Source organism: Aquarana catesbeiana, linkage group LG02 (assembly GCF_042186555.1).
Source record: "Aquarana catesbeiana isolate 2022-GZ linkage group LG02, ASM4218655v1, whole genome shotgun sequence".
In the NCBI taxonomy this organism is placed as follows: Eukaryota; Metazoa; Chordata; class Amphibia; order Anura; family Ranidae; genus Aquarana; species Aquarana catesbeiana.
The window spans coordinates 674,016,960-674,089,048 of NC_133325.1; positions in this window are offsets into that span (position 1 = coordinate 674,016,960).

A 72,089-nucleotide genomic window follows, 5' to 3' on the forward strand; every position below is an offset into this window, starting at 1 on the left:
CCCTATATATGACTACTTGACCTGAAAAATACATAATGTTAATAGTTCCCTGTAATAGCTTATTGTATCTATCTATCTGTAGGGAGGTACAAGAGGAGTTTAGCTCCCCCGGGAAGCATCTAAGGAACACTTCACTCTGGATCACTTAGGGAGACCATCCTCAGACTCCATTATAGCTTGTGAAAATATGTTTTTCAATATAGGTTGTCGAGGTTACCAGGGAACAGGTCTAGCCAGTCCATCTAAAGTACCATCCATGGGCTCCTCTGACTCCACCGTCCTCTCAAACAGGAACTGATTGCATGTGGCACAACATGCCCAAGGGGAAAAAGAGACAGACAGACACTTACAGGTAGTGCAGATAATTTGAAGATTATCTTTGTCCCCAACTCGGCAATGAGCCATCCTTCCTTTGGGGCCATAGTGCACCTCAGTTTCCAAGATAGACACTTATTTCAAGAAAGCATTAACACTTTCAGGCCAGAGACCCTAATACAGTTATAGCAGTCCATCCTTACAGGAGGACCGTGTCTTTTCCCAATCTTCAGCTGATGGTTAGGTCTGTTCCTGCCTGCCCTGACATGTGACTCCAATGGAGCATAGTTTGCACCACCTGCAGCTAGCTCTCGGAATGGTTCTGGATGTGCGATGAGCTAAGCACCTGATTTTGGCTCCAACTGCTGCCTGGGTCATGTGCTGATTCTCCTCACTCCTTTTCAATGTCAGCTAATTGAATCAAAGCAGGTAGATCAATTTACAGAAAGTAGTTCTTGCATTTCAAAGCCAGATTTTAGTCTATTGGAAAGAGGGAGGGAGCAAAGCATAGAGAAAGAGATCTATCTATCGATCTGTCTAATTTATTATTATAAATATTTTTTTTATTATTATTATTATATATTTATCTATCTACAGAACACCTCTTACATTTTTGTAAATATTTTATTATATCTTTTCATGTGACAACACTGAAGAAATTACACTTTGCTACAAAGTAGTGAGTGTATAGCTTGTATAACAGTGTAAATTTGCTGTCCCCTCAAAATAACTCAACACACAGCCATTAATGTCTAAACCGCTGGCAACAAAAGTAAGTACACCCCTAAGTGAAAATGTCCAAATTGGGCCCAAAGTGTCAATATTTTGTGTGGCCACCATTATTTTCTAGCATTGCCTTAACCCTCTTGGGCATGAAGTTCACCAGAGCGTCAAAGGTTGCCACTAGAGTCCTCTTCCACTCCTCCATGTCGACATCACGGAGCTGGTGCATGTTAGAGACCTTGCGCCCCTCCACCCTCCGTTTGAGGATGTCCCACAGATGCTCAGTAGGGTTTAGGTCTGGAGACATGCTTGGTCAGTCCATCACCTTTACCCTCAGCTTCTTTAGCAAGGCAATGGTCGTCTTGGAGGTGTGTTTGGGGTCGTTATCATGTTGGAATACCACTCTATGGCCCATCCTCTGAAGGGAGAGGATCATGCTCTGCTTCAGTATGCCACAGTACATGTTGGCATTCATGGTTCCCTCAATGAACTGTAGCTCCCCAGTGCTGGCAGCACTCATGCAACCCCAGACTATGACACTCCCACCACCATGCTTGACTGTAGAGACACACTTGTCTTTGTACTCCTCACCTGGTTGCCGCCACACATGCTTGACACCATCTGAACCAAATAAGTTTATCTTGGTCTCATCAGACCACAGGACATGGTTCCAGTAATCCATGTTCTTAGTCTGCTTGTCATGTTTGCAGGTTTTCTTGTACATCATCTTTAGAAGAGGCTTCCTTCTGGGTCGACAGCCATGCAGACCAATTTGATGCAGTGTGCGACATATGGTCTGAACACTGACAGGCTGACCCCCCTCCCCTTCATCCTCTGCAGCAATGCTGGCAGCACTCATCCATCTATTTTCCAAAGACAACCTCCTGGATATGACGCTGAGCATGTGCACTCAGCTTCTTTGGTTGACCATGGTGAGGTCTGTTCTGAGTAAAACCTGTCCTGTTAAACCACTGTATGGTCTTGTCTACCATGCTGCAACTCAGTTTCAGTGTCTTGGCAATCTTCTTATAGCCTAGGCAATCTTTATGTAGAGCAACAATTCTTTTTTTCAGATCCTCAGAGTTTTTTGCCATGAGGTGCCATGTTGAACTTCCAGTGACCAGTATGAGAGAGTGAGAGCGATAGCACCAAATTCAACACACCTGCTCCCCGTTCACACCTGAGACCTTGTAACACTAACGGGTCACATGACACAGGGGAGGGAAAATGGCAAATTAGACCCAATTGGAACATTTTCATATAGTGGTTTACTCACTTTTGTTGCCAGTGGTTTAGACATTAATGACTGTGTGTTGAGTTATTTTGAGGGGACAGCAAATTTACACTGTTATACAAGCTCACTACTCACTACTTTTTACCATTGTAGCAAAGTGTCATGTCTTCAGTGTTGTCACATGAAAAGAATAAAATATTTACAAAAATGGAAGGGGTGTACTCACTTTTGTGAGATACTGTATATTTTTAATTGCATGTCACACATAATTTTTTTTTTGTTCAATAATTTTTTACTGAAAGAGATTGGTACAAAGTACATAACATAATAAAATGAAATACCAAAATAGAATGCAGTGTAAGGTGTATATATCCAGTGTGCATCAACTATATCGTAATGTCAAGTATCATATATGTAAAGTATAACCAAACAAGCCTGTAATCACAGACTTACACACAATATCAAACAAAGGAGCTGACTTAAACAAGTGTAAAGATAGGGGAGTAATAAAGAGAAGTAAAACCACAACACTATCTGCCTGGAGTTTGCATGTTCTCCCTGTGCCTGCGTGGGTTTCCTCCGGGTACTCCGGTTTCCTCCCACACTCCAAAGACATGCTGGTAGGTTAATTGGATCCTGTCTAAATTGTCCCTAGTATGTATGAATGTGAGTTAGGGACCTTAGATTGGGTGGTTAAACACCCCTTCCCCCATTTGACACATGGGAGTTAGACATGAGCTGTGCACTGTCTGTTCTCCTGTATATATCCCTCTGTGTTAATCCTAGACACCACATTAGATTATATCCATATATTTTCCAAAAATGTGTTAAATCACATGTTAAATCGCACATTAGGATTTTAAGTAGACTCTCAATAAGAGGACTAAATTGGAATTATATTTCTTCCCTTGAGCTCACTAAATCAGTTACGCTCTTGTATTGTGAGTCTGTATTATTATTATACTTAATCGAGTCTATAATCCATAGCCTTGTTCGTGGTTGCGAATAGAGTAAAATCGCATCGCAACCGTGAGCAATGAGGGATCCACTGGATCCGATGCAAATTTCCTTATCTGGGTTGTTATACACTTACTATTTTGTGTATCTGGGAGATATTTTTGTGTATTTGAGAGTTATGTCCTTTCAAACAAATCTATTTAAACGTTGAAATTATGTTGCCATTTCTGGGTGGCTGTGGTTCTTGCATACTTTTGGGAATATTGTTAGAATTGTCAGTGCGCAGTTTCTAATGTTTACCTTGTATTATTAATAAGTAATCATGTAGAAAACTTTTGTCATTTGTTGTTTTTCACAAATCGCATATGTGAGCTCGTTTGTGTGCCTCTCGATCAGCGCCTCCCCGCTTGCAGCTTGCGCCATCGGGGCCCCTGTGATGCCTGCACTGTCGCATGCTCCCTGGGTCGGGGATCATGTTCCCTGATGTGTCTTCCCGGCAGGGTGGGGAGCTCAGTCACCTGTGCTCCCCTTGTCTCTCCCCTTGGATGGCCGGATTCCCGGGTCGGCCGCCCACGGGTGTGATTACCCTGCCGGCGGCATCCTTCATCACCTTCGGACATTGCGTGCGGTGTGCGCGCATGTGCGGTTCGCATGTGCGTGCGGCCTCATGATGTCACGTATTTTATGGCGAAGGTGATGACAGATGTCGGGGCTTCGCCTTGATGGATGCCGAGGGAGCCACACGAGGCCTGCCAATGGCGGCCATAGTCTCCCTCTACACTCCGGGGTTAAGGGGCGGAAGAAACGATACCTGTTGTTAATTTCAGTACTAATTAAGGACACTATTTAATGAGGGTGGATTTGGGTGTGATCCCTCCACTTCCTCCTTGGACGGCCAGACTCTTTTCCTCAACAGTAGGAGTGAGTAAGAACTTATGATACCTCTGATTATCAATGCTTTGTCAGACCCCATAGAATAATATTTTACTTATATTTAATTTTGATTTATGTGCACACTAGCTCTGGATGCCGTAGACTTAGATACTTGGCAATATCATGCACTTTTTCCTCAAATTCACACATCACATTCACTGTGCACATCCTTCACTTCTCTTCCTATCACTGCCATTGTCAGCATTTAAGGACAAGGTCATCCCTGACATATTCTATATTAGTTATACCAATATAGCCACTTTACTCATTCTATTATCCTTCACATGATCAATTCAAGTTGCAATAGATTATTACAACACTTTCTGACCGCCCAATAGTTAAATCTAACTACTAACCTATATGGGTATATTCAGGAGCTAACGCTCTGACAATTTTCGTAGGTTCCGGCCCCACCCCCCAGTGGTGTGTTGGTGGGGGGACAATTATACGTGTGACTCCTTGCAAGCCATATCAAGTGGATTCCTGTTCCCCCTTCTTCCTGGGGTGCTGCTACGTGCGGGCACACTGGATGGTCTGGCTGCTGTGTGGGGAGGCTCTGATCGAGGGGTACATCCAAACTCAGTGGTAATTATGTGCAAAGTGTTGCTAAACAAACTTGCCTATGCTGTAATTCTTTTAAATAGGCTGGACATACTGTTATAAATTTTTCCTTTTTTTTTTGTAGCAAACTCATCCTCTGAAGAGACCCCAAAATGCATGGGTCGAAACGCGTCAGATTGTTATGCAATAGCCTTATCATATGCTGTGTATAACCTATGTTTGCTATTATATGTATTTGGTATGGGTATTTCCCCACTGGAGCTCCCAATTTATATTTATATGTTGTTACGTTCATTCATTACCCTTCAATAAAGCACTTTAATATTTTATTTAATGCCTTGTTCATATCTATGGTTAGCTGCCTAAAAACCCCGCTCGGGGGACCTTTTTCCATTTTTTTGGGACCTTAGATTGTAAGCTCCTTGAGGGTAGGGACTGATGTGAATGTACAATGTATATGTAAAGCGTTGCGTAAATTGACAGCGCTATATAAGTAACTGAAATTAAAAAAAAGAAAATAAAAGGAAGGAAGGTGAGAAAAAAGAAGTAGAAAGGAAGGGGGGAGGGGGTAGAGAGGGAGAAGTCCTTCCCTGTAGATCAACAATGGGAATAGATACTGGTATACACTGATGTATATATATTAGGTTAAACAGATTTAGAGATAATATCTTTGTAGTCAGTGGAGTAAGTAAAGGATAACCAGCAGGCCCATATCCTATGCGCTGCGGACAATAAATCTCGAAGTTCAAAAGTGAGGTCTTCCGTGTGATATACTGTATGTGAACTACTTTCAGCCACTACTGTATTGTGGGGATAGCAGATTGTTTCCAGAACCTAGGAATAAGAGATTTAGTAGCGTTCAGAAGGTGGAGTGTGATAGAGCGCCGACATCAGCCTACTGGTTCTCCTGTGCAATGGAACAACATGACCCATGGATCACTAGGTATGCAGTAACCTTGTATAACTTCAATCCAATGTAAAACAGAAGACCAAAAAGGGCGCAGTACAGGGCAAGACCACCATATATGGGCACGAGTAGCAATTTTTCCACAACCTCTCCAACAGGGCTCTGAAATTTCCAGAAAAGTTCTGTGTAACCGTGCAGGTGTATAATGCTATCTGGATAACATCTTGTAGTTAGTCTCCACAGTCCTAGAGGAGATTGAGAATGTAAGTGCTAGTTGGAGAATAGTGGAGTGTTGTGCATCAGATACAGTGGGGCACAAAAGTATTTAGTCAGCCACCAATTGTGCAAGTTCTCCCACTTAAAAAGATGAGAGAGTCCTGTAATTGTCATCATAGGTATACCTCAACTATGAGAGACAAAATGTAGAAACAAATCCAGACAATCACATTGTCTGATTTTTGAAAGAATTTATTTGCAAATTATGGTGGAAAATAAGTATTTGGTCACCTACAAACAAGCAAGATGTCTGGCTCTCACAGACCTGTATCTTCTTCTTTAAGAGGCTCCTCTGTCCTCCACTCACTACCTGTATTAATGCCACCTGTTTGAACTTGTTATCAGTATAAAAGACACCTGTCCACAACCTCAAACAGTCACACTCCAAACTCCACTATGGTGAAGACCAAAGAGCTGTTGAAGGAGACCAGAAACAAAATTGTAGACCTGCACCAGGCTGGGAAGACTGAATCTGCAATAGGCAAGCAGCTTGGTGTGAAGAAATCAACTGTGGGAGCAATAATTAGAAATTGGAAGACATACAAGACCACTGATAATATCCCTCGATCTGGGGCTCCATGCAAGATCTCACCGCGTGGGGTCAAAATGATCACAAGAACGGTGAGCAAAAATCTCAGAACCACACGGGGGGACCTAGTGAATGACCTGCAGAGAGCTGGGACCAACGTAACAAAGGCTACCATCACTAACACACTACGCCGCCAGGGACTCAGATCTTGCAGTGCCAGACGTGTCCCACTGCTTAAGCCAGTACGTGTCTGGGTCTGTCTGAGGTTTGCTAGAGAGCATTTGGATGATCCAGAAGAGGATTGGGAGAATGTCATATGGTCAGATGAAACCAAAGTAGAACTGTTTGGTAGAAACACAACTCGTCGTGTTTGGAGGAGAGAGAATGCTGAGTTGCAACCAAAGAACACCATACCTACTGTGAAGCATGGGGGTGGCAACATCATGTATTGGGGCTGTTTCTCTGCAAAGGGAACAGGATGACTGATCAGTGTACATGAAAGAATGAATGGGGCCATGTATCGTGAGATTTTGAGTGCAAACCTCCTCCCATCAGCAAGGGCATTGAAGATGAAACGTGGCTGGGTCTTTCAGCAAGACAATGATCCCAAACACACCGCTCGGGCAACGAAGGAGTGACTTCGTAAGAAGCATTTCAAGGTCCTGGAGTGGCCTAGCCAGTCTCCAGATCTCAACCCCATAGAAAACCTTTGGAGGGAGTTGAAAGTCCGTGTTGCCCAGCAACAGCCCCAAAACATCACTGCTCTAGAGGAAATCTGCATGGAGGAATGGGCCAACATACCAGCAACAGTGTGTGACAACCTTGTGAGGACTTACAGAAAACGTTTGACCTCTGTCATTGCCAACAAAGGATATATTCCAAAGTATTGAGATGAACTTTTGATATTGACAAAACACTTATTTTCCACCATAATTTGCAAATAAATTCTTTCAAAAATCAGACAATGTTATTGTCTGGATTTGTTTCTACATTTTGTCTCTCATAGTTGAGGTATACCTATGATTTAATTACAGGCCTCTCTCATCTTTTTAAGTGGGAGAACTTGCACAATTGGTGGCTGACTAAATACTTTTTTGCCCCACTGTAAATGATGCTGTAGATCGTTCTTCCATTTTGGCAAAAATTAGGGACAGGACTCAGATTCAGATATTAGTGCACTGTATAAAAGGGAGATCAATCTCCGCATGGGTTGTGTGCTTGTCAATATGCATAACTTGGGAGATATGGGGGTGTTTACAGTGCCATACATATTTAAGGATCAAGGAGTTCAAAAGCGAAAAAAAAAACAGGAGGAATTTTGAATGGTATCACCTGGAGTAGGAATAGCACTCTAGGCAAGACGTTCATTTTGACAACATTGATCCTGCCCAACCAGGAATTAGCTAAGTGGTTCCATTTGTGTAGGTCTTGTCTAAAGGAATTTAGGAGCGGTATGAAATTAGCCAGGAACAAGTTTGCAGGATAGGGGGATGAGTAAGATCCCAAGGTATTTCATTGTGCAGAGTTGCCAAGAAAAAGGGATAGAAGGTTTCAGGGAGGCTATATCTTTAGTAGGGATGGATATGTCAAGGAACTCAGATTTGGAAAGGCTGATCTTAAAGTTAGAGCTCGACCCGAAGGTCTCAAAAGCAGCCATGAGTTTCAGTAAAGAGGTATTCGGGAGTTGTACATAAAACAATATGTCATCCACATATGCAGCGTATGTATGTTCATAGGGTCCTACCTTAAAGCGGAGTTCCAGCATCTAAAAAAAAAGTCAGCAGCAACAAACAACATCATAGTGTAGGCGTTTAAGCTCTCAAAACAGATTGTGCCTTTTACCTCGAGAGTGCAGCCCTTTAACGTTGAAAGAGACTAAGTTAACGGCATTGGAGTTACAGAAAGGCAATTCTAACATTGTATACCACATATAAAAAAAGGAGGGCAGGAAGGGAGGAGGGGGCAGGGTCAGCCGAGAAAGAGAGAGAGAGAAATAAGACAAAGGTAAAGTAAGGAAAACAGACAAATAGGTAGGAACAAACCATGACAGAATATCTAGAGAAGGCATGCATGAACAGGAAGTCGACACGTGCCCTGGAGCCGCCACCCGACACCCAATCTGAGAGTGTGCCGCGAAGAGCCAAGGATGCACAGATCCCTGCAGGGGAGGTAGTAAAGTACTGAGTAATATACTGGAGGTAACTAACAAGAAAACTAAACATCAAAACATAGTTCAATAAACACTAAAACATAAAGTGCGACTAAGGCAGTCTCAGCAAGGATACCCATCTGTGGAATTGGTAGGCGAGTCACTGAACATATTAAAAAGTCTGTGGCTACTAAAGCTGCTGTGTAATAAAACAAAAAGAGAAAGGGGGAAATATAAAAAACATTTACATGGAAACAGCGCCTGTGGAATGGTGAATGAGGAATCATTGAAAGATGTTGTCAATACTCTAGGCAAGAAGGATATCCGAAATCTTGCTGTGTGGGGAAGTGGAACAAAAGTGAACGTCCCAAGAGGAATAATTAGAAGCGATGTCACCCGTTCTTGCCTGCAGATCCAGGGGTGGTTGAACGATGCTTCTGTAAAACTTTTTGCCAGTGCGGGTCAGGAGAGAGTTCCAGTTTGGGGATATCTTCTTATCAGCCTGGTAACTCTGGGGGAGTAATGCTGAGTTCGAGGCAGAACTTCTCCAGGAATTGGAGGATAGCAGTCTCTAGTGGCTATGAGGCAGGATGGGAAACCCCAACTATACATTATAGAGTTGCCTCATAGCTTGACAGGGAGGGGTTTCATGGCCCGACAATGTTCCAGCGTCTCCTTCGCCAGATCCAGAAAGAATGATAAGCTAGCCCCGTCGAAGTCCAAGGTAGAAACCTTGCAAGCTTTGTGCATAATCGATTCCTTCTCCTCATAATAGGGTACCCGGCAAATTACATCTCACGTTGTCTCTGAGGACAGGTTGCGGGGATGAAGTGCACCGTGAACCCGATCCAACTTCAGGGTGGGTCAGCGGGGTTCCCGAGGAGATTGGTAAATATGCCGCTAACCGTTGCTGGCAGGTCCTCATCCCTAGTTGCCTCCTGGAGGCCTCGAATCCAGATATTATTTCTCAGGTTTTGGTTTTCTAAGTCCTCCAACTTGTATAAGGCCATTCTTTGTACAATAGTAAGACAGCAGGAGTGTGCCTGTAATTCCCTAATGATGGCCGTGTGGTGGTCCAGGCGCTGCTGCGATTCCTACACTCGGAACCAACACTTGCGAGAGGTCAGATTGGACAGCCAATACTTCCTACTTTATAGACTTCTCCAGGCTATGGAACATAGAGTCTAGTTCCGACTTGGTGGGAAGGGCACTGACCATGGGTGCTACCTCCGAGCAATGGGGAGAGTTCCTGTCTCTGTCCGAACAGACCGAGGAGGCTGGAGAGCTGTGCCTGGATACGGGCCGATGACTGGAGGTGAAGCTAACGCAATGTGGAGAGCGGCCTAAGAGTCCTCTGGTTCCGTGGCAAGGAATCACTTAATGGACCTCAAAGAGGTATTTTTAGTTGTTAGCAATTTTCCTGTACATTTCCCTATGGGTGCCAGTAGTGGTTCAGAGCTAATAAGAGCAGATTAAGAAGCAAATAGTATAACCTCCGGAGAAGCCCAAGCAAGTGAGTCCTCACAGTTCCATGCGGAAACCACGACCCCATGTTACATATAATCACATCACTATAGTATATGTTGGACTTGCTTCCCTTATGGTTTATAATCTGTTAATAGAAACAGCATGTTTATTTCAACATAAGCATACCTCTTTTTTTTCTTTTTAAATTCTGCACAGCTAACAAATGAATGTAAAATATAGATATAGAAACAAAAACAACAATCTGTATAGCACAGCACAGCAATAAAATGGCTACAAAAACTCTGCCGAGGTCATAATGTCACATACAAATAAAACAAAGGGTTTCAGGCTTATTTAACAAGACAGTACAATGGGCAGTAATACTGTGAAAAGTGCAGTCACCAATAGGCACAAATTATTTTACTGTACTTACTGGCAAAAATATGAATGCAATCTATACACTGGGGGGAGAACCTCTGGGGGAATCTAGGATGGAAAAGGACCTGGGGGTCCTAGTGGATGATAGGCTCGGCAATGGCATGCAATGCCAAGCTGCTGCTAATAAAGCAAACAGAATATTGGCATGCATTAAAAGGGGGATCAACTGCAGAGATAAAACGATAATTCTCCTGCTCTACAAGACTCTGGTCCGCCCGCACCTGGAGTATGCTGTCCAGTTCTGGGCACCAGTCCTCAGGAGGGACGTACTGGAAATGGAGCGAGTACAAAGAAGGGCAACAAAGCTAATAAAGGGTCTGGAGGATTTTAGTTATGAGGAAAGGTTGCGAGCACTGAACTTATTCTCTCTGGAGAAGAGACGCTTGAGAGGGGATATGATTTCAATTTACAAATACTGTACTGGTGACCCCACAATAGGGATAAAACTTTTTCGCAGAAGAGAGTTTAATAAGACTCGTGGCCACTCATTACAATTAGAAGAAAAGAGGTTTAACCTTAAACTACGTAGAGGGTTCTTTACTGTAAGAGCGGCAAGGATGTGGAATTCCCTTCCACAGGAGGTGGTCTCAGCGGGGAGCATTGATAGCTTCAAGAAACTATTAGATAATCACCTGAATGACCGCAATATACAGGGATATGTAATGTAATACTGACACATAATCACACACATAGGTTGGACTTGATGGACTTGTGTCTTTTTTCAACCTCACCTACTATGTAACTATGTAACTATGTAATCACCCCAGGTAGCAGATAACTTCTAATTCGTTTATTGGTTACTGTAGTTTACACTTACGTATTATGCATTATTGTGCCTTACTAATGGCATTTTAGATCACATACATTTCTAAAAACTGTATTTTATGACGTAAATCTGATGTCACAGCTCAACATATTTTTGCTCCCACTCAACAGTAATACTACTAAATTTAGAGCTCTAACCCTCCTCTCTTGCACTGTTTTGTTACTGTGCTCTGTCACTTTATTCTTTAAAGCACTGCTCAAACTGTTTGCACTATATAAATTCTGTATAATTATAATAACAATATTGTGTGGTAAAAATAATGGGAAGTGGAATTATTATTGCATAGTGTAACTCTATTCCCTTGATCTTTTGTCGTACTGTTGTTTTTTAAATAACTGCTGTGGCTAATATAACACACTCATGAGACTTGGAAGTTTCCTTATTGGTATAATCCCCAGATACTCAGGTGTGCTGCAATCCCTGATGCTACGTCAGTAGAAAATAAAAATGTTTTACTCTCTCTCACCTTTAGACAAAATTAGAAGCAAAGGCTTACATATGGAACAGGATTGACTGTTTTTATTCTAAATTCCTAATGGTTTATGAAAGGAGAACTTTTCCTTTGATACTTTACAGTGCAGCTTATTACTCCAATTTGTTCACCTAGCTGAGTAATACACACAATACACTACAGCGGGGGTAGGTAACAATGGTGAAGTGGACATCTACCTGAACTACATGGAAGAGATCAAAGATCACCAGGGTCAGGAGTAAGTAATGCAAAGTTCAGAGATAAGTACAGTATGATGATAATGAAGTCTGGACAACCCCAAAACTGAACCAGAGACCAGAAAAGAGAGACTGCATCAGCAGTATGGAGATCTCCTTTACCATAAAACAAAGACTATCAGCCAAGTACTTTAAGTACTTTCATTCTTGATCCATATTTGTTTTCTATTACATTGTTATCTTTTCTTTTGTAATACCCTTTTTTTCTGTAAATATTTTGTTTGCAGTTTTACCTGTTTTCATATTAAACAATATTTTACAATTGTAAAAATTATCTCTAATGCACTAAACCAGAACTTAAAGAATCCCTGTCTCTTTGAACAGTGCTACTATATAGAAAATCTCTGGAATATTCCTGCCTGTCATGACAGGGTGTATTACAGACATTTATTAAAGTCATAATTGTTATTACAGATATTATAAACAGTTGATATTTATGATAAAATATTTGGTGGTAGCTGTACTGGGTTACAGGTTATCCATGTAGTTAACTAAACCTAGTGTTGATCGCTCTAATGCCCCGTACACACGGTCGGATTTTCCGATGGAAAATGTCCGATTGGAGCGTGTTGTCGGGCATTCCGACCATGTGTGGGCTCCATCGGACATTTTCCATCGGATTTTCCGACACACAAAGTTTGAGAGCAGGCTATATAATTTTCCGACAACAAAATCCAATCGCATCAATTTCGACCGTGTGTGACCAGTTCCGACGCACAAAGTGCCACACATGCTCAGAAGAAATTCCGAGACAGAACAGCTCGGTCTGGTAAATTAGCGTTCGCAATGGATACAGCACTTTCGTCACGCTGCAATGTAAAAAATGGTTTAATACGGCGCACTCTCTTCATCTTTATAATGTGAGAAGAATGAAGTAGTTTTGCTGCTCATATTCACACAGACTTCTCACAAACTTCTTTCTTTATTATTTATCGTGATTCCCTCAATATATTTTGATTTGTCACATCTGACAAAATTTATTTTTTGTTGTTTTATTTTTTTTTTTTTTGAAGGCTGTTTTTTTTTGGGGGGGTTTGTATTTTTTTCAAGGATGATCTTTGTTTTATTTTTAGTTTTACTCCATAATATTTTTGTGTGTGTTTTGTGTGTCAAGTTACCACAACACCATTGGTATCTTATATTATTTAATCTCAAGAAGGTTGCCTTGTGTTGGTGTCCCTTGTAAATTTCACATTGTATTTTTGAAATGTACCTGATTCTTCACAAACAAACTGTCCTTTTTTAAGGAAAACACACATAGGCGAGTATAATTGAAACAAAAAATCCTTTATTAAGGGCTCAGAACCAAACAAAGAGGGAGGCAACGCTGGGGAAACATCAGAAATTGGCGAAGCCTTGGACCCCCAGGGCACACATCAATTATTTTACATCAAAATTGGTGGCCTGAGGAGTCCATATCTAAGGGAGTGCAGTCTGGTCCAGAAGTCCCAGAGATCATGAAAGCAGCAGATGACATCTGTGTCCCCAGGCTGTGGTACTACAAGAGGCTGCATCTTTTGCCAGACCAGACTGAACCCAGGGTCATCACTCTCTGGTCTTCTTTCCACACTTCCTTCCACGCTGTGGCTCTGGTGTTGGAGATGTGGCAGGAGGAGGAGTAGGACCTGGGGGAGGAGGAGGAGGAGTAGGATCTGGAGGAGGAGGAGGAGTATTAGGACCTGGAGGAGGAGGAGGACTATGTGTGAGGTCACAAATGTGGGTAGCAGATGTTATTTGGCCCCTCAACCCCTTATTGAGAGCTTCCAAAAGTAAGGACTCACACAGGAGTCGTTGGCCCTCCTCCATCTGCAGCATTTTGCAGGCAGTTATGCAAGCAAAGTCCTCCTCCACACTGTGGGGGCTTCTCAGGGCCTCTGTAGCCTTCCAAAAGAGGCCTATGGCAGCCTTCTCCGGGTTACTCCTCTTCCTGCCACTTTGTCTTTGAAGGTGTAGGGGAGGGACCTGGATATCAGGCAGCCTGCTTGGCCTGGCCACCTCCTGGCTGAGACTTCCCTGTGTATGAAAAAGGGACATGGTTTTAGTTTTTGCATCATCAATCACAATCATAAATTAGTACTCCAAACTAACATCTAGTTAACATCATTGATGGGACAACCAGAAATATTTAGAGGAATGCTATACCTGGCTCAAGCTGGGCTCCTCCACATGTTGCTGCCTGGAAGGCCCAGGTTGGGCGTCAGAAGCCTCAGCTGGGGGGGAAGGAAGCGTGGAAGGAAGAGTGGAGAGTGCTGGCCTGGGTTCAGTCTGACCTGCCAGAAAATGCAGCCTGTCATAGTACCACAGCCTGGGGACATAAATGTCTTCTGCAGTTCCGGATCTCTGGGAATCCTGGACCTTCTTGTGCTCCCTTAGATAAGTGCTCCTCAGGCAACCAATTAGGATCTTCAAATAGGTGATGTCTGCCGTTGGGATCACCGTCTTCACAAATTCCAGAAAATTATCCAGCGCTGCCTTCCTCTTTGTTTGGTTATTATACTCAGGGTGCTTTATCTCCCACAGACAGGGCAGCTCCCTGAACATATCAATGAAGATTGGCATAAAGTCCTTATCTTTCAAGATATCCATTTTCACTGCAAGACACAACACAAGACAAACCCTAATGTCAGCCTAAAGTCTTCTAAACTTGTGCAAATACAGGCCTCAATGTAGAAGCAGTATAGGCCCAATGGTAAATCTTACCTTCGTTATCATGATCGGCGCCTCCGTTACTCCTTCCTCCTCTCACAGATCGTACGTACTACGCACGCGTGTTACGCTTTATAGACACTGCGCATGCGTGAAACTCCGCCCGCCCCTGACGTTCTTTCTAGTCTATTCCCCGCCCCTTCTCGTTCGGCGCAGTGGAGAGGAGCACATGGCGGAGTCAGAGCAGGTGTCTGATATTTACACCAACGAGGAGGAGGAGGAAAGCCCGGAGCCCGAAACGTCCCGATCCAGAAGGAGACGATATAAGGCATCAAATATGTCCTCTGGGGAGATGTTGGAGATGGTCGACATAATGAAGAGGGCCGACTATAATGGAAAGTATGGACCTTACCCCAACCCCAATGTCCGTAAGGCCAAGATCATGGCGAAAGTGGTCAAAAGTCTGCACCGGAATTTCGGGGTACGTTGATCGAAAGATCAGCTCAGGAAGCGGTGGTCGGACCTAAAATTAAGAGAACATGAGCAGTACAGAAAGATCCGGAGAGTGCTGCAAAAAAGTAAGTAGTTGTGCTGTGTTCCTAGTCTTTTTGTCTTTATTACGTTCGTGCTGCTCCATGTGCTTTTCTTAACTGTTAATCCAGTTTAAAATGTCAACTTTAATGTTCATGGGCACATTATTCTTTCGTAACAAACATTTTTCTTTTGGCCTATAAAACACCATTGTTTGGGCCATATGCATTTGCCTAGAAGAACAAGAGAATATTGGTAGGCTCAAGACTTTATAGGCACAATAATGAGGATAATATGTAATTAAAATATTGTTTTATTTCGAAATTATTATAAAAAAAGGGGGGAGAAGGAGGATAAAAAATAGGATAAGACAATCACAGTTTACAAATTATGCACTCCATACACATTTGGTTGGTTGGTGAAAAAGATAAGCGAAACTTATGGAACCAACAAGAGACATGCAGCTTATTGATCTATATAGTTACAGTACATTTCGTTGAACCAAGCGCTATGTGATGGTGGCAATCAGTTTCTGTATGAGCTCGACATGTTACGCGCCGCATGCGCTTCTTCAGGAGCACAGAATTAGGATACTGTAATGAATAATACATTTTGTGAAGGAAACAACATCATTTTATGTCTATATATGAACTTACATCTAAACAATAAAGTAGAGTGGTAAAAGAAAGGCTGTTCTTATAACATCAAGGGGGTATCCGTCTTGCAATGATCACTTTTTCACTACTTTATATTTTTTATATATTTTTACCCTCTTTGGACCTTTCTGGTCATATTAGATAAATACTAATATATCAAGCTGTTATTATTCACTAATTGAAATGAGATTGTATTCCCTTCTTAGCCAATTTTTGGCTAATTCAGAACTCTTCACATGTTCCCCTATGCATATTCAGATAATGTAAACCAATTGACATATTTCCAACAACTTCAGTATATGTACAGTTTAGTCGCAGATTCTGAACTTATTCCTACCCTCCCCTTCCCCCGCCCCGTTACCCCTCATCCCCCTTTCTCCCTCCCCCTCCAACTCAATTGTTGCAATGATTCCTTTATGCCGTTCAATGTTAATTATCATTATATGTTATATCAATGTGACCTATTTTTTCTTATTTTTATTTCTATTTCTTCTTAAAGGCTGTACTATCACTATGGGTCTGTCCCTCCCCTGCATGATCATGGCGGGGTTACTATGGGCAATGTGCGGCCGCCCAGCGCCACATCTACTATGTAGATGGTTGGCGCATTTGGTGTCCCTTGGCGACCGTGCCGGCGTGGATGCGGCTGCGCTCTATCTCCCCTTCTCCTCCACTGGGAGCGGACGTCTGTCTGATTGCACCGAGGGGTGAGTTATTGGCGGCGGACCTCCCTGTATCTCTGCTATGCCGGGATGCTGGGGCGGTACCGCCCTCTCCCCCTCCCTGCATCGTCAGCCGTCTAGCCCACGTTGGAGATAGGGAGTCTGCGCGGCGGCTCCGGGTCCGCTCGGTTGCCGGGTTACCAGGACGCGACTGCCTCCTCTATCCCCGACGCTCCGTCAGCTGTTCGGAGTCCGCCGGGGATCTAGGCATGCGCAGTACGCGCCAGCGGCCGGCCTGAATGATGTCACGTCGGCTACGCCGATTGGTGACTACAGGCGGGGTGGATGTACAAGAGACGCCTGCTTGGCGTCTCTCTCTGTACTATCCATATCACAAGTCGCTTGCGGCCGGACGGCTGTGCGGCTCCCCACCACCAACTTCTCCACTTACGATTTATATGCTACATATCCAGGTAAGCTTACATCCCTACCATCTTCTATCATAGCTCATTTATGGCTTATTCTCACAATATAATTTTCACTGATTTAACAGACTCAGCAGGATTGGGGCTCAGACTGAATAGCTTCCCAAGGAATAAAAGTCTCTATGCACTTTGATGCAACTTCTATTTCTGCCTCTGACTATTATATATCCCCTTCCATCAAACAATTACCACTGAGAGTGCTGGGAATTACTAATACTTACTAAGGAGACCGCTGTGGTTTTGTTTTTACCTCCTCTTTCTTCCAAGCATAGTCATAAATCTATCAGGGTAAGTGCAATTTAACTTTATTAAGTTATTTTTCAACACTAATGCCATCTTCAATACACAATATCAGGGGCTACATCATATATCACCTGCTACATATTTTACCATTTAATAATACAATTTCCTCTGAGCCTCTCGTTATTAGCTATAGTTATTTTTATTATTTCAAAAATATCCTTTTACACTTACATATAGACATCCACATACACTATCTATTCATCGGAATCCTTTTTCTTTCCCCCCCTCCCCCCCCTCCCCTTGCCTTCCCTGTTTCCTCCCCCCCCCCTTTTCCTTCCCTCCCCCCTCCCTCCCCCCCCCCCCTTCCTTTCCTTCCCCCTCCTTCCCTCCCCCAGTCCTTCCTTCCACATCTCCTTCCCTTCCCTCTTCCCTCTCCCCATCTTCCCTCTTTCTTTCCTCCCCCCCCCCCCCTTCTTACCATCCCCCTCTTTCCCCATATCTCCCTCCTCCCCTCCCACTTTCCTTGCTTCTTACCTTAACCCTACCTGATTCTATATCTTACGTTATACCCCACAACCTATCCTATCTTCCTACTATTGATTTGTGCCATGTTACATTCGTCCCCACATTGCCTTTGCTCCGCCTGATCATTGCAAGACGGATACCCCCTTGATGTTATAAGAACAGCCTTTCTTTTACCACTCTACTTTATTGTTTAGATGTAAGTTCATATATAGACATAAAATGATGTTGTTTCCTTCACAAAATGTATTATTCATTACAGTATCCTAATTCTGTGCTCCTGAAGAAGCGCATGCGGCGCGTAACATGTCGAGCTCATACAGAAACTGATTGCCACCATCACATAGCGCTTGGTTCAACGAAATGTACTGTAACTATATAGATCAATAAGCTGCATGTCTCTTGTTGGTTCCATAAGTTTCGCTTATCTTTTTCACCAACCAACCAAATGTGTATGGAGTGCATAATTTGTAAACTGTGATTGTCTTATCCTATTTTTTATCCTCCTTCTCCCCCCTTTTTTTATAATAATTTCGAAATAAAACAATATTTTAATTACATATTATCCTCATTATTGTGCCTATAAAGTCTTGAGCCCACCAATATTCTCTTGTTCTTCTAAACTATTGTATATAAGACGTGGCACCTGTAACTTATTCCGTATCCGCATGACCACTATGCGATGATACGATTTTAATCTATCATATGCATTTGCCCACATTTTTTAGGGCCTACTTGTCTGAAAATAATTTGGCTGTGTAGATTTGTTTGTTAATAGAATGAAATGCAAACTAGATTCTGTGTAAGGAGAGGATACTCAGCAGCTGTTTAGACATCTGGATGCTGGAGCACTAGTGTGAGACACCAGAACACCCTTTTTATTAGGGGGCCCACACAGGTGCTCCAGTGTATACTATAGGGGTGTCTCCATCTGTGAAGCTTGTACAAAACAGGTAAAGTATTGAAGCTTGACAAAGGACACTAAAAATTCTACATCTTGGAACTCAGCCAAAATAGACAATTGTACCCCACTTCAAAGCAATGTTTCATATTTATAGTTCTTCCCTCAAATATCTGTGTGCTAAATATACGATTTTTTTTTTACATAAGGGAGAAAAGACTCGGAGGACACCCCTCATCTGAGGAGACCAGAGACCCCCCACCTCTGGAAGAAGGGGAAATGCACCCAAGCAACGCAGAGCAGGAGGAAGAAGACGTGGTGGAAATTGGAACCACAACATGTGAGTGTCTGCGACCACAGGCTCAGGTAAGAGATGGATGCTGGCATATTTATAATACATGTTTTTGTTTGGTTTCTATCTTTTTAGGTGATCGTGATGTTGTGGATCCAGATCCTTTCACCTCGGAAAGTGCACAGATCCTGATTGGGGAGATCATGGGGTGTAATAGGGACTTGGAAAACATCAAGAAAAACATCAATGATGTTCTTCAAAAAAATAAGAACATCATTGATGTTTTGGGGAGAGTTTAAAACCCCTCCAAATCCCTTTGTTTTATGGTGTACTACAATTTTAAATTTTTTTTGTCAAATAGTAGAAAAGCCAAATTTTGAAGATGCACACAGTGTGTCAATATGTGCTATCTCCCATCACGGGAGATTAATGGACGCGTTTTGGGGGTGCAAAAGTAGCTGAGAGGAAGGGGTTGCTCCCCCAAAACACGTCCCTTGATCCCCATGATGGCAGGTCGCACATGTTGACATTCGGCTATTTGTGTGCATCTTCAAAATTTGGCTTTTCCGGGGGTGACTTCACCCCATCTGAACGCAATATCAAACACAGTTTCTAAATACTCATGTCTGATATTGCCTTCAAGTTCTACCAAATGTGAACTTTGTAAGTTCAAGATTTGTGTCTTTCTTGTTGGTTTTAAACATGCCTGTTTTATCTTAAATGGACATTTCTACTTTTTCTAATGCAACCCCAAAAATTGTTATACAACAAACATGTTGGTTTGTTTTAAAAACCTTTTCTAAATGCACATGTGATTGTGCTGGTATTAAAAAGATTGTTAATCAAGAATGTGTTGATTATTGTCTCAACGCTCCAACACTTTTGTGGTGCTCTAATTGCTGCTTTCTGTGACAATGGGGGTTATTTCCTAAGGGCAAATCCACTTTGCACTACAAGTGCAGTTTCAAGTGCACTTGTAGTGCAAAGTGTCTTTGCCTTTAGTAAATAACACCCAACAGTGCTTTGTAAGGTTACACAATCGCGCCATTTTCAGGACTCTACACATTTCTGTCAGGGTCAGCTAAAACAAACACAAGCAGTAAATGTCATCAAAGATTTGCTTAATTTTTTTTTATTTGAAAAAGGTTTCACACATTGTCTGGCATATTGATAGCCCCCCTACCCGCAAAGAATTCAAGGTATCTTAGCCAGACATCACGGGCACTCAGGGAGGGCAAGCCAGGACGGCCACTTTCAAGCGCCGTCAGGGTTGGTTCATTTTGAATTCCAGCCTCAGGTCCAACTGAGCCAGCATAGTTGGCAGAATGTTGCCGTAAAAAGTTGTGTAGAATACAGCACACCAGGATAATGTGATTCAGTTTGTACTCCACCATATGTATGGGTGTAAGAAATAGGCGGAACTGGCTGGCCATGATTCCAAACGTGTTTTCCACCACTCTTCTGGCTCTGGCCAGCCGGTAATTAAAAACCCTCTGGTCCGGGGTGAGGGTCCTCATCGGGAATGGCCACATAAGATGGTCCCCCAGCGCAAAAGCTTCATCCACAACGAAGACGAATGGGAGTCCTTCCACATTGTCTTATGGAGGTGGCAAGTCCAAGCTGCCGTTCTGGAGACACCTGTAGAACTCCGTCTGGGCGATGACTCCACCATCGGACATCCGGTCATTCTTCCCCACATCCACATACAGAAATTCATAAGTAGCCGACACCACCGCCAACATCACAATACTATTGAACCCCTTATAATTATAATAGTACGACCCCGAGTTGGGTGGTGGGATGATGTGGACGTGTTTCCCATCAATTGCCCCTCCGCAGTTAGGAAAGTCCCACCACTGGGCAAAGTGGGAGGTCACAGTCTGCCATTCCTGTGGCGTGGAAGGAAACTGTGGAGGAAAACAACAAAAAATGAGTCTTTTTGCACATAAACAGGGAAAGCAGATTAGACACAGACATTCTTCTCGAGATAGGGGCGTGATGACGTAGCGTGCATCACGGAGGGAGGGAGGTGAGTGTGTCAGACGGAGAAGCAGACTCTCCTAGGATCCCCGGAGCGCGTCCATCTAGCCGCCACACAAGACATGCCCGCTCGCTAAAGGGGGGAGGAAGATCCCCGAACGTCAAGACGAACGCTGCTGCCGCGGTCCGCAGATCCTAACAGGGGAAGGATTCGGAAGCTTCACACGCCGCTTTCGGCATATGGGAGGCGGCTGCGGATCTGGCACAGACGGAGAGGAAGGGAAGATTGAACGGCGTCCCCTCCCCCCTCCTCCCCTGGCTCCCCCCCCCCCCCCCCTCGGCTGCCCCACAGTCCTCATCAGACAACGTGAGACCCCGCTGGAATTCTGCTGAGCCCGGTGGTGGTAATGTAGGAACAGCTTTTTTTTTTTATAAATGCCCGTTCATTTGTGTTAAGAAGACATTTTTCTTTTCTTTAACTGCCTGATATAGTGGTGATTGAAGCTAGTGACTAGAGACGGCAGCTGAATGCTGAATGTTGCGGTGCCTGTTTGAAATCCTCAGCCTGCATATTATAACCCGCTATAACGGTATGAGGGGGGAATGAAGGACAAGGTTTCTGAAGCAATTATCTGGTTTGAACCCCACAGTTGGGGCGTATCCACTAACGTCACTTCTAACAAGCTGCTAACATTTAGCCGGACATAACCGGACAGAAGTAAATGGTTGGAAGTTATGGTGTGTTAGGGCTGTATTTCTGCCCGGGTAAAGCAATGAAGTCTGTATTAAAACTGTGAAAAAGATTTCGAGGCAGAAGATTTTAGTTCGGGGGCTGAGTAAAGTGGGTTGAGTAAAGTGAGGCATCTCTGAGGTACGGGTACCTAGTGGGCCTGGGCCATATCCAGGAGGTTTTTTACCCCCCCTTGATCAAGCAACTTAATAATATAAAGACGGCATACCGCCAACAGCAGGACCCAGAAAATAATCACCAGGGCTGACACCCCTGAAGGATCCATACTCACAAGAGGAGAGAGGAAGCCCAGTTAATCCTGGGGAAACCAACAGGGGGTCAGAGGAAGAAGGGAGGAATGAATAAAGTAACAACAAAAAAAGGGGGGGCACCTAAAACGCCGAGAGATAGGACAGCTGGAAGCTCAATAAAACAGTTCATGTCCCAAGGCGGGAGTCCAAAAGGAGGGGAGCAAGGAGCCAAAGGAGGTTCGAGGACAGAAGGAAGAGGGGGAACCCCAGATAAAGCGGGGGATAAAACGATCCAATCAAAGGAAAATTCAATAGTGGAAAGTGAAGGGGACTTAAGTCGGATGGAAGAGAGAACAACAAGCGCCCCAATGCCCTCAAAGGAGGAGATGAGAGACATGCTTAAAAATCTTGAGCTCTCAATAAAAGTAGAAATAGGCCTGGTGAGAGCAGACCTGGGAAGCTTATTGGAAAGGGTAGAAACAACGGAAAAAAAAACGGAGGAATTGGAAAAGGAGATAATGAACCTCAAAGAACAAATTAAAACTTCCAGACAAAACCAGAAGATAATCCTTTACAAGATCGAGGACCAGGAGAATCGAGATAGAAGACAAAATATAAGACTCCGTAATGTCCCAGAAAACAAAGGAGAAGATCTGAGAAGGTTGATCCCCCAAATATTGGGGCCTCTGATAGGAGAGGTGGATAAGGAATTCCCTAAAATAGAAAGGATTCACCGAATTGGGAAAGTATTCAACTCGGACCACCAGAGGCCGAGAGATATAATAATCCGCTTTAGGTATTATGAAGACAAAGCTGTAATCCTATCCAAAATGAGAGATAAACCCCCGGTAAAATTTGAAGGATCAGAGATCCAAATCTATACAGACCTCGCTCCCGAAACCCTCGCTAGGAGAAGGCTTTTGAAGCCTTTATTAGACCAGATGAGAGAATTAAACATCAAGTATAACTGGGGTTTCCCGGCGTGCCTGAGGGGCTTTAGAGATGGAAGATCGGCAAGATTGAGGTTCCCAGAGGATTTAAAGGACTTCTGTGATAGGCTTGATATGAAAGAACCAGAGCTGCCGGGCTGGGCGGAGGGATGACTGGGGGGGTGTGGGGGGGGGGGGGGGGTGGGGGGAGGGGTTGGTTTTCTTTTTTTTTTTTGGTTTAGTGGTTTAGTGGTCTAGTTGAGGAGTAGAGGGGAGAGGTGGCGGGGGGGAGGAGGAGTTTGCTTCTGTGATATCTGGATTGCCCCTATCTGCTTAAAACACCAGGCAGGGGGGGGTAAAGGGCACACTCGGGCTTCCACCTCAAACATGTGATTCGCCAAAGCTCCATGGTATCTATGGCGCTGGGCGAATGGGGAGCCAGGGGGTGGCTGAGGGGTAGGGAGGGGGGGTTGGGGAGAGGGGAGGGGGGGGTCGGGGAGAGGGGAGGGGAAAGGGGAACCCGGTGTACAAGGAAGCAAGAAGGGAAAAGGAAGGTTAGAAGACAACAAAGGAAGAACTCAGATTAGCTCAGTAATACAGACCCAACAAAACCAAAAAAGAAAAAAAAAAAAAAAAAAAAAAAAAGTGAGGAGATGAGAAAATTAAATTTTATGACCTATAATGTAAAGGGTCTAAACGAGCCAACTAAGAGATATAAGATCTTGAGGGAATTAGAGAGATATAAAGCTGAGGTTGTGTTCCTCCAAGAAACCCACTTAACATACTATTCCAAGAGTAAGATAAAGTCCAATATGTACCCAATTTGGTTTTATGGGGACTCAATAACATCAAGAGCGAGAGGAGTGGCAATAGGGATAGCAAGAGGGATAAATTTTAAGGTCGAAGAGCGGTTAATAGACCAGGGGGGAAGATATATATTTCTGAAGGGTTCCTTGGAGGGATGGAAGGTTACACTGGCAAATATCTACGCACCTAATAAAGAGCCGAGTGGTTTTCTTGGAACAATATTAGGGAAACTAATGGAGTTCAAAGAAGGTAGTCTGATCATGATGGGTGATTTCAACATGTGTATGGATCCAGAGATGGATAGTACGTCTCGTGCGCAGGGGACTACGAACGGGAAGCTGAAGAAACTAAAACAGAAGATGCATTCGTGTCAACTGGTGGACGCATGGAGGATTATGAATCCAAATAAGAAAGATTTCTCGTTCTATTCCTCGGCGCACGGGACGTACTCTAGGATCGATTATATATTGACGGAACATTCATTGTTGGAAAGAGTTGTGGAGGCCAAGATAGAAGTTATCACCATATCAGACCATGCCCCGGTTAGTATGAGATTGTATGTCCCAGGAAATCAAAGAACCCCAATAACATGGAGATTGGATGAAGATTTGTTGCAAGAAGCATCAAATGTAGAGAAAATAGAACAGGAATTAAAACAATATTTCTTAACGAATGATACAGCAGAGATATCAGGGTCCTCTCTTTGGGAGGCCCATAAGGCCTACATAAGGGGAATAATAATGAAGATAGGGGCAAAGAGAAAAAGGGAAACAAAGCAACAAATTAAAAAACTAACTGAAGAAATATATGATCTGGAGCAAGAACATAAGAAGGGCTCGGGCCAAGGGAGGAGAGTCTACCAAAAATTGGTGGAAAAAAGGGAGGAGCTAAAGAATTATACAGACATAGAAACAAAAAAAGCATTTTACAAGGTGGCGAAAGAAAACTATCAGAGTCGAAATAAGAGCAGTAGACTACTAGCAAATATAATAAGAAAGAAAAGAACTAGAAACTATATTGAAAAAATTCAAAACAGTAAAGGAGAAATGCTACACACAACAAAAGAGATAGGGGAATCCTTTAAGGAATATTATAGTGAATTATATTCAGTAACTAAAAGTACAAGGTTAAAAGGAGCAAAGGATAGGAAAATAGTAGAATTCTTGAAGAAAGCCAACCTCCCGAAGATCAATGAAGCTGACAGAGATATTCTAGAAAACCCCATAACAATAGAAGAAATCAACAGAGCACTATCAGAATCAGCTTCAGGTAAAAGCCCGGGGCCCGACGGATTCACCTGTAGGTATTACAAAAAATTTAAAGAAATACTGACCCCTAGACTCTGCGAGTATATGAACGGGTTGGGCAGAGATTTCGACCTGAGTAGAGAAGCTCTTAGAGCAGAGATCACGGTTATCCCAAAGGAAGGGAAAAACCCTACACTATGCTCGAGTTATAGGCCGATATCTCTGATCAACACCGATGTTAAACTATATGCCAGAGTCTTAGCAAATCGGCTAAAAGAGAACCTCAATGGCCTGATACACCCAGACCAAGTGGGGTTCATCCCAAAAAGAGAGGGGCGAGACAATGGTGTGAGAGCACTCCTCTTGCTGCAGCATATTAAGGACAATGGACCCCCAGGTCTACTCTTGTCTATAGACGCAGAGAAAGCGTTTGACAGAGTGGACTGGGGGTTCATGTTCCAAACTTTGGAAGCTATGGGTATAGGCCCAAAAATGATCAATAGGATACGCGCCCTGTATAACCGCCCCACGGCCTCGATAAAAATTAATGGCTCCCTTTCAGAGGCTTTCGAAATGGAAAATGGAACGAGGCAGGGGTGTCCCTTGTCCCCCCTGCTCTTCGTCCTTTCCCTGGAGCCACTGTTGTCAGTGATTAGGACAGACCCAGAGATTTGGGGTATAAGGGTTGGAGATGAGGAGCACAGGATCGCGGCCTTTGCAGACGATCTTCTGCTTTTCATAACCAACCCCAAAATATCAATGGTAAATATCCTCGGAGTCATGAAGCAATATGGAGAAATATCAAACTTCAAAATTAACTTAGCAAAATCGGAAATTCTGAATATCAACCTGGGTAAGAGGGAGGAAAGAAACTTGAAAAAGGAATTTAAATTTATATGGAAAAAAGAAATAAATTACCTGGGTATAAAACTGGCAAATTCATTAGGGAAGATCTACAAAGCAAATTTTATTCCATTATTAGATGAAATAAAATCGGAGAGTAAAAGGATAACTACAAAACCACTTTCATGGGTTAGACGTATTAACGCCATAAAAATGATATTATTACCTAAAATCACCTATAAACTACAGATGCTCCCATTGAATATCCCTCAGTACTATTTTAAAAAATTGAAATCAATCATTATGAGAGCTGTTTGGAAAAACAGAAGAGCTAGAGTGTCTTTTGACATCTTAAAGCAAGAAAAAAGAAAAGGGGGCTTGGCGATACCTGATATTCAGGGTTATTATAGGGCAACACTGGTCTCAAGAGCGATAGAATGGTTTAGAGAGAACTCACAGAAAAGATGGGTGAATATAGAGAATAGTCTGAGTAAGGCACACTTAGGGCACTTGATATGGAACCCCCCACACTATAGGGTATTAGATGCAAACACACACTCACTGACAAAGGAGGTGTTTAGAGTTTGGGATATAGTTTACAAACAAGTAAATAACACTTATAATTCCCCGTTAATTTCACTTTCAGAGAATGATTATTTTGCACCTGGTAAAAAAGAAATTGGGGGGAGTTGGATAAAAAAGGGAACAATACAGTTGAGAGATATTATTAAAGAGGGGAAGATAGCCACGTTTCAGGAACTAAAGCACAAAACAGATTTTTGGGTGTTAGATCGCTGGAGATACCTGCAGTTAAGCCACTTTATCAGCCGCCTACCACACCCAATAAGATCAGGGGAGGAGCTATCAGAGTTAGAAAAGATATGCATGTTGAATAATACTAAAGGTATAATTTCAAAAATTTACAAACTGGGCCTGGTGAAGGGTAGTAGGGAGATACCACCATTTATTACCAAATGGGGAAATGAATTAGGCGTACAGTTAGATAGTAATAGATTAAAGAAAACCCTGGAGCTGACCCATAGTTCGACGATAGACATCAGTGTCGCCGAAATGAATTACAAAATTCTAGCAGGCTGGTACATTACCCCGGATAAGGCAAGTAAATACCAAAAAGACAAAACATCAGAATGCTGGAGGGGGTGTAAAGGTGTAGGAAATATGGCCCACATATGGTGGGACTGCCCTGTAATCAAACGTTACTGGTTAAAAATCTTGGGATATACTAAGCAAATAACTAAGATAGAAGTTAAATTAGACCCCTGGACAGTGTTACATCATGGAATAGGAGGGGAGGTTAAAATATATAAAAACACCTTAGTTCCTCACCTGTTGAATGCGGCAAAAAAGGTCATAGCAAAAAATTGGCAGAAGTTAGAGGGCCCATCAATATGGGAGTGGGTTGATGTAGTGGAAAGGATCCGATACATGGAAGAAGGAGGACCTGAAAGTGAAGCTGAATCAGTAGAAGGGAGGAACAAGTGGCAAAACTGGAAGGACTTTAAAAAATTATGGAGTGTTGCTGAAGGTCTGAGAATAAGAATTGAATAGAATAGAGATAACAACAAATGTACACAAGAGGAGCGGGGGGGAGGGAGGGAGGGGGGTAGGGGAGGGGGTTAAGGGGTTGGGGTTCTTTTCCTTTTCTGTATTTGTTAGATTGAATATAAGATTTATACACTTGTCAAGTAAGCTACAAATGATGTGAAAAAAAAGGAGAGACATAGATGACACTGATAAAGTGGATCAGGTCTCCGACTAATCACTGAGGTGGCGGAAAAAAAAAAAAAAAAAGAAAAAAAAAAAAAAAAAAAAAAAAAAAAAAAAAAAGACACAGACATTCTTGGCCAACATCAAGATAACATTTATTTATGGGAATTTTTAAAGACCAAAGTATAAGGTACACCTATCATATCCCCTCCCCCCTCTCATGGGCCATTTCTAACATTATAGGGGGGGGCTCTTGGACAGCTAACCCTCTCCACTTCATTGAGAGATGAATGCCTAAATAATGTGTATTACTTGGAACAGCCCCTCCTTAGTTACACTATTGGCAGCCCACTGGACAGGTAAGAAGTGTCATAATACAAAGATATAAATACACATTTGAGCACATTTGGACATTCTGCTATTACCTATCAAGATAATAATAGGATACCCAAACTTGAAACAGTACCATTTGAAAGTATACAGGCAGGCCCTTGCACTACATACTTTGGGGAATTCATCCATAAATCTGAGCACAAAAGAGATGGGTATAGTGTGTATGGGTTTGGCAAAGTCAGCAGATAGATGATTAAGGATAGATAGAGAATTGGTATCAGCTGACTTAGCAGTTGGGGGGAGGGAGGGTTCCAAATGATTTGGGGACCCCCAAAAAAAGCCTCTGGCACTCTGCCTGAATTTAAAGCACAAATCACATTTCAATACATTTTAGGGGTGTTTGGGGTAAAACACTACTATGGAGCTGATAAAATACATTGTTAAGTGACTACATGAGGTGAATGTAGGGCCAGGAGAGCATGCTGGGGAGGTAAGTGAAGGCTTATATGTATGAAGGACAACAAAAATAATTACATAAAAATCCAGCATGCATGAGGACTAAGGGGACATTCACAGCATATTACAATCATGGTAAATAGGGAATGAGGAAAGAAATACAATATATTAACAAACATTAAATACAATAAAATGTGATATTAAAGGATAAAAATCTTACCTTAATATACTCCTTCTGCAGGACCTGGATGATGGCAGAACAGGTCTCTGGGATAATGATACCCAGAGCCTGGTGGGAGATGCCTGTCGAGAACTTCAAATCCTGCATGCTTCCCCCCAGTCGCCAAGTAACGCAGGGTGGCGACGAGCCTCTGCTCTGGAGTGATGGCTTGCCTCATGCAGGTATCCTGCCTGCTGATACAGGGGGTCAGCAAAGCCAACAAATGGTGAAATACGGGGTCCGTCATCCGGAGAAAGTTCCTGAAATCATCAAGATTATTCTCACGGATCTCACGGAGCAAAGGCATATGACAGAACTGGTCACGCTGAAGCAACCAATTCTTGGTCCATGAACTCCTCCCCACCCTGTTCATGGACTGGACTTGTGTCAAGGTCAGGACCCCAACACCAAGCCCCCGCACAGCACGAACTCTATGAGGAATACGTATACGCAACATGGCTAGAAATCGGTCGGCTGCTCAGAACGAAGTAACAGAACACACTGAAGAACAGCAAGGCCTGTGAAGAGCGACCTGAAAAACAGTAACAAACGAACAAGAACACAATGACAAGTCAATGGTACTCGCTGCACGCACTGAAGAGCAGATACAAACCCACAAGCACAAACTAAACAGCAGAAAATGATCTGAAAACCACGAGTCTGAAAAAGCGCGAATCATCTCTCACCAAACTTTTACTAACACGAGATTAGCAAAAGGAGCCCAAAGGGTGCCGCGCTTGGTTCTGAACTGGCCTTTTCTAGTCTTGTCGTACGTGGTGTACGTCACCGCGTTCTTGGCAATCGGAAATTCCGACAACTTTGTGCGACCGTGTGTACGCAAAGCAAGTTTGAGCCAACATCCGTCGGAAAAAATCCTAGGATTTTGTTGTCGGAATGTCCAATCAATGTCCAACCGTGTGTACGGGGCATAATAATCGCTGTAAGCTGGAAAATCTTTCTGTGCTGTGAGGCTGAGCAAGTTAACGTCACGTATTGGTGACAGTGTGGTGTGAATTTGAGCAGTCATTTGTCACAAGTTGGTGAAAGTGGCTGGGGCTTGATACCAGAGGCGACTGGTGCTGGAGGATTTTGGGGGGGGCATGGGTGGGCCCCTCCAGGTCCTCACTCACCCCACGGCAGGGCCCTCCAGCTGTCACGGCTCCCCTGGTGCCCAGCACTGTGGCTTCTGTCTTGACCCGGTCTTCTTTTGGGGTTCTGGGTATTTCTGTCCTGATTGGCCAGGAAGCTGAAAGCCGCTGGTATCGCAGGTTGGGAGAGCTTGGGGTGCAGTGCTCTGTACCCCGAGTACAATATGAGGCTGGCCACTTGGGGCCTCGGGATGTGGTCATGTGCCTGTGAGGGGGTGATGGACCTGGTAGAGACCTGTTAGTCCGGCGCTCCCCACACAGTGCACGGCCTGGGGGGCGGCCCCACCGGCTGGGAGGGCGTTGCCCTTAGCCCCTTGTGGACTGGCCCCCACTGCCTGATACCATGTTCTTCACAGTAAGTAGTAAGTAATTCACAGTGCAGAAGTAACAACACAGTCTACAAACAAAAACACCTCACTTTCAAGTAATGTGCAAATGTGTTTCCTGTATCCAGCTGTCAGTATTCCACTGTATACAGCCTGGGGATTATTAATACTAAAGTTTGACCGTTCTGCTGGCAGTTAAATCTCTGTCTGCGAGTGATATTTCTTCTTTCCCTTCTCACTTTGTGCTTCCACCCCATATGCAGACTGGTACAAGGAAGAGGTGGAGAGACATAGCTACTTGTTCTGGAGTGCTGGTCCCTGCTTATCCTTCCCTTTCATCCATCTTAGGTGCCTATACAAGCATCTAGGATGGACATGAAAGGAGGATCGAGGGGATTAGCACGTCAGAACAGGCAGCTATGTCTCACCAGAATGTTCCTGTGCTGCTCTGCATATGATGGGGAGCACTGACAGAGAGTTGGCAGGGATATATCTACCCTTCACATGGCTGCAATTAACCAGCTGCAGTGATATACTAAAGTATATCTAAGTATAACATATCAGCCCTCTAGGAACCACCTAGTACTAAACCATACCTTTTAAAGTGTATGTAAAGGCAAAACTTTTTTTTTTTTAGTTTTGGTTAGAGTAGGGAGGAGGTTAGAACCTCTGTCTTTTTTTTTTTTTTTAATTGTTGTCTGTGTTTCCGCTGAGGGGAATCACTTCTACCCCCATAGGAGCCGCTGAATATAATGAGTCCTTAGTTCTTTGCCTTAACCGTCTCAAGAACTTCAGCCCCTCTGACAGACCAGGTTGATGTCAGGGCTGGGCTCAGCCCTTCCTTCTCTGAGCTGGCCGCTCAGATGTTAGCTAATTGCCAGCTCTCATCTCTCTCCACAGTTACCCAGCTGTTGTTGATTCTGGTCATCAGTTCTGCCTACTTAAAGCCGTTCAGCTCACTTGATCTCTGCCTTCGCCTTTGTCAACATCACAGAGACTTTCTCCTGCATTCCTGTTGAAGACTTGCTCGGCTGACGTCCCTTCTGGCTCCTGATCCTGCTTGCTGTACTACGTTCATCTCTGGCTCTCTAACATTGGCTTGGCTGACTACCCGATCCGGTTACTGAACTCTGGCTTGTTTTGACCACGCTTATTCTTTTTATTATTATTACTATTAAACAAGTGTGATTTAACTATACTTCTGTCTCGGTCTGATTCATGGTTCCTGATAGTTGAGTGTGCAAACATGCAATTTCACAGAAGTGATACCCAATAATAGTGCTATATCAAAGAAAACAGGCACCAAACCAGGTAGTAAAGTCAAACTTAATATATTTTCACCCAATATGGTTGGTAACTAGGCAAGCATAAAATAGATTAACAATAGTAATAACAAAAATTTAGCATACAACATGATTAACAGTAAGGATTCAGCATAAGATGACATCTGGCTTACATATAAGCATAAACAGTAGCCAACTCAAGTACAGCAATGAGCAGTAGTAAAGTCTAATCTACCGAGTGCTACAACTATACTGCTAGCACATTTATAGCAGAGATACTAGTCCACTGTCCAATAGATTAGCAGGAAGGTAGCAGAGGGAGCAGGGGCTTGCAGAATAATTATTATGGGAGGGGCAGTCCTTTGAGATGTTCTTCTGCCACGATTGATGGGACCCTTTAAGAGCGTTGGTGTACTTAACACAGTCCCAGTTAACCTGCATGCAGTCTAGGTACAGTATAGATATGCGCAGAACGGCAACATTTGTTTTGTTTTGGATGGATTCGTTATGTCACTAATTTTGTTTTGTTATGGAATTAGTTTCATTTGGTTTCGGAATTCGTTTTGTTTAGTTTAATTTTCCTTAAATGTTGTTTTGTTTTCGTTAAAATTTGTTTAGTTTATTAATTTTCTAACGAATTCCAACTTTTCAGAACGATTAGAATTCGGATTAGGCATATTCTGTGTGAAGAATAGCTGTTGGTTAACCACTTCCCACCCAGCCTATAGCAGAATGACGGCCGGGTGGTGGTTCTGTTATCCTGACTGGGCGTCATATGACGCCCTGCAGGATAACAGCCACCGTATGCCCGTGGGGGCGCGCATTGCGGCGATCGGTGGTGCGGTGTGTCAGTCTGACACACCACTACACCGATCTCGGTAAAGAGCCTCCGGCGGAGGCTCTTTACCACATGATCAGCCATGTCCAATCACGGCTGATCATGATGTAAACAGGAAGAGCCGATGATCGGCTTTTCCACTCGTGTCTGACAGATGTAAGTACAGGAGAGCCGATCGGCAGCTCTTCTGACAGGGCCTCGGATGCCCACACTAGACCACCAGGGAAGCCGCTAGGACCACCAGGGAAGCCCCCAGCATGTGGATGGCCAGGTACACCCCCCATGGCCATCCACATGAAAATCAATGCCCAACATATGCCAATCAGTGCCCACAGATGGGCACTGACTGGCACCTCTGTGGCACAATAAAAATTAGTGATGCCCAGCAATGCCAACCATCAGTGTCATCAGTGCCACCCATCAGTGTCCATCAGTGCCACCTATCAGTGCCCATCCGTGCCCATCAGTGCCCACCTATCAGTGCCCATGAGTGCCCATCCGTGCCACCTATCAGTGCCACCCATAAGTGCCCATTAGTGCCACCTATAACTACCCATCAGTGCCGCCTAAGAGTGCCTATCAGTGACCCATGAGTGCCGCCTACGAGTGCCCATCAGTGCCATCTATAAGTGCCCATCAGTGCCGCCTATGAGTGCCCATCAGTGCCGCATGCCAATGCCACCTATCAGTGCCCATCAGTGCCCATTAGTGCCGCCTATCAGTGCCCATCATCAGTGCCCATCAGTGCCACCTCATCAGTGCCACCTCATTGGTGCCACCTCATCGGTGCCCATAAGTGCCGCCTTATCAGTGCCCATCAGTGCAGCCATATCAGTGCCTGTCATTGAAGAAGAGAACGTACTTATTTACAAAAAATTTTAACAGAAACAAAGAAAAACGTTTTTTTATTTCAAAATTTTCGGTCTTTTTTTATTTGTTGCGCAAAAAATAAAAAACGCAGAGGTGATCAAATACCACCAAAAGGAAGCTCTATTTGTGGGAACAAAATGATTTAAAAAATTGTTTGTGTACAGTGTAGCATGACCGAGCAATTGTCATTCAATTTGCGACAGCACTGAAAGCTGAAAATTGGCTTGGGCAGGAAGGTGTATAAGTGCCTGGTATTGAAGTGGTTGCAGCGGGCCAGGAAGCCGGTCGCCAGTGTCCTTAACAAGCGATGACTCATCATCTGTCAGCTGGCTTCCCCACTGACAGATGAATGTAAAGAAAAGAATGCCGGCAATAGAAAAATAAAATTCAGGTCTGATATGGAATTTTAGTGGAACCCCACGCCAAAATATAAAAAAAACAGCGTAGGGTCCACCCCAAAATCCATAACAGACCCTTATCCGAGCATGCAGCCCTGCAGGTCAGGAACGGGGGGGACGGGCAAGCACCCCCCTCGCTGAACCATACCAGGCCACATACCCTCAACATGGGGGGTGGGTGCTTTGGGGCAGAGCCCCCACCCCAAAGCACCTTGTTTGTCCCCATGTTGTTGGAGACAAGGGCCTCATCCCCACAACCATGGTCGGTTGTTGTGGGGGTCTGCAGGCAGGGGGCTTATCGGAATCTGGAAGCCCCCTTTAATAAGGCGGCCCCCAGATGCCTCCCCCCCATGTGAATGAGTATCGGGCACAAAGTACCCCTTTGCAGTCACCAAAAAAAGTAATAAAAGCTCTTATATACAGTAGGTGAGGGGCGGGGCCACCTGGAAACGTCACCTGGTGGCACCGCCCATTCTGACGTCATTGACCCAGCATGCACTGGTCCATGATGTCAGAAGGGAGCGGTACCACCAGGTGATGTAGCCAGGTGGCCCGCCTCCCGCCGCTGCAGTAGGCAGCCAGCCTTCATGTCTTTTTTTTTTTTTTGGATGCGGCGGGTGACGTGATTGCCAATGGATTTATATCGGGGACACTGCTTTTTTATTTTTTGATAAAGGAATTGTCAAAAACTGTCTGTGTTTTTATTACTTTTTGACACTTTTTTGGTGAATAGGTAGGGGTATTATGTGCCCATACTCATTCACATGGGGGGCCGGGATTTTGGGATCTTCCAGATTCTGATAAGCCCCCTGCCCACAGACCCCCACAACCACCGGCCACAGTTGTGGGGATGAGGCCCTTGTCCCCATCATCACGGGGACAAGGTGCTTTGGCTCTGCCCCCCCGCCCCAAAGCACCCCCCCAATGCTGAGGGCATGTTACCTGTATGATTCAGGAAGGGGGGTGCTGGCATGTCCCCCCCCTTTCCTGACCTGCTGGGCTGCATGCTCGGATAGGGTCTGTTATGGATCTTGGCAGGTTCATACCAGGCCCTTCGTGTCTGGCATGGATTTTAAGGGGAACCCCACCTTGAAATAAAAAAACGGCATTCCCCCCAAAAATCCATTACAGACCCTTATCCAAGCATGCAGCCGGCAGGTCAGCAAAGGGGGGACAAGCGAGCACCCCCCCTGAACCATACCAGGACACATGCCCTCAACATGGGGGGATGGGTGCTTTGGGGCGGGAGGGCAGAGCCAAAGCACCTTGTCCCCGTGATGATGGGGACAAGGGCCTTATCCCCACAACTGTGGCCGGTGGTTGTGGGGGTCTGTGGGCAGGGGGCTTATCAGAATCTGGAAGATCCCAAAATCCCGGCCCCCCCATGTGAATGAGTATGGGCACATAATACTCCTACCTATTCACCAAAAAAGTGTCAAAAAGTAATCAAAACACAGTTTTTGACAATTTCTTTATTAAAAAATAAAAAAAGTGCCCCCCAATGTAATCCATTGTTAATCATGTTGCTCGCTGTACCAGAAAAAAAAAATTATGCTCTCGCCGACATGAAGGCTGGGTGCCTACTGCAGTCTAAGCCATCTGACATTTCTTATAAAGGTAAGGGGCTGGGCTACCTGGCTACATCACCTGGAGGCACCAGTGCATGCTGGGTCCGTGATGTCAGAAGGGGCAGTGCCACCAGGTGACGTAGCCAGGTGGCCCTGCCCCACACCTATATAAGAACTGTCAAACAGAGGAGCCTTCAGTAGGCAGGAGCCTTCGTGTCGGCGAGAGCGTCTTTTTTTTTTTTTCTTTTTCAGGTGCGGAGGACGGCATGATTGACTATGGATCTACATTGAAGGACACTGTTTTTTTACTTTTTAATAAAGGGTTTGTCAAAAACTGTCTGTGTTTTAATTACTTTTTGACACTTTGGTGAATGTATAGGGGTACTGTGTACCCAATACTCATTCACATAGGTGAGGGGTTTCCAGATTTCGATAAGCCCCCTGCCAACAGACCCAACAACCACCAGCCACGGTTGTGGGGATAAGGCCTTTGTCCCCATCAACATAGGGACAAGTGCTTTGGGGTGAGGGCGCAGGTGTAATGCAAGTAACCGGGGCAAACAGCCTACCGAGTTGGTCTTAACCATACCAGGCGCCCATCCCCCCATGTTGGGGGCATGTAGACTGGTATGGTTCGGACTCCCACAACCACCGCCCAGGGTTGTCGGGAAGAGGCCCTTGTCCTCATCAACATGGGGACAAGGTGCTTTGGGGTGGGGGCGCAGGTGTAATGCAAGTAACTGGCGCAAACAGCCTACCGAGTTGGTCTTAAACACATTGGGGTATGAAGACATCGGTTTGAAGTTGGAACAGTGTTAGACGGAACTTTGGTTAATGGAAGTTCAACCACTTCCGGACCGCCGGAGGCCGATATACGTCCTTACTTTGAAGAGGAATATCGTTGTTACGGCAGCAGCTAGCTGCCATAACCCCGGTATCTTCTTCTTCGGCCGGTGGTCCACTTTCTGATAAGAGTGGTCTCTGCGGCGGATTCGCCGCGAGATCACTTTTATCGGCAGCGGGAGAGGGGCCTCGTCGCTTACCAGAGCTGTCGGCACTGGTGGAGGAGATCGAATCTTAACACTAGCTGGGTATGGAGACGAGTGAGGGGAAGATGGCCCCCACTCGTCTCCATAACATTGCAGGGCGGAAGCGACGTCAAAACGTCACTTCCGCCCATAGCTCTTAAAGGGCCATTTTTTTATTGCATTTTAGTGTAAATATGAGATCTGAGGTCTTTTTGACTCCAGATCTCATATTTAAGTGGTCCTGTCATGCATTTTTTCTATTACAAGGAATGTAAATGAAAAAAGTGACACCATTTAAAAAAAAAAAGTGTAAAAATAAAAAATAAAAGGTAAAATAAATAAGAAAAAAAAATGTTTTAAACGCGCCCCTTCCCGCTGAGCTCGCATGCAGAAGCGAACGCATACGTGAGTAGCGCCCGCATATGAAAACGGTGTTTAAACCACACATGTGAGGTAGAGCGAGAGCAATAATTCTAGCCCTAGACCTCCTCTGTAACTTAAAACATGGAACCTGTAGAATTTTTTCAATGTCGCCTATGGAGATTTTTAAGGGTAAAAGTTTGTCGCCATTCCACGAGCGGGCGCAATTTTGAAGCGTGACATGTTGGGTATCAATTTACTTAGCGTAACATTATCTTTCACGATATAAAAAAATTGGGCTAACTTCACTGTTGTCTTATTTTGTAATTCAAAAAAGTGTATTTTTTCCCAAAAAAGTGCACTTGTAAGACCGCTGCGCAAATATGGTGTGACAGAAAGTATTGCAACGACCGCCATTTTATTCTATAGGGTGTTAGAAAAAAATGTATAATGTTTGGGGGTTCTAAGTAATTTTCTAGCAAAAAAAAATGTTTTTAACTTGTAAACAACACATCTCAAAAAGTGGCTTGCTCCTTATCAGTTAACAAGCATCCTTTTGGTAGTCTGTACCAGTTATAGGTGGAATGGCCTTTAGCAGCGATTGAGATGTTGTCGGCACTCCTTTTACAGTGGTCTGTCTCTCATGGCTTTGGGAGCAGATTCACACCACAGAGGTCTCTATCCTGTACAGAGGTACAATAGCTCAAGATTTAAGTTAAGTGCAGGTGTGGAGTCCAGGCAAGGTGCACAGTGGGGCTCACTTGGCTACTGGAGATGGTAGCAGAAAACACTGGACAGGGCTCAGCAAGTTCCTCCTAAATGCAAGTTACAGAGAAGGTGTACATTGACACAGGGAGTTAACTAGACAACAGTTGCAGTGCAAGTGTACACAGTGTACATTCATCTGTAATGGGGCGTACACACGGTCGGACTTTTCGGCTACAAAAGTCCAACGGATGCCGACGGACCAAATCCGGCGGACAATCCGATCGTGTGTGGGCTTCCCCGGACTTTCAGCGGACTTTTCCAGTCGCAAATCTGAAGGACTTTAGATTTGGAACTTGCTTCAAATCTTTACGTCGTAACTCCGCCGGACCCAGAAATCCGCTCGTCTGTATGCTAGTCCGACGGACATAAACCCACGCTAGGACAGCTATTGGCTACTGGCTATCAACTTCCTTATTTTAGTCCGGTGTACATCATCACGTACGAATCCGTCTGACTTTTGTGTGATCATATGTAGGCAAGTCCGTTCGTTAGAAAGTCCGCCGCAAGTCCGCCAAAAGTCCGTCGAAAGTTTGTCGGACGGGCTGTCGGACTTTTGTAGCCAAAAAGTCCGACCGTGTGTACGCCCCATAAGAGTAGAGGCACGCCTTATGATCGAGTATTCCCCCACGGCGGCCTCGGCCTTGTCCCAGGGTATTGATGGAAACAGCACAAAGCAAAGGTACCCCATGTGTATAACAGTAACCCTGTACAAAGTGCCTATCGTAGTGTCAGGAACCATAAATCAGGCAGAGACAGAAAATGCAATTTAAATCACACCTTTAATGTAATAGCAAAAATAACACAATTCAGGAACGCAGACAAAAACAGAAGTCAGGGTAAGGAAAGCTAGAGCAGGTAATTAGACGAGCCAGGATCAGGGAACTGAAAGTCAGCGTCGTCAGGAGCCAAAAATCAGGAGCAGGAATCAAAAGAGAAGTCAGCCAGGCCAAATCATACATAGGAACACAGCAGGAACACACTGGAGATGTTGACCACGTGAGGGCATGGAGGGAATGAGCAAAGCTATTTAACCACTTCCCGCCCAGCCTATAGCAAAATGACGGCCGGGTGGTTCAGTTATCCTGACTGTACGTTGTATGATGTCCAGCAGGATAAGCCACGATCGCGCGCCCTAAGGGGCGCGCAGGTGATCGGTGGTGTGGTGTGTCAGTCTGACACACCGCATCAAAATCTCGGTAAAGAGCCTCTGACAAAGACTCTTTACCATGTGATCAGCCGTGTCCAATCACGGCTGATCACAATGTAAACAGGAAGAGCCGTTTATCGGCTTTTCCTCACTCGCGCCTGACAGACGCGAGTAGAGGAGAGCTGATCGGCGGCAATCCTGACGGGACCACCAAGGATGGCCACCACACAGGACCACCAGATATACCACCATAGACCACCAGGGATATGCAAATCAGTGCCCAAGCAGCTGCCCATCCGCCCATTAAAAATGCCTGCCAGTGCCACCAGTGATGCCTATAAGTGCAATTTATCAGTTCAATCTATCAGTGCCAGCCATCAGTGCCCATCAGTGCCACCTATGAGTGACCAACAGTGCCGCCTATTAATGCCCATCAGTGCTGCATATCAGTGCCACCCATCAGTGCACTTATCAGTGCCCATCAGTGAAGGAGAAAACTCCTTCAAAATCTATCAGTGCCAGCCATCAGTGCCCATCAGTGCCACCTATGAGTGACCAACAGTGCCGCCTATTAATGCCCATCAGTGCTGCATATCAGTGCCACCCATCAGTGCACTTATCAGTGCCCATCAGTGAAGGAGAAAACGTTTTTTTCTCAAAATTTTCAATCTTTTTTTATTTGTTTAGCAAAAAATAAAAACCACAGTGGTGATCAAATAACACCAAAAGAAAGCTCTATTTGTGGGAACAAAATTATAAAAATTTTGTTTGGGTACGGTGTAGCATGACCGCGCAATTGTCATTTAACCACTTGCCGACCGCCGCACGACTATATACGTCGACAGAGCGGCACGGGCAGGCAAAAGGACGTGTATGTACGTCCTTGCCTGCCCGCGGGTGGGGGGTCCGATCGGACCCCCCCCCCCCGGTGCCTGCGGCGGTCGGCAAATCTCCCCCGGCGATCGGAGGTGAGGGGGAGGCCATCCATTCGTGGCCCCCCCCTCGCGATCGCTCTCAGCCAATGGGATCATTTCCCTGCCTCTGTATTGTACACAGAGGCAGAGGAAATGATGTCATCTCTCCTCGGCTCGGTATTTTCCGTTCCGGGCCGAGGAGAGAAGACTGCAATGTAAGTGCACCAACACACTACACACAGTAGAACATGCCAGGCACACTAAACACCCCGATCCCCCCCCCCGATCGCCCCCCGATCCCCCCCCAATCACCCCCCCCCTGTCACAAACTGACACCAAGCAGGTTTTTTTTTTTTTTTTTTTTCTGATTACTGTATTGGTGTCAATTTGTGACAGTTACAGTGTCAGGGCAGTGAGTGTTAGGCCCCCTGTAGGTCTAGGGTACCCCCCTAACCCCCCCTAATAAAGTTTTAACCCCTTGATCACCCCCTGTCACCAGTGTCGCTAAGCGATCATTTTTCTGATCGCTGTATTAGTGTCGCTGGTGATGCTAGTTAGGGACGTAAATATTTAGGTTCGCCGTCAGAGTTTTATAGCGACAGGGACCCCCATATACTATCTAATAAATGTTTTAACCCCTTGATTGCCCCCTAGTTAACCCTTTCACCACTGATCACTGTATAACCGTTACGGGTGACGCTGGTTAGTTTGTTTATTTTTTATAATGTCAGGGCACCCGCCGTTTATTACCGAATAAAGATTTAGCCCCCTGATCGCCCGGCGGTGATATGCGTCGCCCCAGGCAGCGTCAGATAAGCGCCAGTACCGCTAACACCCACGCACGCAGCATACGCCTCCCTTAGTGGTATAGTATCTGTACAGATCAATATCTGATCCGATCAGATCTATACTAGCATCCCCAGCAGTTTAGGGTTCCCAAAAACACAGTGTTAGCGGGATCAGCCCAGATACCTGCTAGCACCTGCGTTTTGCCCCTCCGCCCAGCCCAGCCCAGCCCACCCAAGTGCAGTATCGATCAATCACTGTCACTTACAAAACACTAAACGCATAACTGCAGCGTTCGCAGAGTCAGGCCTGATCCCTGCGATCGCTAACAGTTTTTTTGGTAGCGTTTTGGTGAACTGGCAAGCACCAGCCCCAGGCAGCGTCAGGTTAGTGCCAGTACCGCTAACACCCACGCACGCACCGTACACCTCCCTTAGTGGTATAGTATCTGAACGCATCAATATCTGATCCGATCAGATCTATACTAGCGTCCCCAGCAGTTTAGGGTTCCCAAAAACGCAGTGTTAGCGGGATCAACCCAGATACCTGCTAGCAACTGCGTTTTACCCCTCCGCCCGGCCCAGCCCAGCCCACCCAAGCGCAGTATCGATCGATCACTGTCACTTACAAAACACTAAACGCATAACTGCAGCGTTCGCAGAGTCAGGCCTGATCCCTGCGATCGCTAACAGTTTTTTTTGTAGCGTTTTGGTGAACTGGCAAGCACCAGCCCCAGGCAGCGTCAGGTTAGTGCCAGTAGCGCTAACACCCACGCACGCACTGTACACCTCCCTTAGTGGTATAGTATCTGAACTGATCAATATCTGATCCGATCAGATCTATACTGGCGTCCCCAGCAGTTTAGGGTTCCCAAAAACGCAGTGTTAGCGGGATCAGCCCAGATACCTGCTAGCACCTGCGTTTTGCCCCTCCGCCCGGCCCAGCCCAGCCCACCCAAGTGCAGTATCGATCGATCACTGTCACTTACAAAACACTAAATGCATAACTGCAGCGTTCGCAGAGTCAGGCCTGATCCCTGCGATCGTTAACAGTTTTTTTGGTAGCGTTTTGGTGAACTGGCAAGCGCCAGCGGCCTAGTACACCCCGGTCGTAGTCAAACCAGCACTGCAGTAACACTTGGTGACGTGGCGAGTCCCATAAGTGCAGTTCAAGCTGGTGAGGTGGCAAGCACAAATAGTGTCCCGCTGCCACCAAGAAGACAAACACAGGCCCGTCATGCCCATAGTGCCCTTCCTGGTGCATTCGCCAATCCTAATTGGGAACCCACCACTTCTGCAGTGCCCGTACTTCCCCCATTCACATCCCCAACCAAATGCAGTCGGCTGCATGAGAGGCATTTTTATGTCCTCCCGAGTACCCCTACCCAACGAACCCCCCCAAAAAAGATGTTGTGTCTGCAGCAAGCGCGGATATAGGCGTGACACCCGCTATTATTGTCCCTCCTGTCCTGACAATCCTGGTCTTTGCATTGGTGAATGTTTTGAACGCTACCATTCACTAGCTGAGTATTAGCGTAGGGTACAGCATTCCACAGACTAGGCACACTTTCACAGGGTCTCCCAAGATGCCATCGCATTTTGAGAGACCCGAACCTGGAACCGGTTACAGTTATAAAAGTTACAGTTACAAAAAAAGTGTAAAAAAAAAAAAAAAAAAAAAAACACAAACAAAAATATAAAATAAAAAATAATAGTTGTCGTTTTATTGTTCTCTCTCTCTTTATTCTCTCTCTATTGTTCTGCTCTTTTTTACTGTATTCTATTCTGCAATGTTTTATTGTTATTATGTTTTATCATGTTTGTTTTTCAGGTATGTAATTATTTATACTTTACCGTTTACTGTGCTTTATTGTTAACCATTTTTTTGTCTTCAGGTACAGCATTCACGACTTTGAGTGGTTATACCAGAATGATGCTTGCAGGTTTAGGTATCATCTTGGTATCATTCTTTTCAGCCAGCGGTCGGCTTTCATGTAGAAGCAATCCTAGCGGCTAATTAGCCTCCAGACTGCTTTTACAAGCAGTGGGAGAGAATGCCCCCCCCCCCACCGTCTTCCGTGTTTTTCTCTGGCTCTCCTGTCTCAACAGGGAACCTGAGAATGCAGCCGGTGATTCAGCCAGCTGACCATAGAGCTGATCAGAGACCAGAGTGGCTCCAAACATCTCTATGGCCTAAGAAACCGGAAGCTACGAGCATTTTATGACTTAGATTTCGCCGGATGTAAATAGCGCCATTGGGAAATTGGGAAAGCATTTTATCATACCTATCTTGGTGTGGTCAGATGCTTTGAGGGCAGAGGAGAAATCTAGGGTCTAATAGACCCCAATTTTTTCAAAAAAGAGTACCTGTCACTACCTATTGCTATCATAGGGGATATTTACATTCCCTGAGATAACAATAAAAATGATTAAAAAAAAAAAAAAATGAAAGGAACAGTTTTAAAATAAGATAAAAAAGCAAAAAAATAATAAAGAAAAAAAAAAAAAAAAAAAAAAAGCACCCCTGTCCCCCCTGCTCTCGCGCTAAGGCGAACGCAAGCGTCGGTCTGGCATCAAATGTAAACAGCAATTGCACCATGCATGTGAGGTATCACCGCGACGGTCAGATCGAGGGCAGTAATTTTAGCAGTAGACCTCCTCTGTAAATCTAAAGTGGTAACCTGTAAAGGCTTTTAAAGGCTTTTAAAAATGTATTTATTTTGTTGTCACTGCACGTTTGTGCGCAATTGTAAAGCATGTCATGTTTGGTATCCATGTACTCGGCCTAAGATCATCTTTTTTATTTCATCAAACATTTGGGCAATATAGTGTGTTTTAGTGCATTAAAATGTAAAAAAGTGTGTTTTTTCCCCAAAAAATGCGTTTGAAAAATCGCTGCGCAAATACTGTGTGAAAAAAAAAAATTAAACACCCACCATTTTAATCTGTAGGGCATTTGCTTTAAAAAAATATATAATGTGTGGGGGTTCAAAGTAATTTTCTTGCAAAAAAAAATAATTTTTTCATGTAATCAAAAAGTGTCAGAAAGGGCTTTGTCTTCAAGTGGTTAGAAGAGTGGATGATGTGTGACATAAGCTTCTAAATGTTGTGCATAAAATGCCAGGACAGTTCAAACCCCCCCCAAATGACCCCATTTTGGAAAGTAGACACCCCAAGCTATTTGCTGAGAGGCATGTCGAGTCCATGGAATATTTTATATTGTGACACAAGTTGCGGGAAAGAGACAAATTATTATTTTTTTTTTTTTTTTTTGCACAAAGTTGTCACTAAATGATATATTGCTCAAACATGCAATGGGAATATGTGAAATTACACCCCAAAATACATTCTGTTGCTTCTCCTGAGTACGGGGATACCACATGTGTGAGACTTTTTGGGAGCCTAGCCACGTATGGGACCCCGAAAACCAAGCACCGCCTTCAGGCTTTCTAAGGGCGTAAATTTTTGATTTCACTCTTCACTGCCTATCACAGTCTCGGAGGCCATGGAATGCCCAGGTGGCACAAACCCCCCCCAAATGACCCCATTTTGGAAAGTAGACACCCCAAGCTATTTGCTGAGAGGTATAGTGAGTATTTTGCAGACCTCACTTTTTGTCACAAAGTTTTGAAAATTAAAAAAAGAAAAAAAAAATTTTTTTTTTTGTCTTTCTTCATTTTCAAAAACAAATGAGAGCTGCAAAATACTCACCATGCCTCTCAGCAAATAGCTTGGGGTGTCTACTTTCCAAAATGGGGTCATTTGGGGGGGGTTTGTGCCACCTGGGCATTCCATGGCCTCCGAAACTGTGATAGGCAGTGAAGAGTGAAATCAAAAATGTACACCCTTAGAAATCCTGAAGGCGGTGATTGGTTTTCGGGGTCCCGTACGCGGCTAGGCTCCTAAAAAGTCCCACACATGTGGTATCCCCGTACTCAAGAGAAGCAGCAGAATGTATTTTGGGGTGCAATTCCACATATGCCCATGACCTGTGTGAGCAATATATCATTTAGTGACAACTTTGTGCAAAAAAAAAAAAAATAAATAAATAAATTGTCACTTTCCCGCAACTTGTGTCAAAATATAAAATATTCCATGGACTCAACATGCCTCTCAGCAAATAGCTTGGGGTGTCTACTTTCCAAAATGGGGTCATTTGGGGGGGGTTTGTGCCATCTGGGCATTTTATGGCCTTCAAAACTGTGATAGGTAGTGAGGAGTAAAATCAAAAATGTACGCCCTTAGAAATCCTGAAGGCAGTGATTGGTTTTCGGGGCCCCGTATGCGGCTAGGCTCCCAAAAAGTCCCACACATGTGGTATCCCCATACTCAGGAGAAGCAGCTAAATGTATTTTGGGGTGCAATTCCACATATGCCCATGGCCTGTGTGAGCAATATATCATTTAGTGACAACTTTTTGTAATTTTTTTTTTTTTTTTTTTCATTATTCAATCACTTGGGACAAAAAAAATGAATATTCAATGGGCTCAACATGCCTCTCAGCAATTTCCTTGGGGTGTCTACTTTCCAAAATGGGGTCATTTGTGGGGGTTTTGTACTGCCCTGTCATTTTAGCACCTCAAGAAATGACATAGGCAGTCATAAATTAAAGACTGTGTAAATTCCAGAAAATGTACCCTAGTTTGTAGGCGCTATAACTTTTGCGCAAACCAATAAATATACACTTATTGACATTTTTTTTACCAAAGACATGTGGCCAAATACATTTTGGCCTAAATGTATGACTAAAATTGAGTTTATTGGATTTTTTTTAGAACAAAAAGTAGAAAATATCATTTTTTTTCAAAATTTTCGGTCTTTTTCCGTGTATAGCGCAAAAAATAAAAACGGCAGAGGTGATCAAATACCATCAAAAGAAAGCTCTATTTGTGGGAAGAAAAGGACGCAAATTTCGTTTGGTTACAGCATTGCATGACCGCGCAATTAGCAGTTAAAGCGACGCAGTGCCAAATTGTAAAAAGTGCTCTGGTCAGGAAGGGGGTAAATCCTTCCGGGGCTGAAGTGGTTAAAAAGTGACAGTGCTGAAAGCTGAAAATTGGCTTGGGCAGGATCTATCATTTTTTTTTTTTGGAGTTCATTCACAAACTTTTCTTCTCATGATTATCTACTCACATGTTCTGTGTAATAAGTCCGCCTGTGTCCGATTTTGTTGTAAAGAATAACTTATAAAATTCACTGAAGGCGGTTTCCATCTTCATTGTGGGCATTTGAAGCCCACAAGCATGTATTTCCTGGATGCTGTGAATGCTGTGCTCCCAGCATTCACCGAGATGTTGTGATGACGCTGTTGCACAATGCATGCTGGGAAGCCTGAGACTAGCTCCCAGGGGACTGTGGGAGGTCTGGGAGAGGCTAGAAACACGCCTACTCCCATGGGAGGAAAACCAGGAAGTGCTAAGAAGATTAGAAAAAAAAAGGTAATTACTGCGATTTAAATTTTTTTACACAGCATGTCAGCATCTAGGCAAGGAAGAGAATGCATAGAGATAATGTTCAAAATTTGGGTGGAACCCCGCTTTAAATAGCCAAAAGGGGCTGGCTGTAGGCAGGACTAATGAGGCAGGTAATGGTAACCAGGTGAGTCATTGTGGAAGCAATGATTGGCTGGTAATTAACGGACAGCTGAGCAGCCTCTGTGCACTGAAAGAAAGTGCTGCTAGTAAATAGCAGGAACTCAGCCCTGACAGTACGCGCTCCTCAATGACCCCTCCCCCTCGGAGGGCAGGAGCTTGTAGGTCTGAGTATGAGACCCAAGAGTGTTCCTCCAGACTGTAACCCCTCCAATGAACAAAGTATTGTATGCCTCCATGAAACCTATGGAACTCAATGATAGATTATATCTCATATTTCTCATGGCTGTCAACCCGAACTGTGGTACTGAGGAGCTATAGCAGTTGCACACCAAAGGTTTTAATAAGGAAACATTGAATACGTTGGAAATAGGCATGTTGGGAGGAAGATCTAATGCGTAAGCCACTCGGTGAATCTTATGAACTATGCGAAAAGGCCCAATATACCGAGGCGCCAGTTTTAGTGAGGGAACACGGAGTCGGAGATTACGAGAAGACAGACAGACCCTCTCCCCAATTTTGTAGGAGGGCTCAGATAGCGTTGGTGGTCAACACGAAGTCTGTACCTCTCTCTGAAGCATTGCAAAGATTCTTGGACCTGCACCCAATGGCATTAATGGCGTTATTGTGAGCAAACTCTGCCCAAGGTAACAGGTCTGACCAGTTGTTACAGTGATCAGAAATATAGCAACGGAGGAACTGCTCCATAGCTTGGTTGGCCCATTCTGTGGCTCCTTTGGACTGCAAGTGATATGCCGAGGAGAACGAAAACTGAACCCCCAGTTGTGCACAAAAGGCTAGCCAAAACCTAGACACACACACACTGGCTATCCCTGTCTGAGAATATAACTTATCGATGCTAGTTCTTTGGACAAAGGCAACAGTTCTATTACTCTGTTTAATTGACATGAGGATTTTGGCAGCAGAGGTGGAGCGAGTGGGAATATGAAATACCCTTTTAAAGGAGGCCACAAACTCAGGGTAATTGTGGACAACGGGTTTGCCCAAGCCACGGCTCTATCAGAAAGCAAAGAAATAATGAAGTCTACTTTGTTTCTGTCCGTAGGGAACGCCTGGGACAGCATCTCAATATTATTATTATTATTATACAGGATTTATATACCGCCAACAGTTTACGTAGCGCTTTACAACTTGAGGGTAGACAGTACAAATACAATACACTTTGATACAGTAGGAATCAGAGGGCCCTGCTCCTTAGAGCTTACAATCTAAGAGGGAAGGTCAAGAGATACAAGAGGTAATAACTGTGGGTGATGTGCTGATTGAGAAGATAAATGTACAGTTGTTAGGTGGGGGCCAGATAGGCTTCTCTGAAGAGATGAGTTTTCAGGGATCGTCTGAAAGTGGATAAAGTAGGAGAAAATCGGACGGACTGGGGTAGAGCATTCCAGAGGATGGAGGAGGCTCTGGAGAAATCCTGAAGGCGAGCATGGGATGAGGTGACCAGGGAGTTTGAGAGCAGGAGGTCTTGGGAGGAGCGAAGAGAACGATTAGGTTGGTATTTTGTGACTAGGTTAGAGATGTAGCTGGGGGCCAGGTTGTGGATGGCTTTGTAAGTTATAGTTAGTATCTTGAATTTAATTAGGTGACTGAGTGGCACCCAATGGAGGGATTGGCAGAGGGGTGTAGCAGACGTTGAGCGATTTGTGAGGTGGATGAGCCTTGCAGCAGCGTTCATGACGGACTGAAGTGGGGATAGCCTATTTAGAGGTAAACCAATGAGGAGGGAGTTGCAATAGTCGAGGCGGGAGATGACCAGGGAGTGGATTAGAAGCTTTGTGGTGACATTGGTTAGGAAGGGGCGTATCTTAGAGATGTTGCGGAGATTGAGGCGGCAAGTTTTGGATAGTGATAGAATGTGGGGTCGAAAGGTTAGTTCAGAGTCCAGGATTACACCTAGGACCTTGGCGTGGGGATGAGCCGTTGATATTGACAGGAAAATCAGGGGAAGTGGCACCTGAGGGAGGAAATATCATGAGCTCGGTTTTGGATAGGTTGAGTTTGAAGAAGTGATGTGACATCCAGGCTGATATGTCTGCTAGTAAGTTGGTAATGCGTGATGGAGAGAGCTGGGGGGTGGAGAGATTTGGGTGTCATCAGCGTAGAGATGCTATTTAAAGCTGTGGGAGGCAATCAACTGACCCAGGGAGGTGGTGTAGATTGAGAAAAGGAGAGGTCCAAGAACAGAGCCTTGGGGGACCCCAACGGAGAAAGGAAGAGGAGAGGAGGAAGTAGAGTTGTAAGTGACACTGAAGGAGCGGTTGGATAGGTAGGATGAGAACCAGCGAAGAGTACAGTCACGGAGATCAAAGGAGTGGAGTTTTTTGAGGAGGAGGGGGTGGTCCACTGTGTCAAAGGCAGCAGAGAGATCCAGGAGAAGTAGTACAGAATAGTGTCCATTGGCTTTAGCTGTTTAAAGCTGTTTAAATAGCCAAAAGGGGCTGGCTGTAGGCTGGACTAATGAGGCAAGTAATGGAACCAGGTGAGTCACTGTGGAAACAATGAGTGGCTGGTAATTAACTGACAGCTGAGCAGGCTCTGTGCACTGAAAAAAGAGCTGCTAGTAAATAGCAGGAGCCCAGCCCTGACATGTAGCCAGAAGAACCCACTCTGGAATAGGCCTCTTGTGTGAACCTTGGTTGGTGCCCAATAAGGAAGAAAACATGGAGGGCATGACAACCACCCTGTCACCCTGTTTCCTGCCCACATGCATGTTAAAGCTGCTTTTGCCTCCAGTAGGATCCATGTTTGTTGTGCTAAATATTCATATTGTTCAGTAATAAAAAGCACATACCACATGCAAGACTGTAGGCAGGGCAGCTCCTGCACCCCCAGGCCTACTTGAAAAACAAAGATGGAACTTCCCGTTGAGTTGAACAGCATGAGGATCACAAACTGGGTCCGAAGCAGACTGACCTACAGCTGATACTGGGAAAGGCCGAATTGAGATGGCAAATACAGAGGCAGGCAAGACCAGAGAAACTGGCACGGTTTCATTTTGACACCAAAGCCAAGGAAAGCCTAGAAGCAAAGGTGTGGATGGGGAATTAATGGCAAAACAATCTTCACCCAGTGTGAAGCTCCCACTTGTAGCTGAAAAAGCATAGTGGCCCGTAGCACTTGGTTTTGTGAGAAAAGCCAATTATTCACAGAAGTCAGGCAGACAGGACAGTCCAGAGCATGAGCTTTCAGAGACAAGAGGGTGACCAGGCTTTATCAAAAAAATTTCTGGTGGTTCCGAAATCCACAAAAACTAGTCGCTCATAAGACCCAGATCCATAGAGGATAACAGCAGGGATTTGTAAATGATTGTTCTATTGAGGAGTCGCAAACAAACCTAGGGTGACCTCTGCACAATCCACCTAGGGTCCTGGAGTTTCCCCTGCAATGTGCGACAACAGCGAAAGATATGATCCTTGAGGCCACAATACAAAATGTCACAACAGTGAGTGAGATCCTGAGGAGATATGGGACTGGAGGTGGGGGAATAAGCAGTGGCGACCCATCCATTGAGGACGCACGGGCGCCGCCCCACCTATCCAGCGCTGCTCCCCCATTCATAAGTCTGGCCTCTTGCAGGACACCGGGCGCATGAAATCCTATGGCGGGGGTGTGTTTTTGAAGCACTGACTAGAGCCAGAGGCTCTAATAAGCTTAAAAATAGGGTCAGCTCGGGGCACAGAGCATTGCTCTACGAGCCATTCCAGGTGTCTTAAAATAGCAAATGAATATTCGCTTTTCGAACACTGATCCTCCTCCTGGCCAATCCGGAAGCGGGTTTGAGACCCATCCCCCGATTGGCTGAAAGGGCAGGCGATTCTATTGGACACCCTAGGAGGAGGGGAGGAGACACACAGCAGAAGCGAGGAGAAGAGGACACAGGAGCCCCTGCCCGAATGCATTCTTCCCGGATGCCCACTGCCCAAATGCCAGCTGCATTCTGCTCGGATGCCTGCTGCACGTGGGTGCCGCTGGGGGGGGGGGGTTGTTTGCCGCCCCACCAAAAAAAAAAAAAAAAAAAACCAGAGTCACTGGTAATGAGGAAGGCACAGGTTTTGCCTCAGTTGTGCCAAGGGAATGCATTTCCCTGAAACGTGTTTGGCTGTATCTGATGCTCTTAACTTCAAAAAGTCCATTAAGCGAGAGTTAACTTTTGTACCAGGAGCTCCTCCATACAAATTCAAGAATCTACCATTTGGTGAGTGCTTCCTTGTGTTGCTAGCAAAGAAGTAGCAGCTTAGAACCAGAATGGGGTCCACCCACACTTGACTTCAATCATGGATTTTCTTCTTTGCAGGAAAAATTGCTTTATGATAGATCCATCCAAATCAATTCTTACTTCTATCGGTCCAGAGCTTTTTACACACACATCAGCCATTATCCTTTTTTGGGTAACTCTGAAATTTCATTCACATCATTCATCACATGAGGGCTCAACTGAAAGGAGGGGACTAGTGCTATTCTCTCTTTAGACTGTCTCTTTATATTCATTGATTAATTGTCAAGAACCTACCCTTTGACTGCTCACTGTGTTCTCTTTCAAGAGCGTCTGTCCACTGTTGTTTTGAAAAAATTTAACCTGCAGCCCTTTCTGGCTTTCTCTGCACTACAGACTAATTTCCTTAGTCTAGCAAGAATAGTGTCTGCCCTATTTATCTGTTCACTTGAGCTGTGTACATCCATTGGTGTGGCTTACAGCCCACAATCTGATAGCTCTATACTTTGGATGCTAATGGGCTGTGTCCTTTTAAACAATCTCTTTTGCCTGCTGTAGCATTCAGAGTCCTGTGGCTATGATGTGTAACTGGGTGACCATGATTTTCTGTATCTTGTATCCTCTTCTATCTCGCTCTTGTTATCCTGTCCCTGGATTGTTCCTAGTTCCTCAGTGAATGCCAAGTTTATGTTCCTGTACTTTTGGCTCTGTCCTCTACTTTTCACTTCTGGTCCCTGTATGTTATCAGTCTGTTTAGACCCCGTTACCTTCCTTTTTATGGTATTCCTGATCCTGCTTACTACTAGCCCTGGCTTGTGGGACTCCTCAAATTTGATTGCCTGCTTGTACTGACTTTAGTAGAACTTTGCTGGCCCAAACCTTCGCTTTGTTAACTACTATGTCTCTGATCAACCCTTTGGCTTAGGTTAGGTCCAGATTAAGGCTGAAACGTGTCAGGGGAGGAGCTATGCCAACAGGAGTAATGATGTAAAAGGGGCCATGCAGTGGTTTTTAACAAAATTAATTGAAATGAAAGGAAAAAAAACAGCGGTGTGCTGCCTTGACGTTTTGTTTGTTCTTTGGCTCAGGCACTTGGTTCTAAGCCCTCAGACCTTGGCTACTCACCTCAACAATTCCACAGTCCTTATCTTCTTTTTATTGGGGAATGGGCTCCAATTAAGTTCTAATAATACTCTCTTTTGCCTGGTACACATGGGCCTAATATTGTCCAGTTGTCAAGTACCATGAACCAGACAGATCAGGAATGTAGTCAAAACAGAAGCCAAGGTTAGGAAGCCAAAATGGGTCATCAGACGACCTGGAGTCAGGGAGCCAGGAATCAGCGTAGTCAGAAGCCAAAGATCAGGATAAGGAACCAGAAGAAACGTCAGCCAGGCAAAGTCATAACAGGAACACAGCAGAGACACACTGGAGACATTGACCTGGCAAAGGCACGGAAGGCATGAGCAAGGCAGTTTAAATAGCAAAAAGGGGCTTGCTGTAGGCTGGACTAATGGGGCAGGTAATGGCATTGGTAACCAGGTGAGTCACTGTGGAAACAAAGAGTGGCTGGTAATTGACAGCTGAGTAGCCTTGAGCACTGAGAAGAGAGCTGCTAGAAACCAGCCCTGACAGTACCCCCTCCTCAATGACCCCCCTCCTTGGAGGGGCACCAGGCTTGAAGGGAAAACGTCTATGGAAAGCACAGAGGAGGGCAGGAGCATGTACATCTGAGGATGAGACCCAAGAGCATTCCTCCAGACCATATCCCCTCCAACGAACAAGGTACTGTATGCACCCATGAAACCTACGGGAGTCAGTGATAGATTGTATCTCATACTCCTCATGGTTGTCATCAACCTGAACTGGGCAAGGACATGGTACCGAGGTGGTATAGCGGTTGCACACCAAAAATTTTAACAAGGAAACAAGGAAACATGGAAAACGTTAGATGTCGCATGTTGGAAGCAAGATCTAATGTGTAGACCACTGGGTTGATCTTACAGAGAATGTGGAAAGGCCCAATTTTACTGAGGAAACAGGGAGTCATAAGTTCAGAGAAGACAGCCAGACCCTCTCCCCAACTTGCTAAGAGGGCACAGGTAGGTGTCAGTGGTCAGCATGGAGTCTGTATCTCTCTCTGGCACGTGGCAAGGATTCTTGGACCTGTACCCAAGTGGAACGGTGTTCAGGAAGATGTTCTTCTAATTCAACAGTTACTTGTAGAGCAAATGTGTCAGTCAATGTGGATGACTGAAACCCATAATTTACCATAAACTGAGACAATCAGGAATCAGTATTGATGACACTATTGTGAGCAAACTGCCCAAGATAACAGATCTGACCAGTTGTTATGGTGGTCAGAAATATAGCAAAGTAGGAACTGCTCCAAGGCTTGGTTGGCCCATTGTGCGGCCCCATTGGACTGCGGGTGAGATGCCGAGGAGAAGGAAAGCTGAATTCCCAACTGTGCATAAAAGGCTCTCCAAAACCTGGACACAAACTGGCTACTCCTGTCGGAGATAATAACCTTAGGTAACCTATGTAACTGAAAGACCCCTCGAGCGAAAATTGATGCCAGTTCTTTGGATGTAGGCAACTTCTTTTGCGGAATACAACGAGACATTTTCAAAAACCGGTCAACCACCATAAGAATAACTGTGTTGCCCTGGGAGTTGGATAAATCCACAATGAAATCAATAGACAAGTGGGTCCAAGGCCTCTTTCCACTGGGTATGTATTGAATTAGGCCCACTGGAAGGTGTTGTGGTGTTTTATTCTGAGCACACACGAGCTAAGTGGCTATGAAGGCGCTTACATCAGCGTGGTGACTAGGCCACCAGAATTGTTGAGACATAAACCATATGAGTTGATTCTTCCCTGGTTGCCCATCTGCAGCTGGAAAGCAGTGCGGAGATTCTCGAGGACAAAGCAGTGGTCATTAAGTTTTTCAGGAGAATAGATCTGAGAGGCCAGAATTCTCTCACACAAAAGTGAAGTGAGACTAGTGCGAAGAGTGGCTAAAATGTGATCCAGAGGTATTACAGGTATAGGAACAGACTCCATCTTGGAAGAGGAGGAAAACTGCCGCGACAATGCATCAACCCTTATATTCTTCCTACCGGATAAGAATGAGATGAAGCTTGACAGAAAAAGGGCCCATCGTGCCCTTCTGGGAGATAAGCGTTTTGCCTCAGACAAATGTATTCTTATGGTCAGTCAAAATGAGGACCAGCACAGTAGTACCCTTGAGGAGATGCCTCCATTCTTTAAGAGCTAAAATGACGGCTAACAATTCTCTGTCTCCAATTCATAATTGCATTCTGCAGGAGACAATTTCTTAGAAAAATAGCCACAGGGATGCATAGAGCTCTCAGAGGATGTTGAGACAGGAGGGCTCCTACTTCAGTCTCAGACCCATCAAGCTCAAGAATGAAGGGTAACGTAGGATCAGAATTTGCAAGCACAGGAGCTGTAGCAAAAGCGGACTTGAGGGACTCAAAGGCTTTAATAGAATCTGGGGACTAATTCTGTGGGTTGCCGTCCTTCCTGGTCATATCAGTCAGGGGTTTTACCAGAGAAGAGAAATTATGAATACATTTCTGATAATAATTGGCAAAGCCAAGAAAATGTTGTAGAGGACGTAGACCTACACTGGAGGCCACCTGTTCACGATGGAACACGCACTTCTCCAACTTGCAATACAAGTTATTTTTTCTCAACCTCTGCAGCACACGGGAGATGTCTGTGTGGTGGTTCTCTAGGGATTTCGAATATATGAGAATATCATCGAGGTAAACCACCACACATTGCTGCAGCATATCTTAGAGGACATCATTAATACATTCCTGAAAAACTGCAGGAGCTTTGCAGAGACCAAACAGGCATTATGAGATATTCGTAGTGTCCAATCCTAGTATCAAATGCAGTTTTCCATTCGTCGCCCTCCTTAAATCTCATGAGATTATATAACCCTCTCAAATCAAGCTTAGTAAAGACCCTTTTTTGCTTGAGGTGGTCAGATAATTCCGTAATTAATGGGATTGGATAAGCATTCTTAACTGTAATGCGATTTAGACCCCTATAATCTGTATGAGGACTCAATTCACCACTCTTTTTTTCCACAAAGAAAAAGCCAGCACAGGCAAGAGACAAGGATTTGCGGATGAGCCCCTGGGAAGTGAATCTGCAACACAGTCCTCCATGGCTTTATCCTCAGAGACAGACAAAGGGTAAACCCAGCCATGAGGAGGAATGGCACCAGGTTGAAATAAAATTGCGCAATCATAAGGCCAATGTGGAGGCAAAATACCAGCCTGGCCTTTGTCTAAGACATCATTGAATTCACAGTATGCCTCTGGCATTAAAGAGAGTGAAGATGTGTACATGACCTTATTCACTTTCTAAAAAAACATGTATTACTGCATTGTGGTGACCAAGAGAGAACCTCAGCATGACGCCAATCAAAAGAGGGATTGTGCATCTGTGACCAAGGATAACCAATGACCACTGAGTAATGAGGAGAGGAAATGACTTGAAATTGGATTATCTCAGGGTGTAACACTCCCACAGCCACAGTCAGTGGAGCAGTTTCATGAGTCACATGGGTAGACTGTAAAGGTCTCCCATCGATAGCCTCAATGGCAAGTGGGGAGGCACAAGGCTGCAGCGGTATTGAGTTCTTTGGCACGAAAGCACTATCTATGAACAAGCCTGCAGCCCCAGAATCGATTAGAGCCTGGGTACCAATGGAAAGCTCAGACCAGGAAAAGGTAATCTGGAACTAGAGGCTTATCCTTCAAAATAGCTGGGGATGCAAAGACGCCACCTAGGGTGTGTCCCCTACAGGACCTCAGGTGCGAGCGTTTTCCCGGACGGGTAGGACAAGACTTGAATAGATGACCTGCCTGGCCACAGTAAAAGCACAATCTCTCCCTCCTCCTAAAGGCCCTCTCTTTGGCAGAGAGACATGTGAAGCCAAGCTGCATGGGCTCTACTTCACTGGATGACTCGGGCCCAGGAGGTATGGGAGGTTTGGGGGGGCATGGGTGGGTATGCAAAGTTTGGAGCCAAACGTACAGGAGGCTTCCGCAAGCACTCCTTAAAGGAAGGTCTCCCTCTGAGTCTGGTATCAATGAGAATGGCAAACGAGATCAACTCCTCAAGATTCCTAGGTATGTCTCGGACTGCAATCTTATCTTTAATGTTATCCAGAGACCATTAGAAAAAGTAGCCACAAGGGCCTCATTGTTACAACCAACCTCTGAGCGGGAATATCAAATACCCTTTTAAAGGAGGCCACATACAAAGTGTAATTCTGGTCAACAGATATTCCCATAGAGGGTTTGTCCAAGCCGAGGCTCTATCAGAAAGCAAAGAAATAATGAAGCCTACTTTGCTTCTGTCCATAGGGAACGCCTGGGGCAGCATCTCAAAATATATTCCAACCTGGTTGAGAAATCCTCTGCAGTGACCTGGATTGCCCCCAAAATGCTGGGGAAGTGGAGTGGAACCAGTCATACAGAGGTAGTATTAGAGGCGGGTGCCTGCACAGAGACCGGAGCAGCAGCAGGATGGCTTGCAACACTGGTTGTGGCCTTGCTCATCCAATCTGGATAGTACAACTGGGTCGATTGCCTGCATCTTCTGAATTCATGCCCTTCGCCTAATGTCAGAGACCATGCTTTGTGGAAATTGATCCTCTATGGGGACTTTAAGAGGGAACACCTACTTATAGGTCATAAGAAGTATAGAGAGTATAGGGATTGTATGAAAAAGTGTTTAATAAACATGTAGATCTTACAGTAGATCTGTAGTACAGGGGGTAAATGTGCAGCAAACGTGATACATACAGAAATTGGCAATACAGAACATATATGGATTAATTCACAATCCTAGAACTCCAATACATATAAAGTACATATGCGGGGAGTACCCGACGCGTTTCGAGCTATGCTCTTCCTCAGGGGTATCAGATTGGAATCAGCAGACAGACAGATGTGTCTATAAATTAAAAACAGTAATAATAATCATAAACCAATTGTAAGGGAAATGTAATTGGTATACATATATCATAAAACATATAAACAATATGAGGAAAGAAGTAAAAAATAATAATGGTAGAAGATGCGAGTATACAATATCTGTAAGGAGACACAGTAAATACTGACCATGTAGTATTGCTAAGGAGGCATGTATCTAATGCTGCATCCATAAAAAAGGAAAGAAGGGGGGGGGACGTGACACCATCGGACGTAGGTCCCGCTCCTGGTCCACAAAACCGCGAGGCCTGTATACCCACCCGAGGCACGAAAGCCCGGGAACGCAATCCCCAACAAAAGGGCGTCAAAAACACCACCAAAGTAGAAAGGTCCTGGGAGGGCTCCAGTCTGTGAGGAGCAAAAAATGAAAGAGGGGTAGAGTAAATGAAGAGGCAAGAGGTGGTAATGGAGGGGAGCAATATTTGGGGTTCAGTGAGGCCCCTGGGGGGAGAGTGTCCCACTAATAGGGGGGACAGCCAGACGAAGTTAGGATGACATACCTAAGGTGGGCCCATCAAATGTTTGAGGATGGAGGGTTGGAGGAGGTATAGATGACGGACGTCAGGGCCCAAGTCCTAATGGATGTACTATCCCAAAAGCTTAGATGTTGTCTGCCGGGGGTAATAATGTAGTACTAGGCCCGCAGATGTATTGATATATTGAAAATGGGGCCCGGCCCAGAAAGGCCGGCAGAGTCCAGTCTGGAAAAAATTGCAGAAGGAACGGTAAGTAAGAAAGGAAGTTGTGGCCCAAGGTAGTGTGCGTCCAAGGTATGGCTGACTTACCTAGTGGGGACCCCCCGTGCAGGATAGTGTGTCCGGAGATGGCGTTCTGACAGTGCAGGACGCCGTAGTGGTCATAGAATCGCAGCCTCTTCAAATAGTGAGGCCGCGTCCGCAATTGGTTGCGGGCGCGACCAATAGGTGGAAAGGTGGACACCCCCCGAGCCTGAGGCGCGCGCACCGGCCCCATTGGACACCGCCGCTAATACATGTGGGCGGTGACACGTACCCCAGGCGTGATGACGTGTACTGCATGGGGCGGAGCCAAGGCCCGCGCCAAAGGCCCGCGGCGCGGGAGTCGGGAGACGCCGGACCCGAAAACAGGTCAGGCGTCTCCTGGTTACAAAGAACGCCACCCGCAGCAAACATGGTTGCGTCGGGTGGCCCCCCCGCGCCGAGTGGGGAGAGAAAACCAGGCGCCATGTCCCGAAGCGGGGCAGCCCCGCAGCGTGAGGAGGAGGGGCAGGACACGCCCAACGGTGGGTGGATGTCAGGGAATGTAAACAGGAAATTACACAGGCAAGAAAGGGGGAAAGCAGAATACAATATCAATGAGAGAAAATGATCAGGATGAGAACGTAGATCCAAGGGAAAACAGTAAACCATGATATTGCATAAAATATGTATAATAAAGTATATCCCAATGGATCTTTGGGGCACATCTGCAAATTGAAAAATCTTATTATAAAATCTTGCTATGTACAAAAACATACACTATATACATAATATACAACTATTTGAAAAAAGGGTTGGAGGATGTATGGATGTACATATAAATTAGTGAGGTGTCTAATCAGGTTCCCATTCGGGGCCCCCCGATGAGAAACCCTCTAAGAAGGGTCTGAAGGATATACACGTATTTAACCCAGGGGGTTGGGTGGCCCTGAGTCTAAAGATCCACCTCTGTTCTAATTGCAAAAGTATTTTGTTCATATCTCCTCCGCGTATACCAGTATGAACGCGATCAAGGATGATGAACCAAAATTTGGGGCAAATGCCTTCATGTATGTTCGTGACGTGACGACCCAGGGGTAGGTTGGGGTTGCAAGTTTGCATGGCGGTGATATGTCTGTATGCCCTGCGCCAGAACTCTTGAATAGTTTTCCCTACATAGAAACAAGTGCACTCACAGGTCAGTAGATAAACTACCCCACCTGTTTTGCAGTTAGCATAGTGTCTGGGTTTGAAGGGTTCACCATTGGGCAGGGTAATGTGTTTGGAAGTGTTAAGGAACCTGCAATAGTTGCATCCACCACATGTAAAGGTACCTTTATTTTTACATGGGTCTCCATCATTACCGGGTTTTCAAACCAACATGTGGCTATCAAGAAAACCATATCAAAATATTGGCACATGCTTACCTTGGATGCGTCCATTGGCCCCTTCGTACCCCCTACACCGGCCTTCACCTACAGACGGGCTGGCTCTCTTCGAGACCAGCTGGTCTGTAGTGAGTTTAAAGGCAGGGGAAAACACGACCCATGTAAAAATAAAGGTACCTTTACATGTGGTGGATGCAACTATTGCAGGTTCCTTAACACTTCCAAACACATTACCCTGCCCAATGGTGAACCCTTCAAACCCAGACACTATGCTAACTGCAAAACAGGTGGGGTAGTTTATCTACTGACCTGTGAGTGCACTTGTTTCTATGTAGGGAAAACTATTCAAGAGTTCTGGCGCAGGGCATACAGACATATCACTGCCATGCAAACTTGCAACCCCAACCTACCCCTGGGTCGTCACGTCACGAACATACATGAAGGCATTTGCCCCAAATTTTGGTTCATCATCCTTGATCGCGTTCATACTGGTATACGTGGAGGAGATATGAACAAAATACTTTTGCCATTAGAACAGAGGTGGATCTTTAGACTCAGGGCCACCCAACCCCCTGGGTTAAATACGTGTATATCCTTCAGACCCTTCTTAGAGGGTTTCTCATCGGGGGGCCCCGAATGGGAACCTGATTAGACACCTCACTAATTTATATGTACATCCATACATCCTCCAACCCTTTTTTCAAATAGTTGTATATTATGTATATAGTGTATGTTTTTGTACATAGCAAGATTTTATAATAAGATTTTTCAATTTGCAGATGTGCCCCAAAGATCCATTGGGATATACTTTATTATACATATTTTATGCAATATCATGGTTTACTGTTTTCCCTTGGATCTACGTTCTCATCCTGATCATTTTCTCTCATTGATATTGTATTCTGCTTTCCCCCTTTCTTGCCTGTGTAATTTCCTGTTTACATTCCCTGACATCCACCCACCGTTGGGCGTGTCCTGCCCCTCCTCCTCACGCTGCGGGGCCGCCCCGCTTCGGGACATGGCGCCTGGTTTTCTCTCCCCACTTGGCGTGGGGGGGCCACCTGACGCAACCATGTTTGCTGCGGGTGGCGTTCTTTGTAACCAGGAGACGCCTGACCTGTTTTCGGGTCCGGCGTCTCCCGACTCCCGCGCCGCGGGCCTTTGGCGCGGGCCTTGGCTCCGCCCCATGCAGTACACGTCATCACGCCTGGGGTACGTGTCACCGCCCACATGTATTAGCGGCAGTGTCCAATGGGGCCGGTGCGCGCGCCTCAGGCTCGGGGGGCGTCCACCTTTCCACCTATTGGTCGCGCCCGCAACCAATTGCGGACGCGGCCTCACTATTTGAAGAGGCTGCGATTCTATGACCACTACGGCGTCCTGCACTGTCAGAACGCCATCTCCGGACACACTATCCTGCACGGGGGTCCCCACTAGGTAAGTCAGCCATACCTTGGACGCACACTACCTTGGGCCACAACTTCCTTTCTTACTTACCGTTCCTTCTGCAATTTTTTCCAGACTGGACTCTGCCGGCCTTTCTGGGCCGGGCCCCATTTTCAATATATCAATACATCTGCGGGCCTAGTACTACATTATTACCCCCGGCAGACAACATCTAAGCTTTTGGGATAGTACATCCATTAGGACTTGGGCCCTGACGTCCGTCATCTATACCTCCTCCAACCCTCCATCCTCAAACATTTGATGGGCCCACCTTAGGTATGTCATCCTAACTTCGTCTGGCTGTCCCCCCTATTAGTGGGACACTCTCCCCCCAGGGGCCTCACTGAACCCCAAATATTGCTCCCCTCCATTACCACCTCTTGCCTCTTCATTTACTCTACCCCTCTTTCATTTTTTGCTCCTCACAGACTGGAGCCCTCCCAGGACCTTTCTACTTTGGTGGTGTTTTTGACGCCCTTTGTTGGGGATTGCGTTCCCGGGCTTTCGTGCCTCGGGTGGGTATACAGGCCTCGCGGTTTTGTGGACCAGGAGCGGGACCTACGTCCGATGGTGTCACGTCCCCCCCCTTCTTTCCTTTTTTTATGGATGCAGCATTAGATACATGCCTCCTTAGCAATACTACATGGTCAGTATTTACTGTGTCTCCTTACAGATATTGTATACTCGCATCTTCTACCATTATTATTTTTTACTTCTTTCCTCATATTGTTTATATGTTTTATGATATATGTATACCAATTACATTTCCCTTACAATTGGTTTATGATTATTATTACTGTTTTTAATTTATAGACACATCTGTCTGTCTGCTGATTCCAATCTGATACCCCTGAGGAAGAGCATAGCTCGAAACGCGTCGGGTACTCCCCGCATATGTACTTTATATGTATTGGAGTTCTAGGATTGTGAATTAATCCATATATGTTCTGTATTGCCAATTTCTGTATGTATCACGTTTGCTGCACATTTACCCCCTGTACTACAGATCTACTGTAAGATCTACATGTTTATTAAACACTTTTTCATACAATCCCTATACTCTCTATACTTCTTATGACCTATAAGTAGGTGTTCCCTCTTAAAGTCCCCATAGAGGATCAATTTCCACAAAGCAAGTTTTACCTTGGGATGTGGGTCCACCTACCTTTAGACCAACCCAGCACCAACCCCTGTGTTATTCCAATGTCAGAGACCATGAACAAGGCAGAGACAGAAAATGCAGTTAAAATCACACCTTTAATGTAATAGTAAAAATAATACAGATCAGGAACGTAATCAAGAACAGAAGCCAAGGTTAGGAAGCCAAAACAGGTAATCAAACGAGCCAGAGTCGGGGAACCAGGAGTCAGCATAGTCAGAAGCCAAAGATCAGGATCAGAAACCAGAAGAAATGTCAGCCAGGCCAAGTCATAACAGGAACACAGCAGAGGCACACTGGAGATGCTAACCAGGTGAAGGCATGGAAGGAATGAGCAAGGCAGTTTTTAAATAGAAAAAAGGGGCTGGCTGTACTAACGAGGCAGGTAATGGTAACCAGGTGAGCCACTGTGGAAACAATGGTGGCTGGTAATTAACTGACAGCTGAGCGGCCTTGAGCACTAAGAAGAGAGTTGCTAGAAGCCAGCCCTGACACTAGTTTGGGTCAGTTCAACACAAACTGGCTGACATTCAGCCCATGTGTACATAAGCCTGTCCAACAGAAGCCAGCAGAACAGCTGGGTTCTGTCAAACAAGCATGCTTTAAAACCAGTATCTGATCGACATCCAATAGTTGCGAGCACTAATTGGTGTTTCTGGCGGTGGTAGGGGGAGTCCTCGGTTAGAACACAATAGCTCAGTAGGGAGATCGTCATTTTTTTTTTTGTTTAACCCTCTGGGCTGAACAAAAAAAAAAAAACTCACTGTGTTCCTGGCACAAACTTATGTAACGTTCTTCAAAGGTGCTTGCTAAAGATGAAGTGCACAGAAGCAGTGGTCTTCAGACTTTAACCACTTCAGCCCCGGAAGGTTTTACCCCCTTAAAGCGGTTGTATACCCGCTGGGGTTTTTTTTTTTCTACACCTGCAAGGGAAAAGACATAATGAGCTAGTATGCACCGCATACTAGCTCATTATGAGATACTTACCTTAGAACGAGGCGCCGGCATCTCATCCTGTCCACGCCGAGGGAGCTGACATTTCCCCTCGGCGTGTCTTCCGGGTATCGCGGCTCCGGCGCTGTGAGTGGCCGGAGCCGCGATGTCATCACTCCCGCGCATGCACGTGGGAGACTTCTGTCTGGCAAGCTCCGGAGTTTGCCGGGCTGTCAGCCGGGAAGCCCCTGTGCACATGCGCCGCTGCAGTCAGCCGCTCATTGCGAGGGGAATATCTCCTAAATCGTACAGGTTTAGGAGATATTTTTTTTACCTACAGGTAAGCCTTATTATAGGCTTACCTGTAGGTAAAAGTAAATAAAAAAGGTATACAACCACTTTAATGACCAGGCTATTTTTGCGATATGGCACTGCGTTACTTTAACAGACAATTGCACGGTCGTGCGACGCTGTACCCAAATAAAATTGATTTTCTTTTTTTTCCCACAAATAGAGCTTTCTTTTGGTGGTATTTGATCACCTCTGCGGTTTTTATTTTTTGCGCTATAAACAAAAAAAAGAGCGACAATTTTGAAAAAATAAAACTAGAAAACATATCTAATAAAAAACTTTAAAAAAATATAATTTCTTCATCAATTTAGGCCAATATGTATTCAGCTACATATTTTTGGAAATAAAATCCCAATAAGTGTATATTCATTGGTTTGCATAAAAGTTATAGCTTCTACAAACGATGGGAATTTTTATTTTTAGTAATGGCGGCGATCAGCGATTTTTAGAGGGACTGCAAAGGGAAAAATAGGACAACTAACTGACACTTTTGACACTTTTTTGGGGACCAGTGATACTAATACAGTGATCAGTGCTAAAAATATTCACGGTTACTGTACTAATGACACTGGTAGGGAAGGGGTTAAACTGAGGGGCGATCAAAGGGTTAAGTGTGTCTCTAGGGGGTGCTTGCTAACTGCATGGGGGATGGTATGTCTGGCTGAAGAGCTAAGCAGATACATTGATCTCTAACTTCTCCCCTGTCAGAACGGCGATCTGATTGTTTACATAGGCAGATCATCGTTCTGCCTCGCTCGGGAACGATTGCAGGTGGCCGGCGGACATTGACCCACTGATTGGCTCCCCTCTATCCAATCAGCGCATGATCGTGCCTCAGGCGGCGCATGCGTGTCCCCTAGTGGCAACTGCATGAAACTACGTACAGGTATGTCGTTTAGTGCAGCTGGGCCGCCTTGCTGCAGTAAATGTGCGGAAGGAGGTCCGGAACTGGTTAACAGAGAGTGGATCCTTACAATAATCCCTTGTAATGAGCTACTGTATATGTTTATTTGTAGAACCAAGAATGTACATATATTAAAAACTGATATAAACCTTGGTTTTCATGCATATACACTTTAAAATCACAAAATAAGAGGCCACAAAATGCACTATAGTTTGCCTTTAAAGTCCATATGCATAGATATGTGATGATATCTGAAATGAAACAGAATTTCAATTGTTAGGTGTGCAGTAATCATAGTCTTCGCTTGAAATGTGACAAAAGTCCCCATTGTTGTCTTTAAAGCAACCAACTTATAATAAGGAATTTTACACATGTGGCATAGGAGTGCTGAATGAGCTGAGCCCTCCCAAGCGGTTTCATAGATTAAAAATGATTAATCCAACACACACAAGTACTAGAGAAAGCACTGCATTCTGTGTGGAACATTTACCGTGTAGCCCTTATACTCCTGAATAGTGCCACTAATGCTTACAGTAGTTAGTTTGAGGGAAAAGTAAACTTAAGAATCACACTGCCTGGGAGGAGAAGCTCTAGCCTACACAATCCATGTTTCTTTCATCATGAAAATTCAGGCTTGCTGTTCTGTTGACAGCCTGCTGCAGCCTTTACCGATTTTTCTAAATATGATTTTATTTGATTGCCAGTTTTCTTCCTGTTGGAGAATCAGAGATAAGCACCATTGTACTCATATTTTATAGTCATGTGAAAAATAGACCTGTTAGTTAGGATAACTGGATTTGGGGAAAAGCACATCATTTGACATTTGCCAAATGAGGCTGAATATATCACCTGTATAAAGATATTGTATGACCTTTTATTTAAGATGTTGCTACTGACAAGAAAAAGCAGAGCAGCTGAAAACCAAAGACAGAATAATCTTCTTTTCTATATGTACATTCATACATCATCCAAATGAGTAAATGATAGCGAATGCACTGAGCTGTTTTACTGAATAAAGCCAGTTTACAGGCAAAAGACAGTGCTGGACACCACAGGCCGGGGTAGGGGAAAGCTATGTTACCCTGACATTCAGTGCCGGCTGGTGGTATATTTTTTTTGGGGGGGGGAGGCAAACAATGCACCTGCACCCCTCCCCTCAGTCGGTCGGATCATTGCCAATGTCACACAATTTATCAAAAATTGTAATTACATGCCCCTGTTAAGCAGGAGCAGAAAAATTGGGCCTTGGGTGGTGGAGGTGGTGCCACAACACTGTAACCCCTCACAGATACTCTTGTTAGGCGCAGGAACAGGACCCGCATTATAATATTATATCAAAAATTGTAATTACATGCCCCTGTTAAACAGGGGCATTAAAATTGGGCCTTGGGTGGTGGTGGTGCCACAACACTGTAACCCCTCACAGATACTCTTGTTGCGTGCAAGAACGGCCCTGCATTGAAATATTATATCAAAAATTGTAATTACATGCCCCTGTTAAACAGGGGCAGAAAAATTGGGCCTTGGGTGGTGGTGCCACAACACTATAAGCCCTCACAGTTACTCTTATTGGGCACAGGAACAGGCCCTGCATTGAAATATTATATCAAAAACTGTAATTACATGCCCCTGGTAAAAATTGGGCCTTGGGTGGTGATGGTGCCACAACACTGTAACCCCTCACAGATACTCTTGTTGGGTGCAGGAATGGGCCCTGCTGTGAAATATTAGATCAAAAATTGTAATTACATGCCCCAGAAAAATTGGGCCTTGGGTGGTGGTGGTGCCCTAAACCAAAAATATTGTTGGAAGCTAGCATCATAAAGATTGAGGAGGAATAGGATAGTCAGCATAGGCAGTCTTCAAGGGATACCACATCCATAGCAAATTCAATCAGTTACATCAGCATCAGGTGCTTGATAGCTGCTGATCCAAGACTGATTCATTTTTATGAATGTGAGCCTATCAACGGAGTCTGTGGACAGGCGCACTCTATGATCCATTACAAACCCTGCAGCAGCACTGATTGTGCGATCAGAAAGAACGCTGGATGCAGGACAGGCCAGTAGCTAAATTGCATATTAAGCAAGTTCTGACCAGTGGTCCATCCTCAAGACCCAGTAACCCAGTGGATGCTCTGTTGGAAAGGTCTCCAAGTCTGCTCTTGCCCCTAGCTATTCCTGCACCATTTAATGCAGACGCTGGCGATGGTTGCTTGAACTGATCAGACCTTGGCGCTGAGGACTGAAAAATTGCATTCCCTTTGAATGTCAGCCAGCCGAGCACTGGCATTACATGACCGGCGGAAATGACCACAGACTTTCCTGGTGTGCCTCAGGAGATCCTGTAAGCCCGGATACCTGCTCAGGAACTGCTGCACCACCAAATTTAGGGTGTGTGCCAAACATGGAAGCTGAAGCTGGTGTGGCGTCAACCACCTCGGAGCCTGCCCCTGCAGAGATGACAGAATCTCTGCCCCAGTGTGGCTCCTGTCCCTTAAGCAGACCATCTCAAGCACTGCTTGCACAACCCCTTGAACGCCTACGGAGCACCGCTGGTTCAGAAGACAAATCTGCAGAGGAAGAGGCCATAGAGGAAGAAGAAGAGGAGAGGTGGAGGAGAGAGCTGTGGCAGAATCACCACTAGCATTTTGGAGGCATGGTGGCGGAACAAGCCCCAACAACATTGAACCCTGTCCTGCATCCTTCCCAGCTGCCAGCAGAGTTACCCAGTGCACCATGAAAGAAAGGTAACGTCCCTGTCCTTGCCTGCTGGACCATGAGTCAGCGGTAATATGCACCTTACTGCTGACCGCCCTGTCCAACGAGGCCAAGACATTGCCTTCCACATGCTGGTAGAGAGCCGGAACGGCCTTCCGTGAAAGGAAATGGCATTTGGGAACCTGCCACTGAGGTACCGCACATTCCACAAATTCATGAAAGGGGGCAGAGTCTACCAGCTAAAAAGGCAGCAGTTGCAGTGCTAGCAATTTGGCCAAGCTAGCATTCAGACTCTGAGCATGTGGATGGCTGAGACGGAATTTCTTTAGATGGTTTAGCAACTGGGGTAGGGAAATTTGCCTGCTAAAATGGGATGTTGGTGTACCGCTAGCAGATTGGCCGCAAGTTCTTGGGACACCTATTTCTATCAAAGAAATAAAAGTGTAGCGCTATATTCCACAAACGTGTGTATTGCAATAAATAAGTGCATATATAAATGGTAAATACTACCAAGACATGTATGACCATAATATGGATAATGCCAAATAATTAATCAGTGTTGATCACATAAGAGGTTAAATAAATAATGATAGTACTTAGTTATCAAATGTGCCAGTGATTGGTAAAAAACCCGTGCTGGTTCCATGAACAAAGCGTCAAACAAACAAAAAAATCATAAAACATATCAGTCCATATTGAATATATAAAAAATGTGTAGAAAAATAATGAGAAGAACCTCAACAGAGTTCTATGGGGGTGATGAGTGGCCAAATGATGAAAAGAAACTCCCAAATTCACAGATGGATGGTTTCACTAGATCTGGCGAGTGGGTAGAAAGGAGACCACAAGTGTGCATAGATTGTACATCAGTGCCGGGGCCAACACCAGAAGTAGAGAAGGCTTACCGGAAGGAATTGACCTGAAATGGCGTACGCCAGACAAGTCGGAAAGGCTTAGTAACCACTAGCTCTGAGAAGTACGTCTTGTCAGATGTCATCAACAAATGGTGGAGAAAGGAGTATCAGCCCGGTTTCCTCACCCATGGACAATCCAGCATAAATCAAACGTGTAATTCATATGCCATGCAAGGAGTAAAAAAAACTCACATAGCGTGATAACGTTTTAAAACATTAATTTATTAAAATAATAAAAAACAGACTCACATTTTGTAAGAACGAAACAAAGCTAAAATATCATATAGCGGCGATCGTGAGGGGTCCACCCGACATGTTTCAGCTAAGGAGCCATCATCTGGGGTAAGGACCAACCTCACCTCACCGCTCTATAAGCAAGAAATGACCCCCACTGGGAGTGTCTGCATACCGGAAGTGCAACGAGTGAAAATCACTTCCGGTTTCCAGGGTCATGAGGTAACTGGTTTAATAGTTATAATAAGGACAAATTACAAAGAAGGAACCAATGTATCTCATGCTTCAATAATTGAGAAATTAAAAGTGGGGAGTGTTTGTTTAAAAAGACATAAGCTGCGCCCTGAATCAGTCCGTCTAACCGGAAATGATCAGAGCGCAAGCCAAGCCTCACTTTCAGTGGCAGGAGGCACTTCCTGTATGAGCATAACAATAACGATGAACGTCATATCCGGAAAAACGTTGTGACGTCATTCCGCTCGACGTGGCGGCGTCAATGCCAGCCGGCCTGCTCCTCAAGCCTTACTATCATGTAGACTCCACTTCGCATCTCATAGAGAGAATGAAGCGCCGCTGCGCTCCACAGGGTGGAACCAAGCCTCAGTCTGAGGCAGGTCGCAACCTCCGGAGTGTCAGCAGAGAGGAAATATGAATCAATGCACTAGAAAGGGGCATTATGTATTAACATATAAAAAGGAATAAAAAGAAATAAAAAAGGGGATAAAATGATGCACAAAGCTGGTGCCCACAATAACGTTACCCTGAAAAGGTGATACAAGGGCATCCCAATAACGTTAATTGATGTTCAGTATTGGAATCATAGACCGAGATGTTAAAAGGACACTACCAATGGGGGGCATCAATTACATACATATCCAAAAATGTATAATACACATTGAGATAAGCAATAATCACCCTAGACTCCATACCATATATTGAAACAACCAAAAATCACCCTGTATAGTAAAGATATAACAGTGATCTTTATTAATTAGGTGGTGAAGGAGAGATCATATTTGTATTCAGGCTTGATTAATGAAAGAGTTGATGTCCCACTCCACGTTAATACCCTGTGAAAAATGGGACCCCAACTCATATACCCAGTATGTCTCTAAACGTGAGACACCTCTGAGGATCGACCCACCCCGCCAGGGGGGCACATACCTATCAATAACGAGAAATTGAGTACCCACAGGGTTCCGATCATGAACTTCCCTGTAGTGTCTAGGGACAGTGTGTTTAGTACTGCCCGCTTTAATAAGATTGATGTGTTCTGAAACCCGAGTGGTAAAAGATCTGATGGTTCGGCCAACATATTGCTTGCCACAAGGGCAAGTTAGGAGATAAACTATTCCCGTGGTGGCACACATACAGAGCTGTTTAATCTTATAAGTACGGCCGGTTACAGTGGAAGAAAAACTATGGCTGGCCTTTCTGCCACAGATATTAAATTTGCAGACCAAGCACTTTTTACAGGGATAAAATCCAATCAAATTATGAAAGAAGGATGGTCTCTCTGGTGGGTTGATGACATTAGGTGCTAACCTATTCCGGAGAGATGGAACACCTTTAAATACCACCTTCGGGGTCTTGGGCAACAAAGGACCGAAGGTTTTATCTGTTTTTAAGACATCCCAGTGGTTTTCAAAGATTTTCTTAACATGCTTGTGCTGCATGGAAAAAGACGTCAGGAAAGACCATTTGAATTCGTCATTTGTTTGTCGAGGTCTATCCTCTAATAGTGACTGACGATCTATTGCACAAGCATTTTCAATCTCATTATCTAGATCCACAGGGTTGTAACCCTTCTCCAGGAACCTATCTTTCAAGGTTGTAGCCTGAAGCCTGAAAGTGTCTAGATCGGTACAGTTCCTACGTAGTCGTAAAAACTGACTCCTAGGAACAGATCTGATCCAGGAACTATGATGGCAACTATCAGTCGATATATATCCGTTCCTGTCGGTGGATTTAAAATAAGTACTGAATGTAAATGTATGCTCACTTCTTTCAATAACAAGATCTAGAAAGTGGATTGAGGTGGTACTAGTCTCAAAAGATAAGGTAATACCCCTATCATTGTTATTCAAGGTTGCAAAGAAATCAACCAAACCATCATGGCTACCTGTCCACAGGAGGAGGATGTCGTCTATGTACCGGGCCCACAACAGAAGGTGTGGGTTCTCCATGGCATAGACGACATCCTCCTCCCACTTCGCCATGAACAGGTTAGCCAGGCTGGGAGCAAATTTTGCTCCCATTGCCACCCCTTTATGTTGGCGATAGAATTTACCACCAAACCAGAAATAATTGTGTTGCGTTGCAAACTCAGTTAAGTCAACGATAAAGTCTATCTGGGGTGAAACAAGGGAGGCATCCCTATTTAGAAAACAGTGTACCGTATCCACCCCCTCACGGTGTGGAATGCAGGTATAAAGGGACGCAACGTCCGCAGTGGCCATGATGAGGTCACCAGAATGGGAAACATTCGATAACAGTTTAATCACATCCTTGGTATCTTTTAAATAGGACGGCATCTTGAGTACGGATGGCTGTGGGAAAAAATCAATGTATTTCCCAATTTTTGAGGTGACCAAGTTGATACCACTAATTATGGGTCGACCTGGGTTTGTGGAGAGGGTCCTTATGGACTTTGGGCAGGTAATATATAACTGGAATACGTGGAGAAAGGGTGACTAGAAAAGATCTCTCTTTTTTATTCAAAATACAAGAATCAAAACCTTTAGCTACTAGGTTCTTCAGTTCCTTTTTATACTCATATGTGGGATTTTTTGGTAATTCTATATAGGTCTCTCGATCTCCCAAAATGCGATGCATTTCATCCATGTAGTCAGATTTATCCAATAGGACAATCCCACCGCCTTTGTCGGCGGGGCGAATGACCAAATTTTTGTTGTCACATAACCTCTTTAGACCCACTGAGGGTAGAGGGTTGTAGAATTTACGCTTAAGTGGGATAGCTGCCAGATCCCTCAATACTAATTCTTTAAACAAATTAATGGTAGGTGGAAGTTGTGTAGGGGGACTGAAGAGAGAAGGATTGGATAAGCCCGAATGGACTGTGCTAGACGTTGCCGCCCTGGCCACATTTCTGGTGGGGTTTGAGATGATGTACCTTTGGACGTTCATTTTTCTGATGAACTTTTGAATGTCGATAAATGTATCAAACTTGTTAAGTTTGTACGGGGGGGCGAATTTGAGACCTTTGTTTAAAACAATTTTCTCTTCTTGAGTGAGAATCGTGTCGCTCAATTAAATACCCCCTGACATGTTAGGTTCGTATGAGTTTTTCTTCTCCGGACCCTCCTCCCTCCTCTGGACCCTCTCTTGTTTCCGGACCTCTTTTTTTGTTTTGGGGGCCCTCGCAAAATCCCGAGGGGTCCGTGAATCAGAGTAAGGTCGTATGCGTGGGGATCGATCATACCCTACATTAGGGAAAGGATAAATGTTCTCATTGTGAGAATATGTGGAAACTGGGGGGTGTCTATAATAGGATGAATTCGAATGATAGGGGTAATAAGGAGGTTCGCTGTGGCGAACCGGGGAGCCCTGATAATAGGTGTTTTCCCGTTCATAATGTTGATAATCATCATAATTGCGATAATCACCTCTATTTCCACCTCTCCCTCTCCCTCTGGAAGGATGACCTCTTCCTCTCTGTTGATGTTTAGGGGTATGTATACTTGGCTGAAGTCCCCTTTGTGGAGGGGGGCCTCCGCCATGAGATCGTCCTTTATCAACATAAGATTTTGGACGAACCGCGGGCTCAATAGGTGGAACAAGAATATCCTGACTGTGGGCATTAGTCTCCATTGGTGGCTGTGAAACTGACCCTGCAATGGATTTCTGCCATCCAAACACCTTGCCTGCCTTTTAGGCTCGGTACATAGACGACATCCTCCTCCTGTGGACAGGTAGCCATGATGGTTTGTTTGATTTCTTTACAACCTTGAATAACCATGATAGGGGTATTACCTTATCTTTTGAGACTAGTACCACCTCAATCCACTTTCTGGATCTTGTTATTGAAAGAAGTGAGCATACATTTACATTCAGTACTTATTTTAAATCCACCGACAGGAACGGATATATATCGACTGATAGTTGCCATCATAATTCCTGGATCAGATCTGTTCCTAGGAGTCAGTTTTTACGTCTACGTAGGAACTGTACCGATCTAGACACTTTCAGGCTTCAGGCTACAACCTTGAAAGATAGGTTCCTGGAGAAGGGTTACAACCCTGTGGATCTAGATAATGAGATTGAAAATGCTTGTGCAATAGATCGTCAGTCACTATTAGAGGATAGACCTCGACAAACAAATGACGAATTCAAATGGTCTTTCCTGTCGTCTTTTTCCATGCAGCACAAGCATGTTAAGAAAATCTTTGAAAACCACTGGGATGTCTTAAAAACAGATAAAATCTTGGGTCCTTTGTTGCCCAATACCCCGAAAGTGGTATTTAAAGGTGTTCCATCTCTCCGGAATAGGTTAGCACCTAATGTCATCAACCCACCAGAGAGACCATCCTTCTTTCATAATTTGATTGGATTTTATCCCTGTAAAAAGTGCTTGGTCTGCAAATTTAATATCTGTGGCAGAAAGGCCAGCCATAGTTTTTCTTCCACTGTAACCGGCTGTACTTATAAGATTAAACAGTTCTGTACGTGTGCCACCACGGGAATAGTTTATCTCCTAACTTGCCCTTGTGGCAAGCAATATGTCGGCCGAACCATCAGATCTTTTATCACACGGGTTTCAGAACACATCTGTCACGGAACGTCCCACACTCCGCTTGAGTGCTTCCGTCATATACCACTTCCTCCCAGTCTGTATACAGATATCAGATATTCCAACCTCTCTGAGCACAAAACAAGGCGACACTTGCTTGTTGCTACCATGAACTGTTTTATTTAGAATCAAAATTACAAGACTTTATATGCCGTTGGAACCTCCTCTAACAATACAACTGTAACCTAATTAACATAATTAACATGAGCTAATTAAAGCGGGGGTCCACCTATCTATGGTTTTTTTTTTTTTGAGTTCATTCACAAACTTTTCTTCTCAGCATTACATACTCACATATTGTGTGTAATATGTCCGCCTGTGTCAGATTTCGTCGGAAAGAATAACTTATATTATTCACTGCAGGCGGTTTCCATCTTCATTGTGGGCATTTGAAGCCCACAAGCATTTATTTCCTGGATGTGGTGAATGCTGTGCTCTCAGCATTCACCGCTCGTTCCCGCACATGCTCAGTGGCATCCTGGGAAGCCTGAGACTAGCTCCCAGGAGTCTGGGAGAGGCTAGAAACATGCCTACTCCCACGGGAAGAGAACCAGGAATTGCAAAGAAGAGTAGAAAAATAAAAGGTAATTACGGCGATTTAAATTTTTTTAAACGGCATGTCAGCATCTAGGCAAGGAAGAGAATACATACAGATATTGTTCAAAATTTGGGTGGAACTCCGCTTAAAATAAAAAATTTACCCAGA